The 72,089-nt window shown below is 37.8% G+C and overlaps 2 protein-coding genes and 1 long non-coding RNA gene across 3 annotated transcripts; all 3 read right to left on the reverse strand.

Annotated features, from left to right (window-relative positions):
- Window positions 1-14,028: 14,028 nt before the first annotated feature.
- LOC107815225 (putative F-box protein At1g32420) lies at window positions 14,029-15,093 on the reverse strand. The gene has a single exon (XM_016640807.2). The coding sequence runs from the start codon at window positions 15,091-15,093 to the stop codon at window positions 14,029-14,031; it is 1,065 nt and encodes a 354-aa protein (XP_016496293.2).
- A 7,374-nt stretch (window positions 15,094-22,467) lies between these two features.
- On the reverse strand, window positions 22,468-31,273 carry LOC107815303 (citrate synthase, glyoxysomal). Its single transcript, XM_075241567.1, has 13 exons — window positions 30,769-31,273; window positions 29,657-29,837; window positions 28,475-28,560; window positions 27,230-27,334; window positions 25,852-25,914; window positions 25,580-25,689; window positions 25,216-25,335; window positions 25,022-25,097; window positions 24,811-24,884; window positions 24,596-24,716; window positions 23,392-23,489; window positions 23,191-23,314; window positions 22,468-22,789 (listed from the first exon to the last, which is right to left on the reverse strand). Exons 1-13 carry the CDS (start codon window positions 31,012-31,014, stop codon window positions 22,658-22,660), a joined length of 1,536 nt encoding a protein of 511 aa, XP_075097668.1. The 5' UTR covers window positions 31,015-31,273; the 3' UTR covers window positions 22,468-22,657.
- Window positions 31,274-67,094: 35,821 nt separating this feature from the next.
- LOC142175503 (uncharacterized) lies at window positions 67,095-71,649 on the reverse strand. Its single transcript, XR_012704609.1, has 2 exons — window positions 71,180-71,649; window positions 67,095-67,323 (listed from the first exon to the last, which is right to left on the reverse strand). It is a non-coding gene; the product is annotated as an uncharacterized LOC142175503 (long non-coding RNA).
- Between the last annotated feature and the right edge of the window lie 440 nt (window positions 71,650-72,089).

Here is a 72,089-nt window from a genome sequence, read left to right on the forward strand (position 1 = left end):
AATATTGAGGTGAGTCCTCCTATTATGCTCCACTTATGGGTGAGCTTCGTAAATTTGTGACTCACTTATATGTTTATCCATGTTGGGAGATTTGAAGATGTGAGCCCATGTATGTCATTTATTTTTGTACACTATTGAGGGTTATAAGTCCAAAAATAATTTTTATTATTCATTACAGTGGGTTTAATGTGTTTCGGAATAATTGATTCCAATTTTTATGAATTATATGCCCTACCGGGATGAGGGTTCATTATGTGTTGAGAAAATTGTTTACGACATTTATTGAAAAGAAGAAAGAAAGGAAATTGAAAATTTCAGTTGGCACGATGTGCAAAATACTTGTGATTCCGAGTTGAGGACAAGGTCCTCGCATTTCTTTTTATATGATGTGAAATATCTAAACCGGGCTACAAGTTACGGTGGAAGTTGTATAAGGACGAGGTCCTTGTGGTGAAAATTTTTATGAGTTTAAATTCTCCATTTGTGAAATTTAAATTTGTACTACAGTATTAATAAGGAGTCATGCCTGATGGGCTTATTTGATAATTCTTGTATATCTTTATGTGCATATTTAACTATAATTGTGCTGTAATTATTGAATTTTAACCTACGAGGTGAGTGTCCGGGTGGCGTTAAATGTGATTCGTTAATTCGGATAAATAATTATGAGGTATTCATGCCTCGCATTTGTTGCCAGTGTTACGAGAAGTTGAAATGAGATTTTGATTAATATGAGGTTAAATGGCGATGTTGTAATCGATTATGAACAACTATTAATACCAGAGATGTGGTGATGGGCATACATATGATGTGCTTCATGTCCTGATATCATTATGATAATGCGGTGCTTGTAATGTTGAGATTAGTGCTATTGATATATATATTGTGGATGTGTTGTTAAGAGTTATTTTGGTATTACTCTGGCAGGTGGATAGGCCCTATTTACAAGGGAGACTCTGCCGAAATTTCTATAAAAAAAATTAGGAGTTAGTAAAATTTGGGAAATTGAGACGTGCGAAAGAAAAGATAAGTTATGTTATGTGCTTGAGGCAGGACTCTACTTCTCATTCAAGGGTGAATGATCCTAAGCGGGGGAGAATGTAACACCCCGAAAAATTTTTGAAGTACTTCAACACTATCAAGAAAGTTGATGTGCGCAGGCACGAGTTGTTATAGCCAGTTGAGACTAATACCGTGCGTTGTTGTGAAAAACAGGTCTTTTGAAAATGGTTGGAGCGTAAGAAATTAGTCTTAAAGATTTCAAATATGGGTAAAAGAATTAATCTCAATTGAGATGGAGTTGACGATCTTATCTCAAATGCGGTAATGTGGGATCAACCGTGAGTATATGTGTAAAAGTAAAATCATCAATTTGGTAACCTCATAATAATTCTTAGCATGTTCGAGGACGAACGTTTGTTTAAGAGGTGGAGAATGTAACAACCCGATCGGTCGTTTTGAAAATTTAAGTCTTGTTCGGCGGCATAAGGCCCTGTGCAGCTTCGTATTATGTGTATTAACTTGCGTGCGTGATTGAATTCGGTTACCGGATGATCCTGAGTGATTTGGGACACTTAGTCCCTAAAACGAAAGCTAAGTCTTAGGATTTTTACCGTAATCGGAACTTTATGAAGACGACTCCGGAATGGAGTTCCGTCGGTTTCGATAGCTCCATATGGTATTTTGGACTTAGGAGCATATCTGGAAAATTATTTGGAAGTTCGTAGTGGAATTAGGCTTGAAATGGCGAAAATAGGAAGTTTAAGTTGGAAGTTTGACCGGGGAGTTGACTTTTTGATATCGGGGTCGGAATCCAGTTCTGAAAACTTTCATAGGTCTGTTATGTCATTTATGACTTGCGTGCAAAATTTGAGGTCAATCGGACTTGATTTGATAGGTTTCGACGTCGAATATATAAGTTAAAATATCTTAGTTTCATTAAGCTTGAATTAGGGTATGATTCGTGATTTTAGCGTTGTTTGATGTGATTTGAGGTTTCGACTAAGTTCGCAATATGTTTTGAGACTTGTTGGTATGCTCGGACGGGGTACCGAGTGGCTCGGGTGAGTTTCGGGGTAGTTTCGGACTATTTCTAGGCCATTTTTAGTTGCTGATTTTTGGCCACAGAGGTATGCATCACGATCGCGGACAAACGGTCGCGATCGCGAAGAGCAGTTTTGCTATTTCAACACTGTGAATAGCGATCGCAGAAGACTTTTCGCGATCGCGTAGAGGAAACTCTTGCCGCACTAACCCTATTTTGGAAGCTCATATCTCGCAATATATAAGGAATTTGGAGATGATCCAAAATTGAAAGTTATAGTCCTTTGTGTCTAATTTTCAGAAAGGTAAACCATTTATCATTTGGAGGTGTGTACAAAAGGTTATGGTAGATACACTACAGGCTGTCCGGAAAGAGTTTGGAAATATCTGTTGCATAAGGTTGACTTTGGAAGCTTATATCTAGAAATATATAAGGAATTGGGAGATGAGAAACATATGAAAGTTATAGCCCTTGGAGTTTAGTGTTAAGAAAGTTAAACCATTCATCATTTGGAGTTTAGTACAAAAAGTTATGACCATTATACTAGAGGTTGTCTAGAAGGATTGGGGAGTTTGTTCTTCGCGATCGCAAATGGTTTTCCGCGATCGCGAAGAGCAATTTTGGGGCTGAAAATTTTTGTGCTTCGCGATCGCGAAGAGTAAATACCCGGGCAGTAGCTATATTTCGAGGTTTCAGTCATTTTTGACAATTTGGAGCTATAGAGCTCGGATTGAAGTGATTTTTGAGGCGATTTTCACCATATGGATTAGGGTAAGTGTTCTATATCCTAAAGTGTTTATATTTTATGAATCTATGATTATATTCATCGTTTAATTCGGATTTTAATGGAAGAAATTAAGATTTTTGTAAAATCTTCCAAAAATAAAAATTTAAGATTTGGAGGTCGAGTTTTTATTGGAATTCAATAAAATTGGTATGGTTGAACTCGTATCGGAATGGGTGTTCGAATTTTATGAAAATTATGTCGGGTTCCGAGGGGCGAGTCCCGCATTGACTTTTGTTGACTTTTTGGAATAAATTTTTAAGTCGACGTATTATTATCCGGAATTATTTCTGACGAATTTTAATGGAGTTATACAATTAATTTGGATATATTTGAGCTGTCCGGGGGTCAATTCAAGTAAGAAGGCTATTTTGGAATATCGGCCTAACTTCAAAAAGGTAAGTGTCTTGCTTAACCTCGAGTGGAAGAATTACCCCTTAGGCATTGAGTCTTATGTGCCATTTGTGAAATGTGAAAAGCCGTGTACGCGAGGTGACGAGTACGTACTCGGGCTTATACGTGCAAAATTCATTGAATTAAAGTCTTAGGCATTATTGTGTAGTAAATTGGAAAATTGTGGAATATTATTAAATTATTTGTTTGCCATGCCTAAATCCTTATTGTTGAATTTGCTTTTATATGATAATTTGATGTGATTGTTACTTGAAATATTTATGAAATTTAGTGAGTATTGTTGGTTTAATATTTCTTGAAAATTAATTCCAATATGAATTTTCTTATACAAATAATTAATTTAAACGAGCTTAAGAATAAGTGTTAATATAATTATCTAAATTTGCATTAATGAAGGTTTTGCTTTATGCTGAGTAATTTCTATCTCTCTTAATTATTTTTGGGTGTTATATACATTGTGTGGAGCCTTGGGCTATTTGTTGTGAAATTAATTGATTTTTGTTACATCTTTGGAATTTGGTTGTTGCCATTAGGCAAATTGTGATATGAATTGATTTTATTATGTTGTTGTGTTAATTTTCCGTGTAAATTATTGTGTTGTGTGAGTTATTATTTTGGGGAGATAAGGGTGGCATTTCACCGTTTATATTATCTGGGTATGAGGGTGGCATTTCACTGTTGTTGTGTTTGTTGGAATATTGTATGGGCGGAGCGATAAAGGTGGTTATAGGAGTGATAAGGGTGGCAATAGGAGCGATAAGGGTGACTATTGATATTGTCTGGGCGGAGCGATAAGGGTGGCTATAAGAGTGATAAGGGTGGCAATAGGAGCGATAAGGGTGGCTATTGTCAGGGACGATATATGATGATGTGGGGTTATGGTATTGATAATTTTCATATGATGTTGTGATTTTCTTGTGTTTACTTTTATACCTTGTGAAATTTGTCTTGTTGTTGGTAAATTGATAACAATCTGATTTATGTTGAAATATAGAGCTTGTGGCTATTGCCAGGCGGATTATAAATTTAATTATGGGCACGAAGTGCCGTGGAGATATGAAAAATGGGCTGAGACCCGTGTTTATGAAAAATATGAAAATGGGCTGAGACCCGTATTTTTATGATTATGAAATGAGGTGTCACATGGTGACTTTTTAATTGAATAATTATATTCAAAATATTTATTTGAAAGGATTTTTATTTAGAAAGTATTATATGAAAGAATTATATTTGAAAGATATTTATTTGAGAAAAATTATATTTGAAAGAGAGTTATTTGGTAGAATTATATGTGAAGGACATTTATTTGAAGAATTTGATTTAATTGGGTATACTTGTGTTTATTATTTGTTGAGCAATATTAAATGGCATTTTGTTGTCTTGTTGTGCATATCACTGGTTGTTTTATGATGTCCTTATTATTATCTGTTTCCTACTATCTTGTATATTATATTGCTGAGGCTATTAGACTAGTGAGTGTCTTGACTGTACCTCGTCTCTACTCCACTGAGGTTAGTCTTGATACTTACTGGGTACCGACCGTGGTGTACTCATACTACACTTCTGTACATTTTTGTGCAGAGCCAGGTATTTGAGATATCGGACTTGAGCAGAGTTAAAGCGGGTCCGTAAGGATTCAAGGTAGAGCTGCTTGGTCGTCGCAGTCCCGTGGAGTCTTTTCATTTCATTTTAGTGTTAATTTTTAATCAAATGGCATTGTATATTGGGTCCTCGTGATCATTTCATGTATTCAGTTAGAGTTTGTGACTCAGTACTACCAGTCTTGGGAGGATGTATATTCATATTTATTCCGCTGTTAGTTTTGGTTTCTTTTTTAATTCAAAAAAAAATGGCTTCAAAATATAATAGAAATTGACTTACCTAAGTCTTAGAGACTAGGTTCAATCACGACGCTTGTGGTGGGATATTGGGTCGTGACAAGTTGGTATCAGAGATCTAGGTTCATAGGTTGTACGAGTCACGAACGAGTTTAGTAGAGTCTTGTGGATCGGTACGGAGACGTCTATACTTATCTTCGAGAGGCTACAGAAGTGTTAGAAAATTTCACTTCTTTCATTCCTTATCGTGCGGCATTTATTCAGCTTGAAGCATATATTTTATGTTCTTTTGCATCCACTCGTGCATGAAATTGCGCACTTGGTATCAACTATGCGCCAACGGTTCGTGATACTATAGAGGGGTTATAAGGGAGCCAGGGTTGCTCAACCATTATTACAACGTGTCGTCTAGATCGAGGATGCGGAAGTATTGAGAGATCATTCAGTTGTGCACATTGAGGTGCAGCAGGTTCTGACATCTGGTTGATAAGTATGATATTAAGAAGGTTTAATTAATTGCCTAATCATCACAATTGTGGTAGGGGCACGAGGTGGATGTAGATCTGAAATAGTTGGTGGTATTAGAGACTACGTAGTTCGTATGGGATTTCTATTTAGCGAAGGGTACATACGCAACCAAGGCACTGGAGGAAGCGAGTTTAACTGTCACGAGGATGACATGCACCAAATAAATGACTTGAGGTGTCTTATGACCGGTGTCCTACGAATGATGATGGTTAGTATTGTGGATCATCAGAATGTGTCTTATGGCTTCGTGCCAAGTGAGAGAGTCCACTATCAACGATCAGATTGCGGGGTCATGTGTTATATGAGTTTTGGCCTGAGATGTATTTATGTGGTATTGAAAGGTTCTATGAAACTTTTATATGATTAAGAGATGAGATTGTATGGGATGATGCTGGGACTTGCGGTATTCCCGCTTTGTTAATAATTTTACATTTCAGTATCAACGAGGTCATGGAAATAATTTCAAAATACTCGGGGTTGTTCCAGTAAATTCTTTTAATGCACCACCGGCATGGGGTTCCTATAATGGTTATTCCAGTTATCCGGTACAGACTCTGTGTGAGCAGCCAAAACCGCAGAGGGGTTGTTATGAGTGTGGTGATATTAGACATATCAAGAGAAATTGTCCCAGACTTGGGAGGGGTGGATTTCATCAGAACACTCCAGGTACAAGCTTTATTTCAGCTGATACTCCCCGTGCACATTCAGCTAGAGGTGGAGGACAGGCGGGTAGTGGGCGCCTAAGAGGTGGAGGCCCGACCTGTTGATTTAATCACTATGATTTGGCTGAGGCCAATACACCAGATGGTGTCGTTACAGGTACGATCCTGATTTTTATTATAAAAGGATATTTTCCTTAATTTGATTCGGTTCTGAATATTGAGGTGAGTCCTCCTATTATGCTCCACTTATGGGTGAGCTTCGTAAATTTGTGACTCACTTATATGTTTATCCATGTTGGGAGATTTGAAGATGTGAGCCCATGTATGTCATTTATTTTTGTACACTATTGAGGGTTATAAGTCCAAAAATAATTTTTATTATTCATTACAGTGGGTTTAATGTGTTTCGGAATAATTGATTCCAATTTTTATGAATTATATGCCCTACCGGGATGAGGGTTCATTATGTGTTGAGAAAATTGTTTACGACATTTATTGAAAAGAAGAAAGAAAGGAAATTGAAAATTTCAGTTGGCACGATGTGCAAAATACTTGTGATTCCGAGTTGAGGACAAGGTCCTCGCATTTCTTTTTATATGATGTGAAATATCTAAACCGGGCTACAAGTTACGGTGGAAGTTGTATAAGGACGAGGTCCTTGTGGTGAAAATTTTTATGAGTTTAAATTCTCCATTTGTGAAATTTAAATTTGTACTACAGTATTAATAAGGAGTCATGCCTGATGGGCTTATTTGATAATTCTTGTATATCTTTATGTGCATATTTAACTATAATTGTGCTGTAATTATTGAATTTTAACCTACGAGGTGAGTGTCCGGGTGGCGTTAAATGTGATTCGTTAATTCGGATAAATAATTATGAGGTATTCATGCCTCGCATTTGTTGCCAGTGTTACGAGAAGTTGAAATGAGATTTTGATTAATATGAGGTTAAATGGCGATGTTGTAATCGATTATGAACAACTATTAATACCAGAGATGTGGTGATGGGCATACATATGATGTGCTTCATGTCCTGATATCATTATGATAATGCGGTGCTTGTAATGTTGAGATTAGTGCTATTGATATATATATTGTGGATGTGTTGTTAAGAGTTATTTTGGTATTACTCTGGCAGGTGGATAGGCCCTATTTACAAGGGAGACTCTGCCGAAATTTCTATAAAAAAAATTAGGAGTTAGTAAAATTTGGGAAATTGAGACGTGCGAAAGAAAAGATAAGTTATGTTATGTGCTTGAGGCAGGACTCTACTTCTCATTCAAGGGTGAATGATCCTAAGCGGGGGAGAATGTAACACCCCGAAAAATTTTTGAAGTACTTCAACACTATCAAGAAAGTTGATGTGCGCAGGCACGAGTTGTTATAGCCAGTTGAGACTAATACCGTGCGTTGTTGTGAAAAACAGGTCTTTTGAAAATGGTTGGAGCGTAAGAAATTAGTCTTAAAGATTTCAAATATGGGTAAAAGAATTAATCTCAATTGAGATGGAGTTGACGATCTTATCTCAAATGCGGTAATGTGGGATCAACCGTGAGTATATGTGTAAAAGTAAAATCATCAATTTGGTAACCTCATAATAATTCTTAGCATGTTCGAGGACGAACGTTTGTTTAAGAGGTGGAGAATGTAACAACCCGATCGGTCGTTTTGAAAATTTAAGTCTTGTTCGGCGGCATAAGGCCCTGTGCAGCTTCGTATTATGTGTATTAACTTGCGTGCGTGATTGAATTCGGTTACCGGATGATCCTGAGTGATTTGGGACACTTAGTCCCTAAAACGAAAGCTAAGTCTTAGGATTTTTACCGTAATCGGAACTTTATGAAGACGACTCCGGAATGGAGTTCCGTCGGTTTCGATAGCTCCATATGGTATTTTGGACTTAGGAGCATATCTGGAAAATTATTTGGAAGTTCGTAGTGGAATTAGGCTTGAAATGGCGAAAATAGGAAGTTTAAGTTGGAAGTTTGACCGGGGAGTTGACTTTTTGATATCGGGGTCGGAATCCAGTTCTGAAAACTTTCATAGGTCTGTTATGTCATTTATGACTTGCGTGCAAAATTTGAGGTCAATCGGACTTGATTTGATAGGTTTCGACGTCGAATATATAAGTTAAAATATCTTAGTTTCATTAAGCTTGAATTAGGGTATGATTCGTGATTTTAGCGTTGTTTGATGTGATTTGAGGTTTCGACTAAGTTCGCAATATGTTTTGAGACTTGTTGGTATGCTCGGACGGGGTACCGAGTGGCTCGGGTGAGTTTCGGGGTAGTTTCGGACTATTTCTAGGCCATTTTTAGTTGCTGATTTTTGGCCACAGAGGTATGCATCACGATCGCGGACAAACGGTCGCGATCGCGAAGAGCAGTTTTGCTATTTCAACACTGTGAATAGCGATCGCAGAAGACTTTTCGCGATCGCGTAGAGGAAACTCTTGCCGCACTAACCCTATTTTGGAAGCTCATATCTCGCAATATATAAGGAATTTGGAGATGATCCAAAATTGAAAGTTATAGTCCTTTGTGTCTAATTTTCAGAAAGGTAAACCATTTATCATTTGGAGGTGTGTACAAAAGGTTATGGTAGATACACTACAGGCTGTCCGGAAAGAGTTTGGAAATATCTGTTGCATAAGGTTGACTTTGGAAGCTTATATCTAGAAATATATAAGGAATTGGGAGATGAGAAACATATGAAAGTTATAGCCCTTGGAGTTTAGTGTTAAGAAAGTTAAACCATTCATCATTTGGAGTTTAGTACAAAAAGTTATGACCATTATACTAGAGGTTGTCTAGAAGGATTGGGGAGTTTGTTCTTCGCGATCGCAAATGGTTTTCCGCGATCGCGAAGAGCAATTTTGGGGCTGAAAATTTTTGTGCTTCGCGATCGCGAAGAGTAAATACCCGGGCAGTAGCTATATTTCGAGGTTTCAGTCATTTTTGACAATTTGGAGCTATGGAGCTCGGATTGAAGTGATTTTTGAGGCGATTTTCACCATATGGATTAGGGTAAGTGTTCTATATCCTAAAGTGTTTATATTTTATGAATCTATGATTATATTCATCGTTTAATTCGGATTTTAATGGAAGAAATTAAGATTTTTGTAAAATCTTCCAAAAATAAAAATTTAAGATTTGGAGGTCGAGTTTTTATTGGAATTCAATAAAATTGGTATGGTTGAACTCGTATCGGAATGGGTGTTCGAATTTTATGAAAATTATGTCGGGTTCCGAGGGGCGAGTCCCGCATTGACTTTTGTTGACTTTTTGGAATAAATTTTTAAGTCGACGTATTATTATCCGGAATTATTTCTGACGAATTTTAATGGAGTTATACAATTAATTTGGATATATTTGAGCTGTCCGGGGGTCAATTCAAGTAAGAAGGCTATTTTGGAATATCGGCCTAACTTCAAAAAGGTAAGTGTCTTGCTTAACCTCGAGTGGAAGAATTACCCCTTAGGCATTGAGTCTTATGTGCCATTTGTGAAATGTGAAAAGCCGTGTACGCGAGGTGACGAGTACGTACTCGGGCTTATACGTGCAAAATTCATTGAATTAAAGTCTTAGGCATTATTGTGTAGTAAATTGGAAAATTGTGGAATATTATTAAATTATTTGTTTGCCATGCCTAAATCCTTATTGTTGAATTTGCTTTTATATGATAATTTGATGTGATTGTTACTTGAAATATTTATGAAATTTAGTGAGTATTGTTGGTTTAATATTTCTTGAAAATTAATTCCAATATGAATTTTCTTATACAAATAATTAATTTAAACGAGCTTAAGAATAAGTGTTAATATAATTATCTAAATTTGCATTAATGAAGGTTTTGCTTTATGCTGAGTAATTTCTATCTCTCTTAATTATTTTTGGGTGTTATATACATTGTGTGGAGCCTTGGGCTATTTGTTGTGAAATTAATTGATTTTTGTTACATCTTTGGAATTTGGTTGTTGCCATTAGGCAAATTGTGATATGAATTGATTTTATTATGTTGTTGTGTTAATTTTCCGTGTAAATTATTGTGTTGTGTGAGTTATTATTTTGGGGAGATAAGGGTGGCATTTCACCGTTTATATTATCTGGGTATGAGGGTGGCATTTCACTGTTGTTGTGTTTGTTGGAATATTGTATGGGCGGAGCGATAAAGGTGGTTATAGGAGTGATAAGGGTGGCAATAGGAGCGATAAGGGTGACTATTGATATTGTCTGGGCGGAGCGATAAGGGTGGCTATAAGAGTGATAAGGGTGGCAATAGGAGCGATAAGGGTGGCTATTGTCAGGGACGATATATGATGATGTGGGGTTATGGTATTGATAATTTTCATATGATGTTGTGATTTTCTTGTGTTTACTTTTATACCTTGTGCAATTTGTCTTGTTGTTGGTAAATTGATAACAATCTGATTTATGTTGAAATATAGAGCTTGTGGCTATTGCCAGGCGGATTATAAATTTAATTATGGGCACGAAGTGCCGTGGAGATATGAAAAATGGGCTGAGACCCGTGTTTATGAAAAATATGAAAATGGGCTGAGACCCGTATTTTTATGATTATGAAATGAGGTGTCACATGGTGACTTTTTAATTGAATAATTATATTCAAAATATTTATTTGGAAAGGATTTTTATTTAGAAAGTATTATATGAAAGAATTATATTTGAAAGATATTTATTTGAGAAAAATTATATTTGAAAGAGAGTTATTTGGTAGAATTATATGTGAAGGACATTTATTTGAAGAATTTGATTTAATTGGGTATACTTGTGTTTATTATTTGTTGAGCAATATTAAATGGCATTTTGTTGTCTTGTTGTGCATATCACTGGTTGTTTTATGATGTCCTTATTATTATCTGTTTCCTACTATCTTGTATATTATATTGCTGAGGCTATTAGACTAGTGAGTGTCTTGACTGTACCTCGTCTCTACTCCACTGAGGTTAGTCTTGATACTTACTGGGTACCGACCGTGGTGTACTCATACTACACTTCTGCACATTTTTGTGCAGAGCCAGGTATTAGAGATATCGGACTTGAGCAGAGTTAAAGCGGGACCGTAAGGATTCAAGGTAGAGATGCTTGGTCATCGCAGTCTCATGGAGTCTTTTCATTTCATTGTACTGTTAATTTTTAATCAAATAGTATTGTATATTCGGTCCTCGTGATCATTTCATGTATTCAGTTAGAGTTCGCGACTCAGTACTACCAGTCTTGGGAGGATGTATATTCATATTTATTCCGCTATTAGTTTTGGTTACTTATTTAATTCAAAAAAATAGCTTCAAAATATAATAGAAATTGGCTTACCTAGTCTTAGAGACTAGGTGCCATCACGACGCCTGTGGTGGGATTTTGGGTCGTGACAATTCTTCACCAAAACACCCTCAAAATTGAGATATAAACTCCAAACAATATTCTCAATTGTTTGCAACAACACCCAATCCAAACAAATAATACTTTTTGAAAACCCAAATTCGAATTCAAAGCTTTTTAATGGTTGTCAATGGTGGAGAGTCAAACACCTTCAAAATTTATTGATTGACAATTTCAATTTGAACACCAATTGTGCAACATTACTGAAATTTGAACACCAATTGTGCAACACCTTCAGCTCTGCATTACTGAAATTTCAATAAGCATGAAATTGATGCTCTCTTTCCCTTTTCTCTACATTACTGGAATTAGGGATATATATATATAGAGAGAGAGAGAGAGAGAGAGAGCATAAGATATAATTGGTTCCTAATATAAACGGATACTCATTTAATTCCTAAAGTGTATATAATTAATAAATTTGTATATAGTATGTAATTAAATTAAAACTTGAGTAGGGAGGGTAATAAAGTTTCAAATAGTGTATAGGAATGTAAAAATTCCTTTTGATAATACTACTGTTACCAGCATAATTTTTCGAATCATCTCCCTGGCTTGCCTTTTGCTTAGAGTTCAATTTAAAGGAATGGGCTGGAACGGCCCATGGCCCATGATTTGTGCCAGAATTGAAGCTCCAAAATCAAGCTTCAAATTAAAATTGTGAAGTGGAAACTCCGTCCAAGTGGTAGGCTGAAATTGAATACAGATGGCTCTAGTAAAGAGGTCCAAAATTTGCATGGATTAGTGCCATCGTTAGGAATATAAGTGGAGATTTGGTTATGGCTTAAACTAAACTAATTCAATTCTACACTAACAATATTGTAGAGGATAAAGCTGCTCTGCTTGAAATTTCCTGGTGTCAATTTATTAATATTTCTAACATTGGAGATGGATTCCATGCTCATAGTAAATACTTCCTCTGTTTCAAAAAGATTGACACTATTACTAGTCTACGGGGTTGTTCTTTGACCTCATTTTTCTTAAATATTTTATAAAGATTTTGAATTATAATTTATTATAACTTATAATACTTTTTATGTAGTTTTCGAAAATATAAATTTTATTTTTAAAAACTTGAAGAATCTATGTTCAAATTCACAGTCAAAGTTAAATACTTTGACCCTCATACTCCAAACTATACTAATTTTTTTTAAACGTTGGAGTAAGGATTAATGTATTTAATTGAAGTGCACCCTTAAAAGCAAAATACATTCTAAAATCACATTATTGATACTTACTGTATCAAGAGACCTACAACGTTCTTGAAATTTATGCTTATTGGTAGAACCATTATATCTTCTCCATTCCATATAGATGCACTAGGAAAAATCACCATCACCCCTCATGTGTTGGTTTGTCTTTGTACCTATAGACACATTTATTCATGTGCCCTTCTGTGGCAATTAAATATCAAAGTCCTCTGTACTAACATTATGTAATTTTCTGTGTACAGTGCGTGTGTCTATATACATCTAAAAAGGAATCTAAGAAATAACCACCAGTACATGTGTCACTATCCTATTTGTGTATCTATAACTAACATAAGAAAAATAAATACAAAGAAAAAAGAATTATGTATAACAGCTGTACAAGATGCTTTTTCTAAAACCTTCAATCTTTGTGTATTGAATAAGGCCCAATCGTGTAGGGATGAGAGAGCCCAATTATAAAAGACAAAATCTATAAGTAAAAACAGCCCAGCAACCCATTAAATTATTCCAATAAGTGAGACCCTTTTACTCAAAGATTGAATAAAAGACTTTGGTCTTTATTCAAGACATCTTTAGACTAAAACATCAAACTTAGCCGACCAAACCTCACCTTTCTTAATTTAGCCATCTTTAGTGTTCTGATGTAGACGCCTTTCACCGGAGACACCATATTCCAGTCCAACACAATCTCTAAATAACATGTTTTCCCAATATTCTATTTGGCATTATCCTGTTAGTTCAGTCACAAAGGCTAGTCTAAAATTCCTGAAATATCACATTAAAGTTTAAAATCTTTTAATAGTTTGAGGAGTAGTTTGAATTCTTGAAAGTGGTAAAAATTGTATATAACGGATTGTGTCAAAACAACATGGAGTGTTTTAAAGAAGGAATTGAAAGAAACAGAAAATATATAAGTTGAAATGAAGGGAGTCAAAGAAACAACAAAAATCAGTACTAACTTGATTGACAGAATTTCATATTTAATCTAAAAAAAGAATTCCCATTCTGGGCTCAGGATTTGCAGAAGCAGAAAAAATCATACTAATGCATTTGTTCAAGACAGGATTCACCGAAGAAAAAATTATCATTTATATTTCTTAATACATTCTGAACCATAGAGAGAGCTAGATCCAGCCGTAGTAGTAGTTATTTCAAGGACCAAATATTCTCCACAAGATTTAACAAAACACCAACCCAACTCACACGGTGTACTCGTTCACAAATTCCATGTATATCAACTTTTCTCCAATCTTTCTTTGCAATGTCATATAAGAACATGTGCCAAATCGTACTACTGTTTGAATTTAATGTAATCTCTCCCTTAGGGTTGGTGTTAAATAAAGGCAAATATTTTGTGTTTATTAACTCTAATGGTAGTGCAATTATATGTTTCACCCATGTCTCAGTTTCACCAGTACCATTAAGAACATACAAACTAACCTTGTCATCGCCTCCAAACTTTCTTTGATCTACAAGTGCAACTTGTCCCTTTATTTCTACTATTTTTGGTGGACATTTTGAAGTCGATACCCCATCAGGTAACAAGATCATTCTAATTAATTTTTCATCTTCAACGCTGAATGCAGCTATATTGTAAGGCTTTGAAAGCCTATTTACACAATAAATGACTCCGCCGATATAAACAAAATTGTATATAGGGAAAATGTTGGCGCAGTCAGGAATCTCCCTCCACAATTTGTCCACCCCGATAGTGTAAATCCAATATCTCACTTTACATGAATAATCTCGATCTTCTAGCATATACTGTGCCTTGATTACTTTATATTTCTTGGTGGTGGGATCAAAACCCAGGGAGCAACAAGTGATTGAAGGTTGTTGATTAGGAAGAAAGATATGTTCTTGTGTAAAAGGATTACAAACAGCAACATCTCCATAAAAGTTCCATAGACAAACTAAGCCATTGGTAGATGCCAGAGAGTGAAGCTTACTGAAACGTGACTGATTCAAGTACTGAATGACATTTTCGCGAGTCGTCAAAGATGTGCAACTTACATGAAATTGAGCAGTGGAAAACTTTTGATGTGCTTCAATGAATAAGGGTTCTGATATAAGGGAGCAAAAGGATTTCGAAACGCACCTAAAACGCATTAAAGACTTGGCAGGAACCTCTTTTAGAATTTCAAAGATAATCTCGTACGGAATACATAAATTACCAATGGCAACAATCTTCTTTCTCTCCATGTATACCATCTCCTATAATATTATGTGAAAATTGATATTATAAAGGTGTGTTTTAGTTGGAGTCAGGGTTTGTATATATTGTTTAGGTTATTCCCTTTGTTTTTGCTAGCGGCCGATAAGCTATATAGGGTTCAATATCTATTGGAAAACGATTGTGAAGAACGGAAAATACGGAAATTGTTTTTGTATCACAAATATAACCTACCAAGAATACAAATAAACTTCTACTACTCTCCTCTATATTCTTCACTGATCACATCACTTTCTACCATCTCCTTTTTTTAACAAACAGAGGCATCAATCTCTATATAACATGCACGTTTTCCCAATGGTCTATTTGGCAGTACCTTGTTAATTTAGTCATGAAGGCAAGGATAAAATTCTTGAAATATCACATTAAAGTTTACAAAAATTTTAATAGTTTATGGAATTTAAATACTTGATAGTGGTAAAAATTGCATAAAATGGATTGTGTCAGACAATTTGGCAGAAGTGTCTGTAGACAATAAATTGCGTCGAGAAAATAAAATCAAAACCGAAAATATTGCAACAATCATATTATTTGATTTCAAATAATATGAGTGTACAATCTCTATGAATCCTCTGATTCTTCTTTTCAATAGTAAATAAATTCAAGGGCCTTTAAGCTTGATCTTGAATCTATATTTGTTGTCACGAAAGATAATCTTGAATTCAACTAGCGCGAACTTTGATTTGAACTCGTACTCCTTGAATCTTGATTTGTTCTTCGTTCTTGAGCTTGAACTTGATTTGTTCTTCGTTTTTGAGCCTTGAACTTGATTTGTTCTTCGTTCTTGAGCTAGAACTTGATTTCTTGAACTTGAACTTGATTGCTTGAAGCTTGAAATTTGTGGAGGAATTTGCAGCGTTTGATCCACGAGCTCTTTCTTGTTTCTTGTTATAACTTCTGGTCTCTTTTCTGGGTTATGAAGACCCTTATTTATAGTTGTGGAAGGGAGGAATTGTGATAAGAACAAACTCTTTCCGACCAATCAGATTGAGGAGTGACAAGGCCGCATTTGATTGGCCAGAACATGCCACTTGCATATGTGGCGCGATTTCGTTGGCCTTTTAATGTGACTTGGCATGCCTTGTCATTTGGACATGTGGCATGATCCTATTGGCTCTTTCGTTTGACTTGGCGCGCCACGTCATTTGACGCGTGGCACCAAACTGGGCCTCTAGAAAGATGACATTGTGGCCTTAATGAAGTGGGCTCATCACTTTAGCCCAACTAAATGGGTTAGCCCAGTGGATTAAGACTTATTTATTTAATCCATAAAAATTGGACATATACAATTAATCCACTTATATTAGCCCAATAAATTTATTTGAAATAATATATCTTGAATTTCAAATATAGTCCAAATTATTTTATGAACTTAATTTTAATAAAATTTATATGTCTACAAATGCTCCCTACTTCAAGACTTATCAGGAATAATATCCCAAACATAGAAGACTAGGCTTGAAGTACCATGAATGCATGGAACGGTCATTAATACCCCATAACTTCAATATGAAGGAAAATTTCATGTCTTATTTCCTTTAACGATTCTGGGCATAAGGACGAGCTTTCAAAGTTTTAATTCTCTAAATCCAAAGATTTTCCCAAGTACAGATTTGATTAAGGAATCTTTGGATGGTTAATTGCTTTCTTCTTTTTTGTAATCTCAAACCAAGTGCCAAGAAATTTTGAGATGATAAAGTGCACGGAATTAAGATGGGATTTATATTGACTTGAGCTTTCCTAGCCATGATGCGGCATCTTCCCTAAGAAACTTTTGCAAGAATTATAGATAACATCTCCAACTTCACGTGGTTTAACAAGGAAACTACATGCTGCTAATATAGACTTCCACACTCTTGGCACCAATTAGAACACCGCCACTACTAGTAGCCGAATCCTTGTTGGATAAAAAGTCAGTCTCGCGGCTTTGCAACTAATCCCACATCGGAAACAAACTTTTAATGCCCTCTTCCATAAATCTATATAAACCTATGTGCTCACGTGTTTTTGCTTTTTACGTTTGTCTTCTTTTATTGTCCCTTTTTTTTGGGTAGGTCAAGAATAGTGGGATGAGCTCTTGCATGAAGATGGTGATCTTAGGGAGAGATTACTCTCAATGTGGCTCGACTATCGGAGAAATTACTATCAATGTGCCCCTATTATCAGAGAGATTATTATCAAGAGACTTACTTGTCCACCTTAATATTGGAAAATATAGTTTTCTTTTAAGGACAAACCCACGAAGAGGCCAACTTAAGGTGCAAAGGGACTCATATGTCCACCTTAAGATTGGAAAGTTATAGTTCCCTTTAAGGACAAACCCACGAAGAGGCCAACTTAAGGTGCAAAGGGACTCATATGTCCACCTTAAGATTGGAAAGTTATAGTTTTCTTTTAAGGACAAACTCACGAAGAGGCCAACTTAAGGTGCAAAGGGACTCATATGTCCACCTTAAGATTGGAAAATTATAAAGCTTCAACTCGAAGACTTCGTCCACTTGACGACGTTGACTTGAACAATTGGAATACTTTGAAGATTTGGCGGACTTTGCATACTTCACGTTGAAGACCGACAAACTTGAAGATTTGATGGACTTGAAGATTCGGCGGACTTTGACGCTTCAACCCGAAGACTTTGAGGGCTCAAATACTTCCACTTGAAGACCGGCGAGTTTGAGAACCTCAGCTTGAAGACTTGGAGGCTTAAATATTTCGACTTGAAGACCGGCAGACTTAAAGATTTGGCGAACATGAACCCTCGGATTTCAGAGCAAATACTTGGCATCCTCCTAAAATCGTCCCATTGAAGATACCAATTTACCATGGAGGGTTGCCCTCTTTAAATCAAATAGGATCCGAAGTTTAACAGAAGAATGGTATCTCAGCTCAATTTTCAAGTGATGATTGCATGAATTACACTCCATCGTACTTTATTCGGACAACGATTGGGGGGTTATGTATCTTTTGAACTTATGCGACTGAACTCAGAATGAAACTCTAAGGTGCCTATGTACCTCGTTGAAGAGGATCAAGTCATACCGTAGTTCAGAATGAGTGATTTATTTTTTATTTTTTTATGTCCTAACTTTTGCCTAGGCCGCCTCTTTCGAGGTTTTTAACCTAGCGAATTTTTTTTGTGAGTCGTACACAGTTTAGACTCATGCGGGCCAGGAGAGTAGGAACATGCAGTTTAGGCTCATGCGTCAAGGAGAATAGTGACTTGCAATTTAAGCTCATATTTTAGGGAGCTTTGTGACTTGAAGATTTTGCTCAAATTTGAAGAGATTCATGATATGCAGTTTAGGCTCGTATGTCGAGGAGCGTTGCAACTTGAAGATTTAGCTTACAATTTGAAGTTCCGCTCGAATTTCAAGAGCTTCATTACTTGAAGATTTAGCTCACAGTTGAAGAGCTTTGCAGCCTGAACAGTTTGCTCGAATTTGAAGAGCTTTACAACTTGAAAACTTTTCTCACATTTTAAAATCCTTACGTCTTAAAGTTTGGCTCTAATTTGAAAAGTTTTGCGACTTGAAGTCTTTGCTCGATTTTGAAGAGCTTTCGGCTTGAGTCTTTGCTCGAATTTAAAGAGATTTTCAACTTGAAGACTTTGCTCGAATTTTAAGAGTTTTGCGTCTTAAAGTTTGGCTCTAATTTGAAAAGCTTTGCGACTTGAAGTCTTTGTTCGACTTTGAAGAGCTTTCGTTTTGAGTCTTTGCTCGAATTTGAAGAGCTTTGCAACTTGAAGACTTTACTCGAATATGAAGAGCTTTGCAATTTGAAGACTTTTCTTGAATTTGAAGAGCTTTGCAACTTAAAGACTTTGCTCGAATTTGAAGAGATTTACGTCTTAAAGATTTAGTTCAAAATTGGGGAGCTTCGTGACATATAATACAGACTCATGTGCCAAGAAGTATTACAACTTGCAGTTTAGGTTCGTGCGTTGAGGAGCATTATAACTTGCAGTTTAGGCTCGTGCGTTAAGGAGCACTGCAACATGCATGGACTCTTCAACTACATCTTCGGATGAATACTTGCCCCCATTCTCAGCATCCTCTGCTTCTATTTCATCATGAGGCTCAAAGCCAAGAAACCTTTGATCTCTACTTGTATCCATACACAATTTGATATCATGTGCACGAGTTGCTAGTTCTTCAAATGTTTTGGGCTTTATGCCTTGTAAGATATAGCGAAGACTCTAATGCATGCCTTGAATGCACATTTCGATACCAAAAGTTTCGCTAAAGTGATCTTTGCAGTTGAGGCTTAAGCTCCTCCATCGGTCGATGAAGTCAATAACTGGCTCATCATTTCCTTGATGGGTGTTTGTAAGTTCGATCATGCTTACGATGCGTCTTGTGCTATAGAAACGATTGAGAAACTCTTGCTCAACTGCTCCCAACTACCGATAGAACCAGGTTCGAGATCTGTGTACCAATCGAATGCATTACCTTTAAGAGAACGAACAAACTGTTTGACAAGATGATCACTATAAGTCCCAGCGTTGTTGCATGTCTCGACGCAATGCGCCACATGTTGCTTGAGATTTCCTTTTCCATAAAATTGTTGAAGCTTTGGAGGTTGATATCCAGTAGGCATCTTCAAGTTAGCAATCCGTTGTGTGTATGACTTTGCATATGCGAGGGAAGATTTACTCGGAGGATCAATTTTATCTTCAATCTTCCCCATGATGAAGTCTTCCAATTGATCAACATGAATTAGACCTTGTGAAGAAACTTGGATCTCTTTGACCATGATCATTTGCCTTGCAGCGGATTCTCCCCCTTCTTTATCTTCGAAAAGATCCATAGGTGCTTGAATTGATTTTTCTTCAGCTAAGCTCTCGATCTCATTTGCTAACTTTTTGAGGCGAGTATCTCGATCCTCCATATACTTGGTCAACTTCTCAAGTGCTTTGGTCAAATTTGCAAGTTGTTCTTCCATGGTCGAATTGTTAGATCTTGTTCTTGAATTTGGAAAAGAAGAGATGAGAGGTAGAGATCGTCCCACTAGGCATTCCAGAATTTGTAAACAATAAATTAGGTCGAGAAAATAAAATCAAGACCGAAAATATTGCAACAATCGTAGTATTTGATTTCAAATAATATGAGTGTACATTCTCTATGAATCCTCTGATTCTTCTTTTCAATAGTAAATAAATTCAAGGGCCTTTGAGCTTGATCTTGAATCTATATTTGTTGTCACGAAAGATGATCTTGAACTCAACTAGCGCGAACTTTGATTTGAACTCGTACTCCTTGAATCTTGATTTGTTCTTCGTTCTTGAGCTTGAACTTGATTTATTCTTCGTTCTTGAGCTTGAACTTGATTTGTTCTTCGTTCTTGAGCTAGAACTTGATTTCTTGAACTTGAACTTGATTGCTTTAAGCTTGAAATTTGTGGAGGAATTTGCAGCGTTTGATCCACGAGCTCTTTCTTGTTTCTTGTTATAACTTCTGGTCTCTTTTCTGGGTTATGAAGACCCTTATTTATAGTTGTGGAAGGGAGGAGTTGTGATAAGAACAAACTCTTTCCGACCAATCAGATTGAGGAGTGACAAGGCCGCATTTGATTGGCCAGAACATGTCACTTGCATATGTGGCGCGATTTCATTGGCCTTTTAATGTGACTTGGCATGCCTTGTCATTTGGACACGTGGCATGATCCTATTGGCTCTTTCATTTGACTTGGCGCACCACGTCATTTGACGCATGGCACCAAACTGGGCCTCTAGGAAGATGACATTGTGGCCTTAATGAAGTGGGCTCATCACTTTAGCCCAATTAAATGGGTTAGCCCAATGGCTTAAGACTTATTTATTTAATCCATAAAAATTGGACATATACAATTAATCTACTTATATTAGCCCAATAAATTTATTTGAACTAATATATCTTGAGTTTCAAATATAGTCCAAATTATTTTATGAACTTAATTTTAATAAAATTTATATGTCTGTAGTGTCAAAAATGGAAACAATTGGAAGAAAATCACATCGAATTTATATGAAGAATTACAGTTTGTGCTCAAGATTTGCATAAGCCTAAAGAAAGTCTAATCGATTCAAAAAAAAAAAAGAAGGGGGAGATCAATAGGGATCAAAATTCATGCATGTTAAAGAATGCAATTAAACAAATATGAACTTCTGTCTCTCCATGCACTTTGCAGAAGAGGAAAAGAAAAATGAGTACATAACATCATTGCTTAAAATTTCAAAAGTAGGAATGAACCTAAAAATCACACACAATACTTATAACAGAAATTGAAATGTTTGTATTGAATGAAATCAGAAAAGGAACTATAAACACTGATAACATTATACAAGGAGGGCTTTATAAAGAATAACTCTATTCACCTACATGCTGTGACTTTGGTCACCTTGAGGCTTGAAAGCATGCACTTAAAATAACTTAAGGGACATATGAACCTCAACCTTTAGCATTCAAGTTTACCATTTCAGACAATCTCAAGGGCCAAATACTCTCCACAATATTTAGCAATACACTAATTAATCTGTATCTGCACAAGGAATTTGCGTTCATAACTTCCATGTATCTCAACTAGTTTCCGTTCTTTCCTTCCAATGTCATATAAAAAGAGGGCCGAACTCTTCTTGTCTGGAATTGATAGAATCTCTCCTTTAGGATTGATGGTAAACAAAGAGAAAAGACAACCTCCACCTGTCTTTGTTAATTCTGAGTTCTGACGGTAGCTCAATTATATGCATTCACCCATTCCTCAGTTTCACCAGTACCATTGAGAACATATAAAGCAATTGTGCTTTTTTTTTTTAAATATACAGGACCTAATAGTGCAACTTGTCCCTTTATTTCTACTATTCGTAGTGTATATTCAGAAAACCTCAATGCCCATTCTCTATCGGGGAATGAAATCATTCTAGTGAACTTTTCATCTCCAACACTGAATGTAGCTATGTCACATCGAATTATATTTACCCAATATAAACACAGTTGCCATTTGAAGGGAGAAAATTGGAGCAACCGGAGATCTCTCCATAACTTGTCCACTCCAATGGTGAAAATCCAGTATCTCATTTCATTATTCCTAAGGTGTGCCTTGAATACTTTATGTTTCTTCGTGATGGGATCAACACATAGGGAGCAACAAGTCACTAAACGGTTAAGTGAAAATTGAATACTTGGTTGTGACAGATGACCATACTGTTATGAGAAAATTTGAGAGCAAAGAATGAATTCATGAAACATATATATAAGCAGCATGGTTTAAAGGTGTCTTTGAGTTGGACTCGGTTTTGCAGTAACAATAACGGACTCGGTGTTTGGATGTTCTTTTAGGTTTAGGTTATTGCATTTTATTTTTAGCGGCCAACAGGCTTTGTAAAAAACGACTACATATAAAATTTTGTGTTAAATAGTATCCTTGTGAAGAAGCTTATTAAGCTATTTTAAAACGGAAACATCCGAATATATCTGCTTTGTTTGTCAGAATCTATCCATGTTCACTCCTCGTGCAGAAAAAATTTACCATTTATTTTTCTTAAACATAACTGAAACATGAAGAAGCCTAGGCCCCTGAACCAGCCAAACGTCGCTTGGTGGCATTGGAGACAGACACTTGACCAAGCTTGTCTGTTTCCGTATATGGTGATCGCTCTTTGAGAGGCATATAGTGACGCATCCATACACCAGTATACACCTGAAAGAGAAACAAAATTAAGTGAATAAACCCGGCAAAGTTCGATAAGGGGAAAAATTTATAGGACTACAAACTTACCTAGGGGATAACAAGTCAGAAGAAGAGAACTACAAACAAATCAATTATAAGCAGTCCAGCAAAGTAGCCAAAACTCATTAGTTCCTAATCAGACCTTCCACCTAAAATTCATTAGGTTCTAAACGAGCACCTTTATGTTTTCTGGATCTTCTAAGATGCCAAGGCAATCAAGAGACGGAGGAAAAATCCAAAGAGCCGAGGTTTTGACTTGGCACAAGCAAGTACTAAGCGGCTAACATAAAATTTAGTAATTGCTAATAATAGTCTTCTTTGTACAGAATCTGATTATACCAACATTGAAAAGCCAGACCAAGTGATTTTACCTGTGCAGGTCTCATTATCTTGGTATCAGGATCATCCAGGGACTCTCGCCAATGAGACAAGTAACCAGCCATCCTAGGAACTGCAAACAAGACTGGAAAGAATTCCGTCGGGAATCCCATTGCCCTAATACATGACAAAATATTATCATTAGAGAATTATCATACTGAATACCAAAAAGATTCATCTATCTTTGTTCTTACCTGTAAATTAAACCAGAGTAGAAATCAACATTTGGATACAGCTTCCTTTTTACAAAGTACTTGTCTGAGAGTGCGGCTTTTTCCAGAGCAATAGCAACCTGAAAATAATATGAGAAATTTTGGGAACCATATAAATATTTGGTCATTGAGAGAAAGCAGTCCATATCACATCATCTCATGCATGGGATTTAATAGATGTACAGAATTAACCAGCCGGCCAGAAGTAGAGATACAAGAAATTTGGGTGGTGGCATCAAATGCTCCCTGACTCTGTGTTACCTACCATAATATGTAATTCGCAGCCAATCCAATCTCTCAATTTTGATATATAATTTTCATATTTCAGAGAAACGAGATTCTATCACCTCTTCCACATAGTAAGAGAGCGAACAGGTACACTCGATGTCGTTGTAGGATAAAGATGTAGTCAAACATCCGGCATTAAAAAAAAAAATCCCCTTAGTTAAATTTACAATGAAGAACCGAAGGGAAATAACTTCTTCGAATCAGAGGTAGAACTAGTGTGACAAAAGATAGAAATTTAGCTACCCCAAAAGATCTGATTTTTGTTAATTTGAAATTGCCGGAGAAAGAACAAAGACTTCCTATGGAACCATAAATAGTGGGAAAAAGAAGCTTAAATGACCTTCTGAACAACAAAGAGAAAATAGTGCTTCTTCCAGAATAACCAAGTAACCATAGAAGATAGAATGGATTTTAATAGACTTGTTTGAAGGTAACCATAGAAGAACATTTGGAAGGTGGTTTATTACTGTTGTAGTTGTGATATAACTAAAATAACTCAAATTTTCTTTATCAGCTTTTGTGTGAAAGTGAGTTTAAAACCACCAAAACCTAGCTCAAGACCAAGCCGAAACCACCTGAGCGTGCAATGCATATACTTATTTTAGTATGGATGCAACCAACTGGGAGAAGTTCGCTTCACACTTATTTCTTTCTAGCATATATGAAATGTTTTAGTGGGAACAATCTTTTATGTAATTAGGTTTGCACCAACTTTACTGCTTTAAGCTCTTCTCCTGAAATTCGAGAAAATCTGAAGTCCACGAGGATTGCTTAAACATGGATAAAAATATCATGTTACTTCTAAAATTCTAGCAAAAACAATTTAAATGATGGAATGGACCTCTTGGAAACACCAGCTAGACCAAGTAATCATTTTTAGAAGAAGTGAAAACCTTACCTCAATCAAAGGATCCCGACCAACAATTGAAAATACTTCATCGGCAAGCTTCTTAATGACTTTTGCTCTGGGATCATAATTTTTGTAGACACGGTGCCCAAAACCAGACATTTTTCGCTTCCTAAAGGGACGGAAGTATAAGGAAATTCATATGGTTAAAAATGTACAAGACAAATCTTCTGATGTTACAACAATGAGTATCAAAAAATGCTTGCCTGTTCTTCACACCCTCAATGAACTCTGGAATATTTTCAACGCTTCCAATCTCACTGAGCATCTTCAGCACAGCCTGTAACCATGTAATAACATCACAGGCAAGCACAATACAACCCAGCGCAATGTCATGTGAGAGACATAAAGATACAGAGGACTCATAAAATTTGAAACTCCCCTATACGCTCATTACTTGCTGTAGAAATATTTTACCTCATTCGCACCCCCATGGAGAGGGCCATACAAAGCTCCCACGGCTCCAGCTATAGCTGTGTATACATCAACCCCACTGCACAATCATTTGTATATAAGGCGTGTATCTTATTTATACATCAACCCCAAATGCACAATTATTTGTATATAAGTCGTGTATCTTAGTGCTATTGTCTGTGCAAAATGATGCCTACCTTGAAGCAAGATGACGTGCTGCAGCAGTAGAGCAATTCATTTCATGTTCTGCGTGTAATATGAAAAGAATGTCGAGCACCCGAGCGAGTCGAGGATTGGGTTTGTAAGACCTATTACCTCTGTAAGTAAGGTAAACAAAAAGATTCATTTAATTTATTGGCTGCACACGGAAGAATTGAAAGTGATGTGATGGCAAATGCAACAAGGAGAAGTCCACAGACACGTTGATTTTTACGATGACCACTATATTTACAATCATTCCCTGGCCAGTAAGAACCAGGATAATTACTTCTATCCAATTTAGGCATCATTTAGAATTCCGGACATAAACCAAAAAAAGCAAAGTGGAACAACAGAACATACAATGAATCTAGCATGTACAAGAAGTTCTCTGCATAAGAGAGATTGTTAGATGGAAGGACAGGTGGCCTTCCAGCCATTCTTAAGTAAGCAGCTGCAGCAATTGTAGGTGCCTGCAAATACAACGAATAGAATGCTTATTACTACTTAGTACTTTACACTCAGTTGACGAAGATCACAAAGAACATACATCAAACTTTAACGCAATATCGTAGTTCAAAATATCAGAAGTTCAGACAATCAAAGAAAAAATAGATGAAGGAAAGGAAAATAACCTTGCCAAGGATCCGGACTATTTGTTTATCTCTCACTTGTTTAGACTTGTATATATCCTGCCCCTGCATGAACAAAGACAAATGATCAGAATCATGAAATAAAATGGTGCAATTCAAATGCTTGCTGTCCAGCTATCATTAAAATCGGTCAAAATTCAGAAGGATCTAATTCAGAACGTAAATCATTTTTATTTTGATAAGGTAGTAAAATTTCATTAATAAAGTAGTACCAAGAGGGTACTAGCAAATGTACAGAAGATGAGGAGCAAGCTCCCAACTAGTTACAACTCTGATCAAAAAATTCCAAAAATTCAGCACGTAAATCAATTTGTGATCTCTCAACCCTTAGTTGAGAATTTTGCTTCTTAATGACCAAAATTCAGGCTTAAGAAGTGTCTTTAATAGTATTTCTTTTTCCATTGAGATGGACCACTAAGCAGACCAAGAGAAGCAATTTACATTGTACACCAAAAAATAAGTTATGTTGTCTTGTTAGCTTATAAAGGAAGCTAAATGATCATCCAAACTGGAGGAAGGGCCAGTTAGGATATTTAATTGTTCAACTTTGTGTAAGAGACACTTCTTCCGATCCATATACAAAGATGCCTTAAGATTTTCCTTTGAACTATTTGAGTTATCCAACTCGAGCTATGAGAATAGATATGGTTTCTTTTCCATTTGCTGAAAGAAAGAAGAAAGAAAGAGTTGGGATGTTTTTCAGATTCTAACCGGCAAAATGGTGGGCAACACTAGTAGCTCTAACAGATACCCTCTTGCCAACTACAAAGAAACTTCAGGTGGGGACAAGAGAGAGCAATTTAAACTACAGTATGAAATTGAGCAGAAGAGAGGGTTTAGACAAATAGCTGTTCCAATATACCCCCAAAAGAACAAACAGAAAAAAGATAAAACATGCTTCTTCACAAAATATATGAAAACAAATTTCGCTTTAAGTTCTGAAACATTTCAAGGTGGCAATTATAACATTTCATCATGAACCCCTTTGTTCAACTCTCACTAGGATAATAAGAAGCTAACTTTCAAATTATTATTCGCGTTACTGTCAACTCTTAGAGAGACACCTAGACAAAAAATTTGACAAGCATTCTCATCAGAAACCTACATTGAACTCTCTAAATATCGAGAAGCTAGTAATCTTCTTGGTGGTAAGACAATCATGATGAAGCAATGTCCCTTAATTGGAACTAAGAAACTAAGTTCATCTCAGGGAACCAAAATGAGATCGCAATGAATTTAGGTAAATCAGAGAAGCTTTGGCTACAGATTATACATTGGTCAAACACTTCCACATATGGTGCATCATAGCAAAGAGGGAGAAGAGGCTACACGAGGTGGAATATTTGAAAATGTTGCTTACTCTCAGAGCTGGATTGGCATCAGGATGAAAGACAGAAAGAGCACTCATTGCACTGACAAGAACACCCATTGGATGAGCATCATGGGGCATCGAATGTATAATATCCTGCATCACAAAATTGCAATTGGTTCAGATTTTTTTGGACTCCAACAAAAAGCAGGAACCCAACACCGAACACTCAACAGCATAAACTTTTAAAAAAAGGATTTTCCAGAACTGTTTAAAGGACATAAGGTATGACCATAAATGACCATATTTAAACAACTGACATTAACCCTCAGGGGTTGGCCTGGTGGCAATTGACTTGAGCCTTGGGGTTTGCTCCCTTTCAAGGTCTCAAGTTCGAAACCCACTGGGTGCAAACAATTTCTGAGGGCCATCGGACTGGGTAAAACCTGAATTAACCGTGGTGCACTTGCGGGAAACTCCTTGCCGAGGGCCTGTGCACCCCCGGGATTAGTCGGGGCTCAAAGAGACTCGGACACCCGGTGCAAATCAAAAAAAAAAAAAAAAAAACTGATATCGATATATACAAAGAAACATAAAACATAATCACATAAATACTGATGATGTGAAAATCTAATAGAAGTACTTCTTCCTCCCCTTGCAGGCTTGCACTTACATTCTCCTTCTACTAGTGAAGGGTGTTAAGAACTAAGAGAATTTAATGCAGTTATTTTGAGGGATATGCCTAGTTTAATAGTATGGAGTGTTCTTAATCTTTGTGCCAAAATTATAGATTCTGGTAGTTAGGGAACTTTTCTTATTTCATGTAAGGCTAAACTTGCGTATTTCTAGTAGCTGAAACTCCTATTTAAGGAGCTTTCTTGTATGTTCTTTACAACCAATTCAATACGATTTTTTTCTTTCTTTCTATTTCACATAGTATCAGTGTCTCTTCCATCTCGGCAAAGATTGCAGTAGTTACACCTACCGGACAAAAGGCTTTCCCTCTTGTCATAAGTTTTCAGTGACCATTTTGGAAGATGTAGTGACTGACCAAACATGTACAGTAGGTGAAATGCCCATGGGGTTTCACAAGTTTCATACTCCAAGACCACGAAATTTATGAGAGGGAAAATGTTGCAGACAATAGCTAATAAGTGCAGAAGCACTATAAGTTCATCATTTAAGTAAAATCCAAGGATGTTCCTGTCTTCAAGTCATGGAGAGCATTTTGCGAGTGACAAATATTTGAATCCATTATAACTCAAGCTTTCTTAGAAAACTAAAATATGAGCGCACCAAGATTCCTTGTGGAACTGCTGAATGTTGTGAAACTGTGAACTCCCAATCTGCCAACTGGTTCTCAGATGGTAAATTACCATACACTGCAAATTTCAATAAACACAAACGAAAAGATAAATCAAACAGATAAGTCAGATGTATGGATCTGCTATTTTTGTTTTGTGGGTTTTTTCTTTTTTTTTCTTTTTTTTTTTTGGGGGGGGGGGGGGGGGGAGTTCGAGCAACATTAGTTTTCCTCTGCATGTATAGCTGAAAGAAGTTCATTGTGAATGGAAGCAAAAAGGCTCAGTAATGGGAATAACCGAATAAGTGCTGAAGTTTAGAAAGCATGTGATAAGCGTGGAAGTATGCAGAAAAAGATAATGCAGGGATTGATGTATCTCTCTATTTTTTTGGTAAGTAAGACTAATGTGAGTTATCAGCCATGGAAAGAAGAGGCGAAGGCAGGGACTAGTGATAGAGTGTGAGTACTATAGGTTTACTCAGGTTGTCATATGAAGAATATAATTAAGTAAAATATGCAAAACATGCTTCGTAGTTCAAAATGTTTCAGCTTGATCAAAGCAGAACAAGTATGCATCCACAGTGCACCCTTGGTGGGCCCAGACCAGACAACCAGTGGACAACCTCCCCCAGGGTAAGGAGGTTTATCGGAACTGCCTACTATTTTCTCAGTTTATAACTCCAAAGTTCTATAGCATTACAGCTTGATTCGAAATTTAACACCTACGGAGTTTCATACCTAGACATATGCTTTTCTATTCCTTCAAAAAGCTCCTAGAAAGTTTGAAATTGTCAAAGTTATCTACCTCAAGCTGATTCTTTACGTCTATCCAATTGACTCGTGATGCGCGGATCTGATCTTATTTCTATTCAAACGCCATAGTCTTGAGCAAATATTCATACTTTTTCCCATTTGTCATTAAAACTCAGAGAAACCTTCACCACTATTACAATCTTTTTAAACCTTGCTCAATTATTTGATAATCAAAAAGCTACAGTTACGAAAAGTTTCAAGAGATTGCAAAATCCATTCAGAAATCACTCTAGACATCAGATACCCCCAATGGCAATGACTAAAAAGTACAAAGGCTTCAAAGATGAATCTGGGCCAGCAATAGCATAGGAACCTGTAATTAGACATTTAAATGAATAGAGATTTTCATGAGAAGCACTTACTCAAAAGATAAGCCACTTCCAAGAAGGAACTTCCCTCAGCCAGCTCTTCAATTGGGTAACCTCGATATCTGAGGATACCAGCATCACCATCTATATAACATATTGATGACCGAACAGGTGCTGTGTTGAGATAGCCCGGATCATAAAGCTTGAGACCCTTATCATTTTGTCCTGCTGTTATCTGTACGACAATTATATCTGGAGTTAGGAAACATTCTCAGGAAAAAATATGGCTGACAGTGGCAAGAAACAAAAATGATAACATGGGTAATTATTTGGAATTTAGAGCTCCAATGAGATATAGATCATGAAACAAGCACTAAGATATATCTGCTGAGCTCAATTGGCCCAATCTTAAAAATACTAGGACAAATAGCTCCATAATCTATCTCGCACTTTGCTGGAAATTAAGAAAAACAGAACAAGCAGGGTTTACAGCATCCCTGAATCGAGAACATCTACATGCTACGCCGGTAGTACAGATGCCTATAGCCAGAGGCATATACACACACACACACACTAAGATATATCTTAGTTGAGCTCAGCAGATATATTAGACTTTAAACCATATGTTTAAATTATAGATTTGGCCAAGCATGACAAGCAACTCTACCCAAAGTAAACTCATAGAATCGTTACTTTCAGAAAGCCTTGTTGACATCAACAAAAGAAGGCAAGGTCCAATTCGCAACGTTGACAATCTAAACTGGATCTGATTTAGACAGTCATCCATCCTTTATCAACATCAATAACTCATCTATGTACATTCATTTCTTTTTCATGTTTCTGACAATTTCACTTTCTAATATCAACTCGATTTCTCTGCATTAGCTAATTCCTATTGACATGTTTGATTGAGTTAAAGATCACAAAGCAAGTCCTTTCTTGCCTCATTATTGTAAATATTTTATGAAACAAGTTTTAAAAGCCTTTTAATAAATTTGGCTTCCTATTGATACCAAAGCACAGCTAATGCAGTCTATAATAGCTCAGTTTTAAATTTTAAAAAAAAACAGGACCGAGATTTCCACTATCGCAAAAGTAGTTACAAAATTATAGAAAGTAAAGAGATCAAAATTAAAAAGAAATTCGGAATTTGATTTAATGAATACCTTTTTCAAGTCGGTGGCTTTGATAGTGCCTTCCTCGGAAACTTGAACCGGGTACCTCTTACCGGTTCGCTCATCGATAATCGTCAACGCGCCTTTTAGATTCGGCGGCGGCGCAACGACGGAAGTGGCGGATACAACGGAAGTTTCTAAAAGTTTGGAATCGGAGAGATTGACTGAAGCGGCGAGGTGAGCTGAAAGTACAGCTAACCGCCCTCGCGCAACAGCTGAAGAATTCCCTTTCTCCATTTGAATGCTCTTTCGTTTTTCTCGAAAATTTTCTGTGATATGTTTGATGATGATTAGAAAGGTAATGATATTGTGTTTGTTGTGTATATATATGTGTGAAATGTATTGATCTTGATTTCATAAATTGGAAAGTCAAGTGGGGAAAGGCAATTTCTGAGTAGCTTGCGGTGAATTACTTTACTGGAAAAATGGTCCGATCTGGCTTTTTTGTTTTGCGGCGTGTCAGGGTAGATTTATCTATTACTAGTATTTTGGGCTCTTTTCCACGGAAAAGTATTTCATAATGAATTTTTAATTTATACGCAACGATAATATAAAATTAAATATGTTATATGGATTATGGACTATAATTTAACTTGTCTAACAGTTTGTCAATCTTATTTTTATGTAACTAATTTCATTATTATGAAAGAATATTATTAATCAAATGTTATTTAAATTAAATTTAAATCTTTTTCATCAAGCTCCCCTTGAGCTCAATGCCATATATACCGTGTTATAGCATGTTTGGCTGTACTTTTAAAATTAGCTTATTTTGAAAAGTATATTTTTTAAAATTATTTTGGTGATAAGTAATTTGTGTTTCGTTAATCAATTTGAAATATTTTTGTACAATAATTAGTGTTTGGTCAATCTTTTGAAAAGTGCTTTTAAGTTATTTTTCTCAAAAGTACTCTTCAAAAAAATATTTTTTGAAAAAAGATATTTTTTTCTACTTTTTAATAACTACTTTTACTTCTACTCAAAAATATTTTTTTCTTAATTAAATACTTTTGGGTAAAAAAATATTTTTGTCCAAAAAGAAGTATAGACAAACAAGCTATGTTAATCTTAACTAATTAATTCCTTTATAGCTCATCATATGCATCGCAAAAACAAAGAGGAGTTTGTGTATGACCTTTTAATATTCTCAAAATTTTCATAATTTATGGATGTTTTAATTTACCTTTTCTTTAGGAGGAGAATTGGGCACCGGACCAGGCGAAGGATCTCAGTATTGGGCTGGCAGATAAGGTCACTCAATTTTTAGGAAAAATTAATTAATTTAAAGAAAGAGAAAATAAAAAACAGAGCAATTCAAAGGCAGTGACGTAACGCAAGCGATTACAGCGATTTGTCTTGGGATGTACAAAATAATGGACGTGGAGTGGATAATATATCCTATTTTCCTAATTCCATCACGTTTTCCAAGACGGTAGTTAACGACGTTATCACAAGATTTATTTTTAGACCTTTTCTTGACTTCTTTTTTGTTTCTTTTTGTGCTATTTCTCTTTAGCCGTTAGTGGACCTTTTGAGGCCCAAGCAACAAATACACGAAAATGTGGAGGCCCAGTTCTAGATTTTTCCATGAGAAATCATCACTCTATCGCCACTCGACTCAAAATAATGTCCCTATTTTACACAAGCTATCCTTTTAAAATTTTATTAGCAATTTAATAAATAGTCAAAATCCTAAAATTTTATTCTTTCTCCTACTTCTCCTCCATCTCCCTCCCCACCTTCTCCCTTTTTCAACCTACCAGTCACTTCCATCTTTTTCCTCTTTGTTTATCTTCTCCCTTCTTCACTTCTCCCTTTTTCTTCCTTCTCTTCTCTTCTACTATAATGAAACCAAATTATTTTTTTTATTTTCTCTTTATTTTATCTACAATTTCATCCTCCTTCACTTAGATGAAAAAAAACTATTTTGTTTAAGTAATTTCCCGCAAAATTCTGACTGTGGTTGTCGCCTTCTTCGCTTTCTATCCACTTTTAGATATGGTATTGCATGATACTTTTTTGGATGAATTTTATGAGAAGATGAGAAATAGAGAAAATAAAATGACTACTGCCGTAGAAGAACAAAATCCCAGCCAAATTGGTTGTCCTCCATTACTGTCAATACCATTTTATTTATATATAGTGTAATTAGTGTATAATTATTATATAATATTTATATAATCACTGTGTATACATTATGCGATGATGATACATTTATTATACATGTACTATACAAAATTGGACGGGAAAGATTATAGTGATTGCGGTGAATATTGAGAATTTTATATATAATGTGTATAATTATGTACGCACATTTGTATGAAAGGTGTAGTTATACTAATATAATACATATATGCTATTTATACACATTTCATATAATTTTATATATAAAGTGTATAAAAAAGGGAGTTTTTTTTGAATTTTTGAAAATAAAGACTTTTAAAGAAGAAAGAAAATATTTTTTGTATTTCGATTTTTTTTTCCGAAATTTCGAAAGAAAAACTTCTAAATAAGAAAGGAAATATTTTTAGATTTTTAGAATTTTATTTTGAATTTATGAAAGAAATACTTCTAAAGAAAAAAAAAAGAAAATATTTTTGAATCTTGAATTTTCTTTTCAATTTTCGAAAGAAGAATGAAAATATTTTTGGATTTTGAGAAGAAATTAAAAGGAAAATATTTTTGTATTTTTTTAAAATTGGGGTCTAAAAAAAAGACTTTCTAAATAAGGAAGTAAAGGAAAATATTTTTGGATTTTTTGAAAATTGTGGGCCGGAACCGATGAAGTTTGCCTACGTATATCACATCCGGTGAGAATCAGACCCGCGTAGTTCATCCAGTTTTGACGGAACTGAGGAAACATGACCTTTGAAATATTGGCTTATTTTCTCTCCTTTTTTTTTCAAAATTTCGGCAGATTTTCGAAATGTTTCAAATACCTACCTCACTCTTGTTTTTTTTCTTCTTGATTTTCTTTCCCTATTCTAGAAGTCGGTCAACATACAACCCGAAGCAAATGAATACACAAGTAGGAAGTAATGCATCATGATGATTTTTTAATTTGGGTACACCTGTCCTGGACGGACTCAACCCATGTGTTGAGTCCCAAAGTCAAATGCACGTGATGCAAACAAACGTTCCTACTAGGGATCTGGCATGAGGTTGTGTTATTCTAAGTTTAAATCCTGGGTGTATTGTTCTAGACCTGGCTTACCCGAGCGGACAACTCGAGCCGAGGGGGGGGAAACATACCGGGAATACAGAAGCTTCACCGGCTTTGCAACTTATCCGAACCTCGTTCTAAAATTAGGATATGACTCTAACAGAAAAGAAGCCACGCGAAGCGCACACTTCTCAGAAGATTTAGAAGACTCAAATAGAAGATGGGTGTCGTAACAGTTTGTATATAATTCACAAAATATCAAAGCGGTAATGAGAGGCAATTAGCACACTAGGCCCAAACATGTAATATCAGACAATCAACAAAAGCCAAGTATAACAATCATCTAAGCTCGAATTCTGAACCCTGAACCAGAGATTCTGGATTCTTGTCCCCAGCAGAGTCGCCAGAGCTGTCACACCTTCTTTTTCTCGAAGGGGGGGATATGGGAGTTTTTCCAATTTAAGTGACATTAATCGAAATGGGATTATTTATTTATCAGAGTCGCCACTTGGAATAATTTATGGTGTCCCAAGTCACCGGTTTATTTTAAATCCTAAATCGAGGAAATTTGACTCTATTTATGGTCCGCGAACACAGAAAACCGGGTAAAAAATTTTGTTAACCCGGGAAAAAGTGTGAGGCACTCCCGAGTTCCGTGGTTTTAGCACGGTCGCTCAACTATTAATAATTTGGCCTAATTATCTGATTTATTACATATTTAAAACTTACGGTACATTGTTTATCTTCTAACCGCTTTTAATTGTTTATGGAATTATGTTTGGAACAAGCCACGATGTCGTACACTTGTCATTTTGGCACACGTTGCAACCCGCGCCACATAAAATGTACCCGCAATTTACGACATGCTTGTTTTTATTATTGTTTGAAGTTGTGGTCGAGTCACGTGAAACGCACACTCGAATTGGGGTTACGTATCATAACTATGCCACGGGAATCATACCCATAGTCACGATGATTTATTATTAATCGCGCCTAAAGCAAAACTATGCATATTCATGGTTTGATTATCCTAAAGTTCGAGATTGCATGTGAGGTACAAACGTTATGGAGATATACTGTAAGAGCCAGATCATTCTTTCCTAAGGGTTTTAGACTATTCAAGATGACATTTAATTTCCAGAAGCAAACATTATATGGAATTATAAACTAACATGTTATCAACTCAATTTAATTTATGAGATAACCGACAGCCAACCAAGAGAATTATCGAACTTGATTCAAATTTACAGCACAAGTACATTCTGAATTCGCAACACTAGTATAATAACACTTCGGCTACACCAGCTCTGAACAAATACACGATCAGGCCCTATTACTGGGCTCCATACCCCAGGCCCAATGGCCTAAGGTCCAGACTCGTTCAAAGGACTCCCAACTGACCCAAGTTATAAGTTTGGCCCATTTATGAAGTCCCTGTTAAGACGAAATCTGGAGAAGAACATCATTCACCCAAATTTCGAAACCATGTGTAAGCTAAATTAGAGGTTAAATTTACAAAGATAACCTACTCCATAGCTACTGATTACAGTAGCTAAATTCATGAATTATTACAAACCTTTTCAAAACAAATCTCGTACAAATCATTCATCAGCAGGCAACCCTCAAACTTAACGTTACAGAAGACTTAACTATTGTTATCAAGGGCACTTTGCTTATGAAGCCCTTTATTACACAACATAATGCCTAACGTGAGCCTGAGCTTCCTACCTGAGGACTTCTGCTTCCAATTACTCTCCCAAACTTACGAAGAAATAGCCATTGGGCTATTCTTCATAAACTGTTTGGCAAATCAAATGGCCCACATGTTCAGGTTTGACTAAGGTATTGCTGGTAGTCTCATCCAAACAAAGTCATTTTTTCTTGAGAATGTATATTAACAGCAATAGGAAGAAAACAAAAAGCAATACAAATGGTCAATCCAAGCAAAACAACTTAAACAACATTTAGAACTAACAAACCAGACATACAAGGCTGAAACATGCAACATGTCACTATGAACGAACTAAATCTGCCCTAAAAAAAATATCAGCAATAAGAAACTATTTAAATACATTAGGATTTAAGTCAATACATCGAAAACACAGTGATAAGTCAACAAAGAGAAAATTAGCAATCCATTTTGAAGCATAACCAATGTATAGAATTGTGATAAATACCTAACAACAGATAGAACAGCTGAAGAGCCAAATAAAGGCCAAGAGAGAAATAACAACCAGCAGAACTGAGTAGCAACCAAGGAAACCAAGCAACAATCCTAGCCTTAAAGCTGAGCCTCAAACACAGCTAGTCAACAGCAGCAGCAAACCAGAGAAAAACAGCCTTAAATCTGGGAATTTCCAGTATTCTCTAGAAGAAATCCATCTCAGAAAATGAGAAGAAGATTCAATTTCAAAGAATTCTCCCTAAAATCTGTCTATTCCCGATTGTATTTGAGAGGAATAAAACTCAATCTAAAAAAAATCCACCCTTCGTCTCTGTGTGAAGGGTGTATATATAGGCTATCTAAAATCAGAGAAGGTCTGTTGGGGGGAAGGAATATGTCAGCGTGAATTCAGGGAAGAATAGACGAGGGGAGGGAACCTTTTTCCAACTGAAAAATGCCAACTGTCCCTTCTAGAAACAGACTATCTGCTTAGGCTTGGGCCAAATGTTGTGACCTAAATGGCCCAAAACCAAGCCTAGATTTGACCTTAAAGAAAAACAGCCCACAAATGAAACAACATATGCCATAGTGGAATTTCAAATAAAATCAGAGATTTTACTAAATACTTAACTTTTGATTAATCTAAATCAGTTTATCAGTTGAACTAATTGAGCATGCGATTAACGACGGAGTTTAATTAACCGACTGACAGAAAAGAAGAAAGAAGGAAAAACAACAAAACAAAAACAAACAAGAAAAACACAGAGCCAGAACAAATGAGGAAAAAGAATACTAATTTAAACGCTAAAGAAATGAGTAAACGAAACAACCCGATAAGCAGTGAAAATGATGAACTCTAGCCGCGAATCGATGAAAGGACCGGACTCCGGTAACTTCGAAACGGGTCGATACTAGCCTAAAATAAATGCTCTCAACAAGATTACTCGATGCATGTGAGTCTTGAACTAAAATAAACAGAAACACCAAAGTAATTTAGAAATAAACCAGACTAGGATTTTTCTGAAATTTTAGATCTAGGACTCGCTAATTTTGGTGGGGGTTTTTTGATGAAATTGATGGGGGATTAGGGATTAGGAGGGTATGAGGGTTATAGGGTGCGAGTTTGAGAGGATTTGGAGTGGCGCCGCTGGCGTGGGGATTCTGGGCGGCTAGGGTTTGAGTGAGTTTGAGGGAGAGAGACGAGGGGTTTGGGGGGCGACTAGGGTTTGGTGAGTGAAAGAGAGGGAGAGGAAAATGAGATGGGTCTCTAGGGTTTTGGGGGGGGGGAATCCGACAGATATAAGGGTTAGAGGGGGGAGTTACGGGCCGTTCGATCGAAGGAGATCAACGGCTGAGATCGTTATTAACGAAACGACGTCGTTTCGGTTAAATGACGAGGCTGGGCCGGGTGAGGAGGTTTGTAGATGTTGGGTTGGGCGGATTTCGGGTAATTGTTTGGGTCAAAATTGTTTTGGCCCAAATTTGAGACCAAAACGGGTTTTCTTTCTTTCTTTTCTTTTTTCTTGATTTTAAATCCTAATAAAATTAATTAAAACCTAAATTAAATCTTAAATCAATTTAATTTGTAGAAATAAACCTAGTTATCTATTTTACCATAATTAATTAATTTAGACTAATGAAGGAAGAATTACTAATTTGTAATTTAAAGCTAAAAATGTAAAAATGACTCATATGTATATATATTTTTTGATTTTCGTTTAATAATGCAATTAACTCATGCAATTAAATCCTAAATGCAACTAGACCTAAAATGTTATGCACGAAATACTTTAGCCATTTTAGTATTTTTCTTATGATTTTAGAATGTTAAATATGCAACTAAATGCAAGCAACAATTAACCAAAAATCCTACGAATTCTACAAAAACTAAAAACAATTAAGAAAAAATCTATTTGTGAATTTCTATAGGAATATTTTAGTTGGGCAAAAATCACGTGCTCACAGCTGCCCCTCTTTGCTTGGAAACACGAAGAGTTTTCGGGCAAAGATACATTGAGCAAATACGAGCGATTTTTGACCGTTTGTATACTCCATGGAAGCATTTTGAAAACGTTTGACCGAACCTTGCTTCCGAGGTTGCCTACATATCCTCGGCTATGGAGGAACCAGGTCAGTGTAGTTCTGGAAGTTTTGGTAGCTGGAACTATCGAGAAGCTGTGATTTCACTGTTGTTGTTGCTGCTGCTGCTCTTTCTTGTTGAGCTCCCTATTACACCAAAGTCAAAATGAAAAAGAAACTAACTAAGCCTATCAGCTACGAGTTACAAGATTCCTATCTATGAGTCTTCTGAAGCATGATCTTGAGTCTTGAATGGTTCTTCATGCGGACTTTTGACTTGGACCTTGATGTTTGCTAACTGCAGGTGCTAGTTCTTTCTTCTTCAGCTTTTCGGATCAAGATGGGACATGCAAAGCTTGCGACTTCAATCATGTCTTGAGCAGCCCATATCTTTTCATCTACTTCTGCATTTTGGATTCACTTCTTTTTTTTCTTTTTTTTCTGGATTGAGACTTCTTCCTTTGGTCATCTCGGACTATCAGCTCGTATTCTTGAGGTGAGCTTCTGCTACTTCTAACTTGAATTGAATCCTCAAATGGCTTCCCTCGTTCTCCAGGTGGGCGCCTGATGACTTAAAACTCGAAATAAATTCCCTCATTCTCCAGGTGGGCGCCTGACGACTTACACTTGAAATGAATTCCCTCATTCTCCAGGCGGGCGCCTCATGACTAACTTGAACTTAAAATGAATTCCCTCGTTCTCCAGGTGGGTGCCTGACGACTTACACTTGAAATGACTTCCCTCATTCTCCAGGTGGGCGCCTGATTACTTAAAACTGAAATGAATTCCCTCGTTCTCCAGGTGGGCGCCTGATGACTTAAAAACTTGAAATAAATTCCCTCGTTTTCCAAGTAGGCGCCTCCTGACTTAAAACTTGAAATTAATTCCCTCGTTCTCCAGGTGGACGCCTTGTGACTTAAAAACTTGAAATAAATTCCCTCATTTTCCAGGTGGGCGCTTGCTGACTTAAAACTGAAATGAATTCCCTCGTTCTCCAGGTGGGCGCCTGCTAACTTAAAACTTTAAATAAATTCCCGCGTTCTCTAGGTGGGTGCCTGATGTTGACTTAAAACTTGAAATGAATTCCCTCATTTTCCAGGTGGGCGCCTAATTACTTAAAACTGAAATGAATTCTCTCGTTCTCCAGGTGGGCGCCTGATGACTTAAAACTTTAAATAAATTCCCTCGTTCTGCAGGTGGGCGTCTGACGTTGACTTAAAACTTGAAATAAATTCCCTCATTCTCCAGGTGGGTGCCTGTTGACTTACTTGAACTTAAAATAAATTCCCTCATTCTCCAGGTGGGTGCCTGCTGACTTAAAACTTTAAATAAATTCTCTCGTTCTCCAGGTGGGCGCCTGATATTGACTTAAAACTTGAAATGAATTCCCTCATTCTCCAGGTGGGCGCCTGACGACTTACACTTGAAATGACTTCCCTCATTCTCCAGGTGGGCGCCTGATTACTTAAAACTAAAATGAATTCTCTCGTTCTCCAGGTGGGCGCCTGATGACTTAAAACTTTAAATAAATTCCCTCGTTCTCCAGGTGGGCGCCTGACGTTGACTTAAAACTTGAAATAAATTCCCTCATTCTCCAGGTGGGTGCCTGCTGACTTACTTGAACTTAAAATAAATTCCCTCATTCTCCAGGTGGGTGCCTGCTGACTTAAAACTTTAAATAAATTCCCTCGTTCTCCAGGTGGGCGCCTGATGTTGACTTAAAACTTGAAATGAATTCCCTCGTTTTCCAGGTGGGCGCCTGCAATATGACAACATAGACAAAACAGAGAAAATTTTCTGCCCCAGTTTGTACCAGGAACATTCATTGATTGTTAGTTGCATCCCATTATCCAGGAGGGTCCTGAAAACTTAAAACTAGATCCCATTATCCAGGAGGGTCCTGAAAACTTAAGACTGAACTTATCTGGAACATATTTTCCTCATGGGGAATTCCTAGCACAGCAAACAAGATTTCTTTCCCCTGCTTAAAACAAAGAAAATTTTGTCAGTTTGAAACTGTGGCGGTTAGTTTGTGGCATCCTTGCTGAAGGTGTCTGCTTCTGCCACTATACTGCTTCATTCTGATTAGTTGCTTCGGGCTACGATGAATTGTTTGACCTTTCAATCGGACCTCGAACACAAAACCTCTGAATGACTTGAATCCCTTACACTCAACTCGTCGTATAACACTTTCATTCTGACAACTGTGGAACCTTTGCATTTCCTACAAATTCACGAATCACTTGACCAACTGAACTTCAGTTACCATCGCATTGCTCATTCTAAACCATGTCACTTGGAATGTGCCTGGCCAAATCGCTTGGTGCAAATAAAAAGCCGGTAATGAGCTTTGAAGTCCTTTCTTGCTTGCTTAACAAAAGACTAATTTGACAGAGACTTAGAAAAATAGACCCAAAAGAAACAAAGCGAAGTGACTTCGAGAATTAGGAATAATAAAAAAAACTTAGATGACTATTTGAAGAAAAATTGAAAAGAGACTTATCTGAATGAATAAGCTGGCTCTAATGATCATGACATGCATTTCGGATTGATCAGCCTAATCCGTTCAACTAATCACATTTCTGTTCATGTCATGTCTTCATACTTCAAAACCCAGACTTTCAACGATCCAACTTTTTCGTAAAGTCACCAACCTCTTTCGACTTGTAGTGCCCCGAAGGGTTTTCACCAACAAGCCTCTCTCATTTGTAATTTTTCCTCAGCTCACCATCGCCTTATGGTGCCCATGAGGGTTTTCACCAATAAGACTCTCATTTTAAATTTTTCCTCAGCTCACCATCGCCTTATGGTGCCCGTGAGGGTTTTCACCAATAAGACTCTCTTATTTATTCACTTTTCCTCGTGCCCGTGAACAAAGGTGCTACCCATGATGCAAATAGTACCTCCATCTCACTTGACTTGGCATCCTCAAAGTTGATCAGAAGGTCTTTATTTGGAATGTTGTGTAGGTTTTGGACATGGTTAGAAAGAAAGGGTGGCATGCAGGCTCAAAATAATTTAAGATGAAGGGTTTCAAAATTACAACTTTTGGAATCAGATCTTTTTACCAAACTAAAACTTCTGCCCCAGTTTCTTTGAATCTGGGGAATTTTTGGATTTTTATTTTGATAGGACCGAACCGTGTAAGGCTGCCTACATATCCTTAAAAGGAATCAGGTCGAACGTAGTTCAAACTAGTAAAAGTTTTTTTTTTTTGCTTCTAATTTTCTTTTTCTCCTATCTTTTCTCTTTCCCTTCTCTTTTTCTTTTGCTTCTATCTTTTCCTTCTTCTTTTTTTTTATTTTCTTTGATATTTCTAATTCTGCTTCTGACTCCAAAATAGGGGTATGAAAGAAAATAAATAAGGCTCAAAAAAGGGGTAACAAATGATAAAAGTGTTTGGGATAGCAGAATAAAAATGCCTTCGTCATTCCAACTTTGAACATGCCCAGTACAAAATACGATTGAAGATAAGAAAAGAAATCATACATAATATCTCTTGACTGCATCGGAATTGATGGCTATATCCACACATTTACCTTCTATGTATGTTAAATACAAAGCACCATTGGGCAACACCTTCGTCACAATGAAAGGCCCCTTCCAGTTTGGGGCGAACTTGCCTTTAGTTTCAGCCTGATGTGGAAGGATGTGTTTCAATACCAGCTGACCCAACTCAAATTTTCGGGGACGCACCTTCTTGTTGTATGCTCTTGCCATTCTTCTCTGATACAATTGACCATGGCATACTGCCGCCAATCTTTTTTCATCAATCAAACTTAATTGCTCTAGCCGGGTTTTGACCCACTCATCATCATCAATTTCAGCTTCAACAACGATCCGCAGGGATAGAATCTCAACTTCTGCAGGTATAACTGCCTCGGTTCCATATACCAACAAATAGGGAGTTGTGCCTATTGAAGTGCGAACAGTAGTGCGATAACCCAGTAAAGCAAAAGGTAACTTTTCATGCCATTGCCTAGAACCTTGCACCATCTTACGAAGTATCTTCTTTATGTTCTTGTTAGCAGCCTCAACAGCTCCGTTTGCCTTAGGACGATATGGAGTGGAGTTTTGATGCATGATCTTGAACTGTTGGCATACCTCTTTCATCAAATGACTATTGAGGTTAGCAGCATTATCTGTGATGATTACTTTGGGAATTCCGAACCGGCAAATGATGTTTGAATGAACAAAATCTACCACTACCTTCTTGGTCACGGACTTGAAAGTTACAGCTTCGACCCACTTGGTAAAATAATCAATGGCCACAAGAATAAACCTATGCACGTTTGACGTTGCCGGCTCAATCGGTCCAATGGCATCCATGCCCCAAGAAACAAAGGGCCAAGGTGCAGACATTGTGTGCAACTCAGATGGCGGGGAATGAATCAAATCACCGTGCACCTAGCATTGATGACATTTGCGAACGAAGCTGATGCAATCTCGTTCCATGGTGAGCCAATAATATCCTACTCGAAGAATCTTCTTCGCCAAGACATACCCACTCATATGTGGCCCGCAAACCCCGGAATGCACTTCGGCCATGATAGTCGAGGCTTTTTAACATCTATACACCTTAATAATCCTAGATCTGGAGTTCTCTTGTACAATATTCCCCCATTTAAGAAAAATCCGCTAGCCAGACGTCGAATGGTTCTCTTTTGATCGCCTGTGGCATGTGCCGGATATACCCCTGATTTGATGTATTCCTTGACATCATGGAACCAAGGCTCGCCATCAAGTTCCTCCTCAACCACATTGCAATAGGCATGCTGATCACGGATTTGGATTTGCAGAGGGTCGACGTAAGTCTTATCTGGATGGTGTAACATTGACGCCAGAGTAGCCAAGGCATCGGCAATCTCATTATGAATCCTGGGAATATGCCTGAATTCTACCGACCTGAATCATTGACAAAGATCATGCAGACATTGTCGATATTGTATGAGCTTTAAATCCCGAGTCTCCCATTCTCCCTGAATCTGGTGAACCAACAAATCTAAATCTCCCAAAACCAATATTTCTTGAACTCCCATGTCTATAGCTAGCCTCAAACCCAGAATGCATGCCTCGTATTCAGCCATGTTGTTAGTGCAATAAAATCGAAGTTGAGCTGTTACGGGGTAGTGATGCCTTGTTTCAGAAATGAGTACAACCCCTATTCCGACACCTTTCATATTAGCAGCCCCATCAAAGAAAAGTTTCCAACCTGGCTTTTCATCATGATCAGCCTCGTCAACATACATCACTTCTTCATCAGGAAAATAAGTCTTCAGTGGCTCATATACTTCATCCACCGGATTCTCGGCCAAGTGATCGGCTAGGGCTTGGGCTTTCATCGCGGTCCGAGTCACATAGATGATGTCAAATTCTGTGAGTAAAATCTGCCACTTTGCTAACCTCCCTGTGGGCATAGGCTTCTGAAAGATATACCTTAGAGGATCCATGAGAGAAATGAGGTAAGTAGTGTAGGATGACAGATAATGCTTCAACTTTTGCGCCACCCAAGTCAGGGCACAACATGTCCTTTCAAGAAGAGTATACTTAACCTCATAAGAAGTGAACTTCTTGCTGAGGTAATAAATGGCTTGCTCTTTCTTGCCCGTGATGTCGTGTTGACCCAACACACAACCAAAAGAATTATCCATGACCGACAAATAGAGGATTAAAGGTCTCTCAGGTTCTGGCGGGACCAACACAGGGGGGTTCAGCAGGTAATTCTTGATCTTATCAAATGCTTCCTAACACTCATCGGTCCACTTAACCGCAGCATTCTTCTTTAGCAACTTAAAGATGGGCTCACAAGTTGTCGTGAGTTGAGCAATAAACCTGTTGATGTAGTTTAACCTCCCGAGCAGGCTCATCACCTCAGTTTTATTCTTTGGTGGTGGTAATTCTTTGATGGCCTTAATCTTTGACGGGTCCAACTCGATACCGCGTCGACTGACTATGAATCCCAACAGTTTCCCCGATGGGAAACCAAATGCACATTTCGCCGGATTGAGCTTGAGGTTGTACCTGCGGAGCCTTTGGAAAAACTTTCTTAAATCCCCAACATGGTCGGACTGTTTCTTTGACTTTATGATCACATCATCTACATAAACCTCAATTTCCTTGTGTATCATGTCATGGAATATGGTAGTCATTTCCCTCATGTAAGTTGCCCCAGCATTCTTTAAACCGAATGGCATTACCCGGTAGCAATACGTCCCCCATGGCGTAATGAATGCTGTCTTTTCTGTGTCTTCCTCGTCCATCAGGATCTGATGATATCCCGCATAACAATCCATGAAAGAACCGATCTCATGCTTGGCATAATTATCAATCAGAATGTGGATGTTCGGCAATGGAAAGTTATACTTTGGACTTGCCTTGTTGAGATCACGATAATCAACACACACCCTCATCTTACCATCCTTCTTTGGTACTGGTACCACATTAGCTAACCAAGTGGGATATTGAGTGACCCGAATGACTTTTGCCTCCAGTTGCTTTGTGATTTCTTCTTTAATCTTCACACTCATATCAGTCTTGAACTTTCTTAACTTTTGCTTGACATGAGGGAATGTAGGGTCATTTGGCAATTTATGAGCTACCAAATCAGTGCTCAAACCCGGCATGTCATCATACGACCATGCAAAGACATCTTTGTATGCAAACAGTGTTTTGATTATTTCTTCCTTGATTTGCGGTTCCAGATGCACACTTATCTTGGTTTCCCTGACATTATTTTGATCCCCTAAATTGATTGCTTCGGTTTCATTCAAATTAGGCTTGGGTTTTTCTTCGAAGTGTTTTAGTTCTCTACTGACTTCTTCAAATGCCGCTTCTTCATCGTATTCTATTTCATCATCACCCTCTACTTCTTGGATCGTTATATCATAATTAGATTGGCTTTTAAGATTTGGCTGAAAATTCCTCATGCATGTCATGTCATTGAAACCAGCATAAAAAGAACTGTACAGAGAGAAAAAGCAAAAAACAAAAATGAAACGCTATCAGGATTAATGGAAAACTGGAAATTGTATTTTATTGAAAATAAGAGGATAGGAGGGTTTGTACATTGAAACAAGCAAAAAGTAAGAAAAATCTAGATTACAACCCTGGAATAACCCAGATGACAGAAAGGAAAACAAAGCAAACTACCAAAACTCCTTCCGGATGGGGAGATGAGTAGCTTTCCAATTGCTAAGCTTCGCATTTGGCCCAACAAGCTGCACATCGGTATTACTGGAACCTTCCCCGATTTTGACCATATTAACCTCATCAAATAGACTCTGGAACCTCTTGATCAGCTCTTCATCAAAGTCGACCACAGGTTTTGGGACCACTGATATTGGGCGTTTGGCGACCCCTGACTTAACGAAAGACTTGGAGAGATGTGGAACAGGTTTAGGGAGTGACCATGCCTTTCCTTTCAAACTTTTAGCCTTTTTCACGTCCTTCCCTGTGAGTGTGAATCCCAAACCAAATATACCGAAACTTTCACGTGGACACACCGGATGCACAATACCCTGCAGAGATGAACCCAGACCTTTGCCGGTAGAAAACCATTCTTCAACATTTCATTTGCTACCATGATAGACGCGGATGGTATCTTCGGACCTAGGATGCATTCTCCTTCGGGAATTTTCCCGACAGACACTGTTTCGAACATTTGGTAAACCCAAGGCCCTTTATCATCTTCAACTTCAATAAATGGAACGATTGTGTCATTGTAAGCAGATGAGTTCTCATCACCGTGCACAACTATTTCCTGCCTGTCCCATTCGAACTTTACCATTTGATGCAGAGAAGACGGGATTACCTTGGCAGCATGGATCCAGGGCCTGCCCAACAACAAGTTATAGGAGACAACCACATCTAGCACTTGGAACTCCATAGTGAACTCTACTGGCCCTATTGACAAATTGAGCATTATATCACCGACATAATCTTTCCCTCCTCCATCGAAGCCTCGAACGCATACATTATTAGTGTGGATCCTTTCAGTGCTAATCTTCAACTTTTGCAAAGTGGACAGAGGGCAAATATTTGCACTAGAACCGTTATCCACCAGTACCCTTGAGACAGCAGAATCCTCGCACTTCACTGTGAGATAAAGAGCTCGATTGTGTTCTGTACCCTCTATAGGGAGTTCACCATCTGAGAAAGTGATCCTATTTGCTTCGAAAATCTTGTTAGCAATCTTTTCCAAGTGGTTTACCGTGATCTTATCAGGAACATAAGCCTTGTTCAAAATCTTCATCAGGGCTTTGCGGTGTTCATCTGAATGTATCAGCAAAGACAAAAGAGAGATCTGAGCTGGTGTTTTCCTCAACTGTTCTACAATGGAATAGTCTTGCATTTTTATCTTTTTCAGGAATTCCTCAGCCTCTTCTTCGGTGACCGGCTTTTTTACTGGGATGTGGCCGTCCTTGAATGGCTTGGTTTTCCTCAGTTCTTCTGGGGTAAAACATCTCCCAGAACGAGTCAGTCCTCCGGTTTCATTGACTTCTTCCTCTACTTCTTTCCCTTTGTATGTTACTATCACCCATTTGTAATTCCACGGGACGGCCTTTGTGTCAACCATTGGTAATTGGGTCACTGGCTTAATAATAACGGGGGTAACACGAGTCCCTTCCACGATTATGACAGGCTTGCCCGGGACCCCTGGCACGACCAGTTTTTGCTTTTCCTTGTTCGCTTCAACATCAACCGGAGGCCCTTTCACAACCCATACAGATGGCTTCACGTTGAGCGTGCTTGGCTTCTCCGACATCCCTTCAACTGTCAAAGGCGTTGCCTTTGCAGAATCTAGAGCTTTAATTGGACCACTTTCGCTAGCCCGGATCATCATGACAGACTTGGAAGAATTCTTGGGCTCCCCATCCTTATGAACTATCTCGATCATATGTGTCTCTGCATGGGCCGACAAAGGATTTTGATTGATGTTTGGCGCTTCTGGGCTCTGGACCACAATTTGATTTGTATCAATAAGTTCTTGGATCGCCCTCTTCAAATGCCAGCACTTCTCCATGTCGTGCCCCGGGGCATCAGAACAATACGCACATCTAAGGGAGTAATCAAGGTTCCTTGGAGGCGGATTTGGTATCTTTGGCTCAATCGGCCTCAAAACGTCCAACTGCCTCAACCTCTGAAACAAACTTGTATAGGACTCTCCAAGAGGGGTGAAGGTTTCTTTCCGCTGCTGCCTCTCTTTTCTGTAATCTGGCCTTAGTCGAAAACTTGGACCAGTAGGGTTTTGGTATAGTTGTGGGGGTGTATAAGGATTTTGTGGGGTTGGAGCATGCCATTGCGGGTAAGGATGGGGTTGAGCATATGACTGTGCATGGTGAACATGGTATTGGGGTAGCCTGACAGAATATCGAGGGTCTTGTGGTGGGAAATAATGCTGAGATGGATTATATGGAGCTTGGGTATAGGTTTGAGGCCGGGGTTGAGTTTGGGTATACTGGTGAGGCGGACCCCTTGGGCCATGCCACGATCCGGAGACAAACATAGCGACATCTTCTTTCTTCGTTTTGCCTAACAGGCTTCCGGTGCCACTTTGAATTGCCTGTGTGGTTGCTTTTATAGCAGAGTAGCTCATGATCTTGCTTGACTTGAGTCCCTCTTCCACCATCCTCCCATCTTTACCACATCGTTGAAGGACTTACCTATGGCTGAGATCAAATGGCCAAAGTAAGTGGGCTCTAGGGCTTGAAGAAAGTACTCGACCATCTCATCTTCCTCCATTGGAGGGTAGACTCGTGCAGCTTGTTCTCTCCATCTGAAACCATATTCCCTAAAGCTTTCATTGGGACTCTTCTCGACCTTGGTCAAAGATAGGCGATCCGGGACAATGTCTATATTGTACTGAAAGTGCCGAACAAAAGCCTGAGCCAAGTCATCCCATGTGTACCACCTGCTAGTGTCTTGGCGGGTGTACCATTCTAAAGCTGCCCCACTCAGACTCTGACTGAAACACGCCATTAATAATTTATTTTTCCAACTGGCGCCTCTCATATTGCTGCAAAAGCCTCTCAAATGGGCCACGGGATCTCCATGTCCATTGTACGGGTCAAACTTGGGCATCTTGAACCCAGCGGGCAGTTGGACATCCGGAAATAAGCATAAATCCTTGTAAGCCACACTTACTTGGCTTCCTATCCCTTGCATGTTCTTCAAAGATTGCTCTAGACTCTTCACTTTCCTGAATATCTCGTCCTGCTCCACATTCCGGGATAGTTTCTCAGTTTCGACATGAGGTTCAAAGTGAGGGGTATAGGAATAAGGATCCGCGACTTTGAAAGTTGGTTCCGGGACATGATATTGGGTATCTGGAGCTTGGAACGCGGGTTCACTAGAAGATCTGTGAAGAGCAGCTCGCGGAGGGGCTACGAAAATAGGAGCGGATGTCGAAGCATGGTATGCGGTTGTTTTGGCTGGTGGGGCATGAAAGGTTTGGGACGAGGTGCCAGGATAATGATGATAAGGGGTAAAGCCTGGTGCGTGCTGAGGGGAAAGGTCAATGGTAATGGGATCTTGGGCTTGTGACAGTGGTGGGATGGAAGCAGGATTTTCTGGGTAGTTAGCGGGGAATGAAGGTGGAGGATGCCCCCTGATCCAGGCTTGATACATTTCTGCCATTTGATGCTTCAACCTGTAGACCTCCTCTTTCAATTCAGACTCTGATTCTACAATCTCCCTTGGCGGGTCGACAACACCCGTATCCGATTCTTTGCTAGTCATGACTGCCTTGCACTTTGATCTGGTGTTATAGGGGTGACTTACCAGGATACCAACAAACTAACCACCTAAAACAAAACCTGTCTTTATGCACACACAACAACTTGGTCAGTTTTAAAGCAATTTACAAATAGGTAATCGCATATTGGGGATGCAATGCACCTGAGCAGTTAAACGTTTCTAAATGCTTTGCGATGGCTCATATGTTTCATCCCGACTTTTTCAAATTCTCCAATCCTGATTTTCCCTCTCTCCTTTGCTATGTTTCGCTCTTTTAATACTTATTCTTTCCTCTTTTCTTTAGTTTGGCCCCTCTTTTCTTTCTTCCCTCATTTTCTCTCTTTCTCTCTCTCTTCTTTTCTATTTTCTTTTAAGAATATGATCGAATCATATAGGGATTGCCTACGTATCATGACGTCGCATGAATCAGATCATTATGTAGTTCAGAGAAATAGATACGAAATAATTTATTTCATCAATAAAAGACATCTTTTTGGATTTTCTATTACAAGGACTAAAAGTAGCGATGACTGCAAAAGGAAAATCTACAGACTCGAAATAAAGTAATAGACAACCTTGACAAAGACGAACGCGACTCGGAGAAAGTAAAATACAGACTACTAAAGGAAATCAAAAATACATAAGAGCCTCCACTGGTACTCCGGAGGCTTGCGGGACATCAGCCGGTCTCCGCACGGGCCTGCGGGCAATATCTTCTTGAAGGCGGTCTAGGTCAACCATCACCTGTCGGACGAATGTCATTACAGAAGCAAAAAACATAGACTTGGTCATGTCTTCACATTCATGGCATTTCATTACAACATAATCAGCTATCTCTTTAATCCTCATTCTGATGACACCCTTTTCTTGAAGCAAACGTCCAATCTGTTGGGCCCGAGCCTCTAACACTTGTGTATCTGTGTTGCTTTGGTCTTGTAACTGCTTCAGGCTTTCTTGTAGTTGGTAAATCAGTGCATTGCAATGCTCTCTTTCTGTCTTGAAATCCTTTGTTTGCTTGATCATTTCATTTTCCAGGGCAACCAGCTTTTTCTGTAAAATTGCTACTTTTTTGTCATATTTCTGCTTCAACTGGTGGGTTAATCTAGCGTGTTCTTCCGCACCTTTGGCCAGCCTTGCTTGAGCATTGAACAAATCCCTTTCGGCCTTTGTCAAGTCAAAACCGTAATCATGCATTTTCCGCCTCAGGTTGGTTATAATTTTCTCATCTCTCTCACTTCTTGCTGGTGTCTCGGCGGCTATTTTCATTCTCTGGATCTGGGCTCGAAGGGCTTCATTTTCCTTGGCCAACCTCTTCTTTTCCCCTTCATCTTCAGCTGCCTGCAAACTACTATCAAATTTGATTTTTTCAATTTGTTCTTCTAGCTTGTTTATAGTAGTTCGGTATTCCTTTTCTTTAGCCAACCAAACCCATTGCTCTCATGCTCCATCGGTGAATTGTTGGACATGGGGCCTTTTGGCGGGCTGTTCTGGCTCTTGACAGACCCAACTTCTTTTCCTGTACCAAGTGGCGTAGTTGGATCCTACTTCACCTATGGACAGATCTCGTACTTGAGTCTGTGGTTACAGGAACCTACATTGGTGCCAAATCTGGCGAACCCTTTCTTCTGGAAATGTGGCTTTCAGGCATATTTCAATAACTTGTGGACTCAAATCTTCGTCATAGGGGATTGTTTGGTATCTGCCCAACTGGCGTAGGACCCGATGTAGGGTATATGGCTGAATACTCCGAAGACCCATTAATAAAAGAAAGCACACTCCGGCGGATATGTAGATAACTTCATCGACCGGGAGCCAACCGAAAGTCCACTCAATTCGATTTGCGTTTAAAGAACCCAAATACACGAACCATGCCTCAGTACCTTCTGGAAACTCATGACCGTTTACTCGGTTTTCATATTCTTCGATGCAATTGAGTCCGGTCAGACCGTAGTTCATGTAACCTGGGCGATGACAAAGATGTTCTACCAACCACATTTGTAAAAGCAAGTTGCAACCCTCAAAAAACTTTGTCCCGGCTCGACAAGCGGTTAAAGCTCGATAAATTTCTGCGAGAATCATCGGTATGATAGTGCCATTGGCCTTTTTGACCATAAAGTCGGCCACTTCTGCGAGCCCCAATTCTATATGTTTGTCACTCCTTGGGCATATCAAAGTGCCTAAAAATGCCACCACAAAGGCCAAACCCCTGCGTGCTTCCCATTTGTCTTTATTTCCCTGATGACTCAAACCAGTGTCCGGAGCCTCAAATCCGTGGGGGTCCCCATACCGGCTGTATAAGAAACGGAATGTGCAGAATCCTCCGGCTAAATTTTCATCTTTAACCTGCCGGCTAATACTGAGGAGGTCCAAAAACTTATGAGGGGTTACAGTTCTTGGTGCTACTGGATATTGATACCTTAACTTCCCTTCGAAACCAACATAACCTGCTATCTCCTCTAGTGTAGGGGTCAACTCAAAATCAGAGAAGTGGAAAACATTGTGTGTCGGGTCCCAAAACGGTATCAAAGCTTCGATTATATCAACCCTTGGTTTAATTTCCAGAAGACCAGTGAGCCCACCTAAAGCCTTTGTCACAGAATGCGTACTGACCTCCCCCAGGTCATTCCACCAAATATGGAGTCCTAGTGGAATCTCGTCTACGAATCGAAAAGGTATATTTTCAACAATGCTCATCCTGCACATTTTATTTAAGGCGACTGGTTAAAAACAAGTGATTTTTTATTTTTATTTTTATTTTTGACCCCAAAAGAAAGATTATTTGTGCAAAATAAAACTCAAACAACTCAAGGCCACCTTTGCAAATAACGGCCCTTCAGCCCTTCAGAAATGAAGATTTTAAAGTTGTGCTTGCTAAGTGGCTAAAATTAGGAAAAAAGCCATAGGTGGCTATTCTGGTAAAACAAACTTCCTGCGTCCCGTCGGGACGTTTCTGGCTATTTGGACAGAAAGTGACATCCCCTAAATTTATTTATGACAAAATGACGCATTTTCAAATTTTCTGGTTATTTATTGCAAAAACGGGGCCGAACCCGATGAGGGTTGCCTACATATCTCACATCCGGTGAGAATCAAACCCACGTAGTTCGGTCCATCTTGATGCACAGAAAGATATGATTTGTTTTGAAATAATTTTTTTTTCTCTTTTTTTTTTTGAAACTTTGGCAGAGTAACGGGATTTTTGAATATCGGGATTATCAAAATCGGGCATTTTTCTATCCTACCTCACTCTTGGTTTTTTTTCCCCTTACTCTAGAAGCCGGTCAATATAAAAGCCAAGCAAATTAATGCACAAGTAGCACGTAAAGAATGCATCAGGATGGTCTTTTAATTTTTGGGTGCACCTATCCTAGACGGACCCAACCCCTGTTTTGAGTCCCCTAAGTCAAATGCACGTGATGCAAGCAAACGTACCTACTGGGGATCCGGCATGAGGCTGTGTTATTCTAAGTTTTAAATCCTGGGTGTATTATTCTAGACCTGGCTTACCCGAGCGGACAACTCGAGCCGGGGGAGGGGGGCAGCGTACCGGGAATACAGAAGATTCACCGGCTTTGCAACTTGTCCGAACCTCATTCTAAAATTAGGATACGACTCTAACAGAAAAGAAGCCACGCGAAGCGCACGCTCCCCAGAAGATTTAGAAGACTCAGAGAGAAGGAGGGCTTCGTAGCAATTTATATACAGTTCAAACATTCTCCTGAGTACCACTCGTATCTATTTGTTCTTCCTTCAAAGATTGAGAAGCCTGCCCAAAAGATGGCAAATGAAGAAATGACCCAAAGAGTGAAAAGCTTAGAACAAAAGTTGAAAAACATGCAAGGGTCGGCAGGTCAGAAGAGTATTGCCTTCAAGGATCTATGTATGTTCCCCGGTGTTCGTTTGCCACTTGATTTCAAGACTCCCAAATTTGAAAAGTATGATGGACATGGAGACCCCATAGCCCACATGGAAAGGTATTGCAATCAGCTAAGAGGTGTGGAGGGAAAGGAAGAACTAGTAATGGCTTATTTCGGGGAAAGCCTGACAGGGGTAGCCTCTGAATGGTTTATGGATCAAGAAACCTCTCACTGGCATGTCTGGGATGACATGGCCCAGGCCTTTGTCAAACAGTTCCAATGCAACATCGATATCGCCCCAGACCGCAATTCCCTTTCAGACCTGAAGAAGAAACCAACTGAAAGTTTTAGGGAATATGCCATTAATTGGAGAGAGCAAGCGGCTAGAGTTAAGCTACCCATGGATGACCACGAGCTAATCACTGTCTTCCTTTAGGCTCAAGAGCCAGATTATTTTCAAAACATGATGTCTACAGTGGGCAAATCCTTCTCGGAAGCAATCAAAATTGGGGAAATGGTTGAGAATGGCCTTAAGACAGGCAAAATTATAAGTCAAGTAGTTCTCAAAGTTGCAACTCAGGCTGTCCAGATTGAATCTGATAATTTTAGTGAAATGAATGAGAAGGATGAAGAAACCATGATGACAATAAGGCCGAGAATAGGTCCTAGGAGAACATCTCGAAGGAATGAGCAGCCTCATCAGGTTTCCGATGATTTCCCTGAGCACTACTATCCACCTCAGAACCCACAATACTCTATTGCTCCACTTCAGTATGTTGTCCAGCCACCAAGACACCCCATAAGGCGAGCACCAGCACCACAAAATCACCATCAGCCTCCACAAAATTTTCAAGTGCCCTATAACCCACATCCAAGCCAGAGGTATAGAGGGGAACAAAGGTTGAAAGATAATTTTACACCAATAGGAGAGTCCTATGCAAGTGTGTTTGAGAAATTAAAGCAGTATGACATGATTGCACCTATTCCTCCAAATCATGTGGACCCATGTGTGCAAGAAGCTTTGACCTTCTAAAAGGTATGAATACCAATCCAATGCCTAGGGGCACAATGTTGAAAGTTGTCGGGATTTGAAAAGAGAAATAGAAAGGATGATCCAGGAAAAACTGATAGTGATCCAAGATAATGACACCCAGAATATCAGCAGAATCCTTTACATGCACATGATGATGCACACTTTGTGGGGATGATATGTGGTGACATGGAGTATGAGAATCCTCTCGGGAACTTGTCGACTGAAATTGGAGAAGGCCATGGTGATTCTGATGAGCAAATTTGTGGCTAAATGTCAAGCTTAGCAATTGAAAAGTCATTCCCTCCTCACTAGGAAGGAATCTTGGTAGCTTGTTTTGATGTTTTTTCTATTATCTGGGTTATTCCAGGGTGTGATCCAGATTTATTTGTTTTATCCCTCTATTTTGTTTGTGTGAGTCTTGTCTGTCTGTTTTGTTGCTATTTTCATTAGCCAGGTTATTTTAGGGTTGTAACTCGGATTTTAGATTGTTTGTCTTGTTGTTTACTCAATGAAATACAGTTTGTCCTTTTGTGTCATTCTATGCTTAGTTTTTTTTCCGCTAGTTTTAGTGATATGACATGCATGCGAAATTTTTGGCCAGATCTTAGAAAACTGATTTAAGCTTGAATTGGATAAATGAGAAAAAGGAACTTTTGAGGATGAATAAAGAGTTTAAACACTTTGGAATTAAGCTCGAATAAAATGACTTGTGGAGGTTAATGATCTTTACCTTCAAATCATTGTGAAGGTCGAGTTAAAGGAAGAATCAATTGAAGTTTATTGGAAAGTTTGACATTAATAGGTGAAAAGTGTCTTCCGACAACGACACACCAAGAAGACAAACATGGTCATCAATGTTGTGACCGCAAAAGGATACTATGTTTGGCGTTCTCGAGGCTGGGAGGCCCTTTTTCTGCTACCCAAACACATTATACCCTTTGTTACCCCTTTTGAGCTTGTATTATTTTCTTCGACCACCCTATTTTGGAATCAAGTTTAGAGTTAAAAGTCCAAAAAAAATGAAAAAATAAAAAGAAAAGTCCATGTCCCAAGAATACAAACTGGGGCGACTCTTATAAAGTTCAAGTGAAAAAAAAGAATAAGAAAAGAACAGTCAAAGTCCATGCCCCCAGAAAATAAAAGTTGGGGCAACTTGTTTTGAAAAAAAAAGAAGAAAAAAAAATAGAAGAACGAAGGAAAAAATGAAAAAAAAGAAAGACAAAGAAAAAGAAAGAAAAAAAAAATAGTTAGGTTAGACCTGATTCCTTTAAAAAAAGGATACGTAGGCAGCCTTACACGGTTTGGTCCAACCAAATAAAAATTCCAAAAAAAGAAAAAAAAATCCAAAAAATCCTCAGTATCTAAAACTGGGGCATGAGTTTGTTTTAGTTTTTTGTAAAGAGTCGATTCCAAAAGTTGTAAGCCTACAACCCTCTCATTTTGAGTCTACTTTGAGCCTTATGACGTTCCTTCTTTCCATCCCCATCCAAAACCCATCCAAATAAAGACCTCCTGATCAGCCTTCAAGAATGCCAAGAGACGCATGCAATGAGCAACAGTTGTCACACGACATAGAACACTATAAATTTGCTCACACAAGAAAGCAAAAGAAAAAGAAAAATGAGAGAGTCTTACTAGTGAAAACCCTCACGGGCACTGTAAGGCGACGGTAAGCAGAGATGAATAAAGGAGAGAGACTTGTTGGTGAAAACACCTCGAGGCACCACTAGTCGATAGTGAGTCGTGAAGCTGATGCAAAGGATTGGCATGAACAAGCCCGACTTCAAAGTCATAAGAATGGTAAAAGGGAAGATTTGGTCAGTTTGTTAGATCATGCCGTTAAGTCCAAAATGCATGTCATGATTATTAAGGCTAGTTATTGAAAAGAAAAAAAAAACTCTTCCTTCTGTCCGTCCCGACAGGGGCATTTCTTGTCAATATTTTTTCTTTGGTCATTGTGTCCTTCACTCTGAGTCAGCCCTTGTCAAAATAAGTAAGAAAATATTTCAAAATCTTCTACCAGCTTTTCAGTTGCACAAAGTAAATTTGGCCAGCACACTCAGTTTTTACAGTCAACATGCATTGAGGATTCATGCAAAGGCTTCCCCCCAAAAGACTCTTGTCAGCCTATTCGGGTAAAGCAATCAAAGATAACCTCAAGATTAATCAGGGATTCTCTGTAGTACCGAACAATGACTATGAAGTGTACACATCGTGCAAAAGGCTCTAACCAGTTGTGATTCTCTCTGATAGACAAATTCCTCCAAAAGCAAAGCCATTCAAGATATCAGACAAGATTATTCAAGAAAAGAAATCTCTTTTTGAGATAAGGCTGATTGAGCCACAAATACAAATGGTACTGAGTGTAAAACAATCAGGGTTGATGCAGAGCAAAAAGTCTCATGACACTGACTCAAGCTGATTGAGCAAAAGCCAAGCTGCCCAAGACTCAAGTGCCACAAACCGACCACCACTTTTAAAACTGACAAAATTTTCTTTGTTTGAAACAGGAACAAAGCAGTGCAAGGAAGTTGGTTCAAAAACAAAAAACAAAAAAAAGAAAAGAAAAGAAAGAACAAAAAGAAGAAGAAGAAGAGAAGAGCCGACAAAGGGAAGTTTCTCAAATCTTTACCTTTATTTGTCTTGCTAGTGTGCATAAAATATTGCCATTGCTCTTCACATTTTTCCTCCTAGGATAAAAAGTCCTAGTGTGATGAATTTTCTCCTAGGATAGAAATCTTAGTCTGATGAATCTTTCTCCTAAGATAACAAAAAAAGACCTAGTCTGATGAACTTTCTCCTAGGATCGAAGTCTTAGTCTGATGAATCTTTCTCCTAAGATTGAAGACCTAGTCTGATAAACTTTATCCTAGGATAGAAATCTTAGTCTGATGAATCTTTCTCCTAAGATACCAAAAAAAAAAGGAAAAAAGAAAAAAAGACCTAGTCTGATGAATTTTCTCCTAGGATCAAAATCTTAGTCTGATGAATCATTCTCATAGGATCAAAATCTTAGTCTAATGAATCTTTCTCCTAAGATAGAAAACCTAGTCTGATGAATTTTCTCCTAGGATAAACGTCTTAGTCTGATGAATCTTTCTCCTAAGATAGAAAACCTAGTCTGATGAACTTTCTCCTAGCATAGAAATCTTACTCTGATGAATTTTTCTCCTAAGATAAAAAAAAAAGACCTAGTCTGATAAATTTTCTCCTAGGATAATAAGTTTTAAAAAAAGGGAAGTCTGGAAACAAAAAACAAAGGTCAATTTTTAGTTTTCTTAAGTTATCAATCTTTAGTTTTCTTGAAATCAGGGGTCCCGCCTGGAGAATAGGGTCAGTTTTTAGTTTAGTCAAGCTTAGTTTATAGTTTTTCGCAAGCTCAAACTCAAATTTAGGAGATACACTTCCTAGTTTGGGTTTTTCAGATTTTTATTTCTTTAGGAGACGCACATCCTAGTCGAGTCTTCAATTTTACTCTCATCATTGCATCCTTCATCAATAGCATAGGTAATTTATAGTTATGCTAATAACTCACAAATCTTCCTAGTGTAAACTGGGGCAGAAAAAGTTTCTTTTGTTATTTCCGTTTTGTTGTAGTAGCAGGAGTCCACCTGGAGAACGAGGGAATTCATTTCAACTTTTAAGTCATCAGGCACCCACCTGGAGAACGAGGGAATTCATTTCAGTTTTAAGTCATCAGGTGCCCACCTATCGAACGAGGGAATTTATTTCAAGTTTTAAGTCATCAGGCGCCCACCTGGAGAACGAGGGAATTTATTTCAAATTTTAAAGCAGCAAGCACCCACCTGGAGAACGAGGGAATTCATTTCAAGTTAAAGTCAGTCACAGGTGCCCACCTGGAGAATGAGGGAATTTATTTCAAGTTTAAGTCATCAGGCGCCCACCTGGAGAACAAGGGAATTTATTTCAAGTTTTAAGTCATCAGGCACCCACCTGGAGAACGAGGGAATTTATTTCAAGTTTTAAGTCAGCATCAGGCGCCCACCTGGAGAATGAGGGAATTCATTTAAGTTTTAAGTTAGTAGGCGCCCACCTGGAAAACAAGCGAATTCATTTCAAATTTTTAAAGTCAGCAGGCGCCCACCTGGAGAATGAGGGAATTTATTTCAAGGTTTAAGTCATTAGGCGCCCACCTGGAGAATGAGGTAATTTGTTTCAATTTTTAAGTCATTAGCAGGCGCCCACCTGGAGAACGAGGGAATTCATTTCAAATTTCAAGTCAGTTGCAGGCGCCCACCTGAAGAACGAGGGAAGTCATTTAAGAATTTAATTCAAGTTAGAAGTACAGAAGCTCGCTTCAAGAATGCAAGTCGATAGTGCGAGATGACCAAAAGAAGAAGTCTCAATCCAGAATTAAAAAAAAAAAATGAATTCAAAATGTAGAAGCAGATGAAAAGATATGGGCTGCTCAAGACATGACTGAAATCGCAAGCTTTGCATGTCCCGTCTTGATCCGAAGAAGCTGAAGAGATGAATCTGCACCTGCAGCTAGCAAGCATCAAGGTTCAAATCAAAAGTCTGCATGAAGAACCATTCAAGACTCAAGATCAAGCTTCAGAAGACTTATAGATAGGAATCTTGTAACTCATAGCTGGCAGGCTTAGTTAGTCTTTTTCATTTTTGATTTTGATGTAATAACAGGATCGCGGACCGGAACCTCGACGGAACGGTATCTCACTCGACTCTCTCATCCTCTCCACACACTCCATCACTTCTAAACTACATGTGTCATGATTCCTTTATAGCCAAGGATATGTAGGCAGCTCAGATACTAGAGCTCGGTCACAATCTTTTGTCCGTCTTTATTTCGTTTTGAATAAGTGTCGGGTCATAAACCAAATACATTGCTTAGTGTTCTTTGCTCCGAAAACTCTTCGTATTTCCAAGCAAAGAGGGGCAGCTGTAAGCACGTAATTTTTGACCCGCACAACTTTTAAAAGTAGTATTTTAAAAAAAGAATAGTTATTTATTTTTTATTTTAATAGAATTTTAGTCAACTTTTAGTTTTAATTTTAAAACATAAGTTTAAAAAAACAAAAAAAGTTTTATAATATTTCTTTTCTTATTATATATTTTTGTTAGCTTATTAGTATTTTATGATATTTATAATATTTAAAAAATACCAAAAATATTTTTATTTTTAATCTATAGTTCACTTTAATAGTTTATTCTTATTAACTAAGATTAATTAGTATATTTTGATAGTATTTTTATTTTTATTCAATGAGAAAGAATTGAATTTGGGCCAATTGGGAGCTCATTTTCGAATTTTAGTGGCCCAGTAAGACAAAAGCCCATTCTTCACAATATCTTTTAGCCCAAATCCTTTTCTCACCCATCAAACTCATCCCTTAATCATAGCCATTGATCTACTTTCATCCAAGGGACAATACCCACTTCCCATTACCATATAAAAACCAAATTAACACCCAAAAACCATAAGCTAATGGACAAAAACCAGCAGCGCAGCTCCTTGAAAAGGGCAGCAGTTCTTCATTAAAAACACACAGAGAGAGACATCACTCCCGGATACGACCCTTCTTGCCGTCGCACCTCGCCTGCCCGTAGATTAAAAAAACTGAGAATCAGATGAAGGGGATATTAGATTAGATTAGAGGAGAGAACATCAATTGAATTCACAAAAATCGGCACTCTCCTTCTCATTTTGACGCACAGTCCACATAGATGGATAGAAACAGAGGACTAGAGGAACCCAATTCCACCATGCCTTAAACCATTTTTACCATAAACTGACGTTGCAATTCCACTCAGAATTCTGGTTAGCTTTTAAAAAGTTTTGTTCGAGGTTGGATGGTCGATTAAGGTGTTGTTCGAAGCCGAAGGTCGCGGTCAGTGTCCCTGATTTTTAGCTATTTTTTGATCGAATTCCGTCGTCGGGTCGTGCACATAGTTAGTCCGAGCATATCTTTGTATTCACTGATTTTACTCATTTAAAAGAAGCAATCGCAGGTTCAATTCTTTCCACTCTTACTTCTATTTTGGCGTCAATTTTCAACGTGGTATGAATAGCATGATACCTATCTATTATTTTTCTCAAATTAAGTTCTGTCGGAATTGCTAGAAGGATACTATCTGGTGTCATTTTGTAAAACTTGAGATCCCATTGAGGTCGTAGGTTCAATTAGGTTCTACTTTTCTAGATCTCATTATATTTGGATTAAATCTCGGTTGTTTGGTTCCGAGTCATATCTTAATACTTAAGGCTTAAATTAAGTCATTAGTTCATTCCTTAGTCATAATCAAGAATCCAACAGTGATTACTTAGTTTATAAGATCATTTCCTTGACTAGTTAAATATTTGTGTCATGTTCAAGATAGTTTTAGCATGAATGCCATGGTATTTGAGTTTGTTAAAAATTTGGGATGATAATGATGTTATGGGCTTTGTAGGTGAACGATTCTATAGAAATTGGTACAATTTTGAGCCTTAGGTCATTCTTTTCCTTGGTTATCTAATTAGGTCGTTAACATTCGATTTAAATAATAAAAGTTAGCCCACATTTCCGTAATTAACAAGTGTTTGCATATGTTCCGGAAAATATTAGTTAAGTCTCTCCAAAATATTTTATCCACAAGAATTTCCATAACCTATGGCCTTCACAATAAACTGAAACCTAGAGAATGAACAATTCATGAACATCGTAGTTTACTTTAGGCGCGATTAATAATAAAACAACGTGACTATGAGTACGGTTCCCGTGGCATGGTCATGATGCATAATACCCAATTCGAGTGTGCGTTTCATGTGACTCGACCACAACTTCTAATAATAATAAAAATAAATATGTTGTAAGTCGCGGGTGCGTTTCACGTGACGCGATTCACAATGTGTACAAAAACAAACGAGTGTGCGACATCGCGACTTGTTCAAACGAATTCCATAAATACTAAAAGCGGTTTTTTAAAAGTAAAAATGCACAGTAGGTTTCAAATGTGTAATAAATCAGATAATTAGGCCAATCATTAATAGTTGAGCGACCGTGCTAAAACCACGGAACTCGGGAGTGCCTCACACCTTCTCCCGGATTAACAGAATTCCTTACCCGGTCTTCTGTGTTCGCGAACCGTAATAATAGAGTCAATTTCCTCGATTTGGAATTTAAAATAAACCGGTGACTTGGGACACCATAACAACTATTCCAAGTGGCGACTCTGATCAAATAAATAATCTCATTTCGAATATTGTCACTTTAATTGGAAAAACTCCCTTATCCCCCGCGAGAAAAAGGAGGTGTGACAGCGCGAACTACGCATGGTCTGATTCATGTTCCCACATGATACGTAGGCAACCCACATCAGGTTCGATCGACCAAAATTTTAAAAAAATAAATAAAAATAAAATAAAAAATGATGATGATAATAAGGACCAACTGAGTCCATTCTAACGTGTCTCTTGTTTTGAATTATAGATGAAAGTTTGAGGTGGTCGGTTTGTGGTAAGCCATCAACACAAGATCCAAAGGAAAGATGTCATTGACAACTGACATTAGAGCTGTTACGGGTGGTCAAGAGACTCAGGGTCAGAGGGTTCACCAAGAGTCTACTATGGTTGAGGAAAATAGAATACTGAAACAACAAATGACTGAAATGTGTCGAGCATCGGCCAATGGTCAAGGACCACCCCTTTCTTATATTTTCCCAAAATTCACACCCATCTCGATTACTACCACTCATGTCTCATTGTCTGATCGATCCTATCCATTTGGGTTCAGTCTTTATCCCAACTGTACGACTACAGCTGAAACTTCTGTTGCGCGCTCCCAAAGTGTGCCATTGACCACAAATCAGACAATCACTGCTGTTATGCCCGTTTTCACTATCCCACAACCAACCGTGGTACAAAAGAAAAGTCATGAGTCACAATTTGCTACCCATCAAGAACAATACCATTCTCCTGAGTACCACTAGTATCTATTTGATCTTCCTTCAAAGATTGAGAAGCCTACCCGAAAGATGGCACAAGAAGAAATGACCCAAAGAGTGAAAAGCTTAGAACAAAAGTTGAAAAACCTGCAAGGGTCGACGTGTCAGAAGAGTATTGCCTTCAAGGATCTATGTATGTTCCCCGGTGTTCGTTTGCCACTTGGTTTCAAGACTCCCAAATTTGAAAAGTATGATGGACACGGAGACCCCATAGCCCATCTGAAAAGGTATTGCAATCAACTAAGAGGTGTGGAGGGAAAAGAAGAACTAACAATGGCTTATTTCGGGGAAAGCCTGACAGGGGTAGCCTCTGAATGGTTTATGGATCAAGAAACCTCTCACTGGCATGTCTGGGATGACATGGCCCAAGCCTTTGTCAAACAGTTCCAATACAACATCGATATCGCCCCAGATCGCAATTCCCTTTCAAACCTGAAGAAGAAACTAACTGAAAGTTTTAGGGAATATGCCATTAAATGGAGGGAGCAAGCGGCTAGAGTTAAGCCACCCATGGATGACCACGAGCTAATCACTGTCTTCCTTCAGGCTCAAGAGCCAGATTATTTTCAAAACATGATGTCTGTAGTGGGCAAATCCTTCTCGGAAGCAATCAAAATTGGGGAAATGGTTGAGAATGGCCTTAAGACAGGCAAAATTATAAGTCAAGCAGTTCTCAAAGCTGCAACTCAGGCTGTAAAGATTGAATCTGATAATTTTAGTGACACGAATGAGAAGGATGAAGAAACCATGATGACAATAAGGTCGAGAAGAGGTCCTAGGAGAACATCTCGAAGGTATGAGCAGCCTTATCAGGTTTCCGATGATTCCCCTGAGCACTACTATCCACCTCAGAACCCACAATACTCTATTGCTCCATTTCAGTATGTTGTCCAGCCACCAAGACACCCCAGAAGGCGAGCACTAGCACCGCAAAATCTCCACCAGCCTCCACAAAATTTTCAAGTTCCCTATGACCCACAACCAAGCCAGGGTTATAGAGGGGAACAAAGGTTGAAAGATAATTTTACACCGATAGGAGAGTCCTACGCAAGTGTGTTTGAGAAATTAAAGCATTATGACATGATTGCACCTATTCCTCCAAATCATGTGGACCCACGTGCAAGAAACTTTGACCCTTCTAAAAGGTGTGAATACCATTCCAATGCCCAGGGGCACAATGTTGAAAGTTGTCGGGATTTGAAAAGAGAAATAGAAAGGATGATCCAGGAAAAACTGATAGTGATCCAAGATAATGACACCCAGAATATCACGCAGAATCCTTTATATGCACATGATGATGCACACTTTGTGGGGATGATGTGTGGTGACATGGAGTATGAGAATCCTCTCGGGAACTTGCCGACTGAAATTGGAGAAGGCCATGGTGATTCTGATGAGCAAATTTGTGGCTAAATGTAAGCTTAGCAATTGAAAAGTCATTCCCTCCTCACTAGGAAGGAATCTTGGTAGCTTGTTTTGATATTTTTTCTATTATCTGGGTTATTCCAGGGTGTGATCCAGATTTTATTTATTTTATTGAGTCAAACCCTTCTATCCCTTTATTTTGTTTGTGTGAGTCTTATCTGTTCATTTTGTTGCTATTTTTATTAGCCGGGTTATTTTAGGGTCGTAACTCAAATTTCAGTTTGTTTGTCTTATTGTCAAATCCTTCTATCCGTTATTCAATGAAATACAATTTGTCCTTGTTTCATCCAATGCTTAGTTCTTTCGCCGCTAGTTCTAGTGACATGACATGCATGCGAAACTTTTGGCCAGATCTTAAAAAATTGATTTAATCTTGAATCGGATAACCGAAAAAAAGAAGAAGATATTTTTTAGGATAAACAAAGAGTCGAAACACTTTGGAATTAAGCTCGAGTAAGTTTTACCTTCAAATCATTGTGAAGATCGGGTTTGAGAAAGAATCAATTGAAGTTTATTGGAAAGTTTGACATTAAGGAATGGAAAGTGTCTTTCGACCACGACAAACCAAGAAGACAAATATGGTCATCAATGTTGTGACCGCAAAAGATAATATGTTTGGCGTTCTCGAGGCTGGGAGGCCTTTTTTGTGCTACCTAAACACTTTATACCCTTTGTTATCCCTTTTGAGCCTGTGTTATTTTCTTCGACCACCCTCTTTTGGAATCAAGTTTAGAGTTAAAAGTCCAAAAAAAATGAAATAAAAAAAATGAAAAGAAAAGTTCATGCTCCAAGAGTACAAGCTGGGGCAACTCTTAGAAAGTTCAAATAATAAAAAAATAAAAAATAAAAAAATTGTCTAAGTTCCAAATGAGAAAAAAAGAAAGAAAAAGAAAAAGAAAGAAAAATGAAAAAAATTAGTTAGCTCAGAGGTTTGAACTACGTTAGACCTGATTCCTTTAAAAGGGATACGTAGGCAGCCTTACACGGTTCGGTCCAACCAAATAAGAATTCAAAAAAAAAAGAAAGAAAAAAAATACAAAAATCCCCAGAGATTTTATTTCACTTTTGAAAGAGTCGATTCCAAGAGTTGTAAGTCTACAACCCCTTATTTTGAGTCTACTTTGAGCCTTCATGACGTCCCTCTTTTCCAACCCTATCCAAAATCCTTCCAAATAAAGACCTCCCGATATGCCTTCAAGAATGTCAAGAGAAGCATGCAATGAGCAACGGTTGTCACACGACATAGAACACTGTCAAGTTGCTCACACAAGAAAGCAAAAGAAAAAGAAAAAGAGAAGAAAAATGAGAGAGTCTTACTAGTGAAAACCCTCACAGGCACTGTAAGGCGACGGTAAGCAGAGATGAATAAAGAAGAGAGACTTGTTGGTGAAAATTCCTCGGGTCACCATTAGTCGATAGTGAGTCGTGAAGCTGATGCAAAGGATTGGCACGAACAAGCCCGACTTCAAAGGTCATAAGAATGGTAAAAGGGAAGATTGGATCAGTTTGATAGATCGGGCCGTTAAGTCCAAAATGCATGTCATGATCATTAAGGCTAGTTACCGCAAAATAAAAAAATAAAAAATAAAAAACTCTTCCTTCTGTCCTTCCGACAGGGGCATTTCTTGTTAATACTTGTTTCTTTGCATCATTGTGTACTTCCCTCTAAGTTAGTCCTTGTCAAAACAAGCAAGAAAAGATTTCAAAATCTGCTACTAGCTTTTCAGTTGCACAAAGTGAATTTGGCCAGCACAATCAGGTGTCACAGTCAACATGCCTTGAGGATTTATGCAAAGGCTTCCCCCCAAAATACCCTTGTCAGCCTACTTGGCTAAAGCAAGCAAAGATAACCTCGAGTTTAATCAGGGGCTCGGGCTCTCTGTAGTACTGAACAAGAACTATGAAGTGTGCACATCATGCAAAAGACACTTACCAGTTGTGATTCTCTCTGACAGACAAATTGCTCAAAAAGCAGAAAGACATTCAAGACATAGAAAAGGTCACCTAAGCAAAGATCTCCAGTTGGGATAAGGCTGATTGAGCCACAAATACAAATGGTACTGGGTGTGAAACGATCACGGTTGATGTAAAGCAAAAAGTCTTTTGAAACCGACTAAAGTTGATTGAGCAAAAACCAAGCTGCCCAAGACTCAAGGCCACAAACCGACCACTACTTTTAAAACTGACAAAATTTCCTTTGTTTGAAACAGGAACAAAGCAGTGCAAGGAAAGTGGTTCAAAAGAAAAAAAAGAGAAGAGAAGAGCCGACAAAGAGAAGTTTCTCAAATCTTTGCCTTTATTTGTCTTGCTAGTGTGCATAAAATATTGCCATTGCTCTTCACATTTTTCTCCTAAGATAGAAATCTTAGTCTGATGAATCTTTCTCCTAAGATAGAAGACCTAGTCTGATGAATTTTCTCGTAGGATCGAAATCTTAGTCTGATAAATTTTTCTCCTAAGATAGAAAACCTAGTCTGATGAATCTTTCTCCTAAGATAATAAAAAAGAAACCTAGTTTGATAAATTTTCTCCTAGGATCAAAATCTTAGTCTGATGAATCTTTCTCCTACGATTGAAGACCTAGTCTGATGAACTTTCTCCTAGGATAGAAATCTTAATCTGATGAATCTTTCTCCTAAGATAACAAAAAGAGGACTTAGTCTGATGAATTTTCTCCTAGGATAGAAATCTTAGTCTGATGAATCTTTCTCCTAAGATAATAAAAAAGAGACCTAGTCTGATGAATTTTCTCCTAGGACCGAAATCTTAGTCTGATCAATCTTTCTCCTAAGAATGAAGACCTAGTCTGATGAACTTTCTCCTAGGATAGAAATCTTAGTCTGATGAATCTTTCTCCTAAGATTGAAGACCTAGTCTGATGAACTTTCTCCTAGGATAGAAATCTTAGTCTGATGAATCTTTCTCCTAAGATAATAAAAAAGAGACCTAGTCTGATGAATTTTCTCCTAGGACCGAAATCTTAGTCTGATCAATCTTTCTCCTAAGAATGAAGACCTAGTCTGATGAACTTTCTCCTAGGATAAACGTCTTAGTCTGATGAATCATTCTCCTAAGATAGAAAACCTAGTCTGATGATTTTTCTCCTACGATAAACGTCTTAGTCTGATGAATCTTTCTCCTAAGATAGAAAACTTAGTCTGATGAACTTTCTCCTATGATAGAAATCTTAGTCTGATGAATCTTTCTCCTAAGATACAAAAAAAAAAAGGCCTAGTCTGATGAATTTTCTCCTAGGATAATAAGTTTAAAAACAAAGGAAGTCTTGAAAAAAAAAGGTCAATTTTTAGTTTTCTTAAGTTATCAAACTTTAGTTTTCTTGAAATCAGGGGTCCCGCCTGGAGAATAGGGTCAGTTTTTAGTTTAGTCAAGCTTAGTTTATAGTTTTCTGCAAGCTCAATCTCAAATTTAGGAGATGCACTTCCTAGTTTGGGTTTTTCAGATTTTTATTTCTTTAGGAGACGCACATCCTAGTCGAGTCTTCAATTTTGCTCTCATCATTGCATCATTCATCAATAGCATAGGTAATTTATAGTTCTGCTAATAACTCACAAATCTTCCTAGTGTAAACTGGGGCAGAAAAAATTTCTTTTGTTGTTTTCATTTTGTTGTAGTTGTAGGTGCCCACCTGGAGAACGAGGGAATTCATTTCAGTTTTAAGTCAACAGGCACCCACCTGGAGAACGAGGGAATTCATTTCAAGTTTTAAGTTAGCAACAGGCGCCCACCTAGAAAACGAGGAAATTTATTTCTGTTTTAAGTCAGCACAGGCACCCACCTGGAGAATGAGGGAATTTCTTTCAAGTTTTAAGTCATCAAGCACCCACCTGGAGAATGAGGGAATTTATTTCGAGTTTTAAGTTATCAGGCGCCCACCTGTAGAACGAGGGAAGTCATTTAAGAATTCAATTCAAGTTAGAAGTAGCAGAAGCTCGCCTCAAGAATGCGAGCTGACAGTCCGAGATGACCAAAGGAAGAAGTCTCAATCCAGAATAAAAGAAAAAAAAAAGAAAGTGAATCCAAAATGCATAAGCCGATGAAAGACATGAACTGTTCAAGACATGGCTGAATACACGAGCACTGCATGTCCGGTCTTGATCCGAAGAAGCTGTAGAAGAATGAACAGTTAGCAAGCAGCAAGTTTAAATCAAAAGTCTGCATGAAGAACCATTCAAGCCTCAAGATCAAGCTTCAGAAGACTTATAGATAGGAATCTTGTAACTCATAGCTGACAGACTTAGTTAGTCTTTTTTCATTTTTTGATTTTGATGTAATAACAGGACCGCGGACCGGAACCTCGACGGAACGGTATCTCACTCGACTCTGTCATCCTCTCCACACACTCCATTACTTCATTCACCTCTGAACTACATGTGACCTGATTCCTTTAAAGCCAAGGATATGTAGGTAGCTCAGATACCTGGGCTCGGTCATAATCTTTTGTCCGTCTTTGTTTTGCTTTGAATAAGCATCGGGTCATAAATCAATTACGTTGCTTATTGTTCTTTGCTCCGAAAATTCTTCGTGTTTCCAAGCAAAGAGGGGCAGCTGTAAGCACGTAATTTTTGATCCGGCACATTTTTGAGCTATTTTAGTGTTTAAAATATTTATTTAACTTAAGTTTAATTTTTATAGAGTTTCAATCAATTTTTACTTCAAATTACAATTGAAAAAAAAAACTCAAAAATATTTTTATTTTTAGTTTAAGGTCAGTTAGTATATTTATGTTTATAGTATTTTAATTTTACCATGACTTTAGCCTATTTTCTCTATTTTTACTTTATTATAACATTTAAAAATATAAAAATATAGTTTTATTTTTAATATTTAATTTTATTTTAGTAATTTATTAGGAGTGATTTTTATAAATACAGTACATTATTTTAGTCTTCTTAGCCCAAAATTAAAACCCAACAAGACACGGACCCAACCCAATTTCCTAAATCCAAGCCCAATCCCTTAACCCTAAGCCGCTTCTCCCTACCTAAAGATAAATACACACTCATTTTGCTTGACCACGGAGGAAGCCCTATCTCTAAGCGACAGCCGCAAGAAATCAAAGAGAAAACAAAAAGAGAAAAACGGCCATCTCCCTTGAGGGCAAGGAATCAGACACACACAAAAGAGAAAGGGATGAACAAACAAGAAAAGGAAAAAAATGGCAAAAAACAGTAACATACAATAGAGAGGGGACGGAACAGTAAAGAGGAAAACATAACAAGATTTTGGGGGGTTTTCTTCCTTTTGATTTGAGTTTCAAAAAAAGAAAAAATAATACAAAAATAATTTTATTCCCTCTTTCCAACTTCGATTTTGATTCTTAATTATGGAGTTTGGTTGATTCGAGTTTGTCGCGGTTCAAATTCTCCATTCGAGGTGTCCATTTTCGGTCGATATTCCTGTTGAAGCTCAAATTTCAGCACCTGTTTTCTTCCTTTCAAGTTCGTTCTTAAGTTTTCTCATGCTTGCATTCACTTTCAGCATTAATCCAAAGTTTTTGCGCATTCAGGTTCATCTCTTTAATCCTTATTTTATTAACGGAAAATATTTGCGAGCTAGTTTATATACTAGTTTGTGATGCAATTTTCTCGTGAATTTGATAAGTTTTGGTGGTGGTTGAATGTAAAGACAATTTTCTTCTATACTTGATGAGATGATTGTTATGAAGCTAAGTGTAAATATTATTATGTTTTTGTGCCTCTCCTCTTTTTGCTTGGGGATGTTTTGCTGATGAAAATAGATAGTCAATGTGAAATCTTTAGTTTCATTTGTTTGAATCTCTACAGGCAGGAAAACAAAGCAAAGGAAAACTTATTCTCTGCTCTTGCATGAATGTTTACGAAATATTGATAAAAAAAATCTAAAAAGAAACTTGATATCGAATTGATGATCATTTTGGTTTTTTTGTGGTATTTATTCTTTCTTTTCTATTGTTTCTGGCAAGAGTAAATGTGGAGGATTTGGTTTAGGATAGAACTGCTAGACTGATCACACCTTTCGTTTAAGATAATTAGTCAGTTTGGTTTAATTAGTATATTGACTACCAAAAATTATTTTCATAATTCTTAAATCTTCATGCTTGATCTCAAACTTAGGAAATTAATAATTTTGAACATCGTAGTTTTGCTTTAGGCGCGATTAATAATGAATCATCGTGGCCATGGGTACGGTTCTTGTGGCATGGTCACGATACGTAAATCTCATTCGAGTGTGCATTTCATGTGACCCGACCATAACTTCTAATAATAATAAAAAACCAACATGTTGTAAATCGCGGGTGCGTTTCACGTGGCGCGATTCACAATGTGCACAAAAACAAACGAGTGTGTGGCATCGCGATTTGTTTGAATTAATTCCATAAATAATGAAAAGCGGTTAGAAGATAAAAATGCACAATAAGCTTCAAACATGTAATAAATCAGATAATTAGGCCAATTATTAATAGTTGAGCGACCGTGCTAAAACCACGGAACTCGGGAGTGCCTCGCACCTTCTCCTGGGTTAACAGAATTCCTTACCCGGTCTTCTGTGTTCGCGGACCATAAATAGAGTCAAATTTCCTCGATTTAGGATTTTAAAATAAACCAGTGACTTAGGAAACCATAAATTATTCCAAGTGGCGACTCTGAAATAAATAAATAATTCCATTTCGAACAATGTCACTTAAATTGAAAAAACTCCCCTATCCCCCCCAATTGGGAAAAAGGAGGTGTGACAGCTCTACCTCCTTATTTTGGAAGGGGGTATTAGGGGATAGAGAGTTTTTCCAATTAAAATGACAATGTTCGAAATGTAATTATTTGTTTAATCAGAGTCGCCACTTAGAATATTTATGGTGTCCCAAGTCACCGGCTTATTTTAAATCCCAAATCGAGAAAATTGACTCTTATTTATGGTTTGCGAACACAGAAGATCGGGTAAGGAATTCTGTTAACCCGGGAGAAGGTGTGAGGCACTCCCGAATTCTGTGGTTCTAGCACAGTCGCTCAACTATTAATAATTAGCCAAATTATCTGATTTAATACATATTTGAGACATGTCGCGCACACGTTTGTTTTTGTACACATTGCGAATCGCGCCACGTGAAACGCACCCGCGATTTACAACATGTTAATTTTTATTATTATTTAAAGTGATGGTCGAGTCACGTGAAACGCACACTCGACTTGGAGATTACGTATCGTGACTATGCCACGGGAACCGTACCCATAGCCACGATAATTTATTAATCGCGCCTAAAGCAACTAGCGCATTTATGATTATTTCTTTCTATATTTTGGGATTATGTGAAGTTCTTGAGTTCAAATGCCTTCGATGGATTTACCTTATTAATAATATGGTTGATAGTTGGTTTTCACAAAATCGTGAGTTATGCATGAGGAAAGACTCACATTTAAACCTTAACCAGGTCTGGTGTAAACGTTTGTGGGCTTACAATTGAGCCCAAATGATAATATAGTGTGGAAATCATTAGGCCCCAAATTGGGCATGCAGCCTCGTTAGGCCAATTAAGAGGCCCATACTGGGAAAAGCTAAATCCACAAATTCCTACTCAAACAAGTCCAGTCACACAGATTAATTACTCAATGTTAAAATCAGTTCTTAAATAATAACATCCCAAATCATATACTCGATTATTATGCTAAACACAAAAGTCTCGATTGAGTCTAGGCTAAACATGTGAAAACAGTATGCCTCAATTCATGCTAAAAATCATCTTAAGCCACGAATCATTCACATAAAGCACATAAATGATTTTCCTAAACATTCTGCCATGTCACTTGAATCTATAGCATATTTAAGTATTAGCTAGATCTAGCATTTCAAATAAGTTCACACACGTTCCACTTATATTAAAATCAAAATTGACAACAAATTCAATCATTCACGACAAGAGAATTTAGGAGGAGAAAGCCAAAATTTCATTGCAAATCAAGGAAGAAGTACAAGTTGGAGATGTGTACCTAATCGCTTAGGAATTGGCTAGAAACGCCAAATAAAGGCTACACAAAAGGGCCAAATGAAGATCAACAAGACAGCGACAGCAACGGAAGCAGTCCACGGCAAAATCAACCTTCAACAACTTAAACTCAAGAACCCCAAAACTAACAAGTAGATGAACTGAAGTTTGACGGAAACAAGAGTTTCATAATTTCCCTTTCTAATCTGTTTCCTTTTTTCTTTTCTTTTTTGTATTTTTCCAGATCTGAAATTCAAAGTTTGAAACAAAATATTTTCAGCTATTTTTTATTGTGATTTCTGTGTATGAGAGGAGAGGAGAGTGTGGGAGTGAGGTCTGTGAATCGCGAGGTGAGGGATGAGATTAAGGGGACGACTCAGGTTTTTTGAGTGTAGAAGAGGAGTCCCTCTTTTGGGGGAGGTGGGGGGGGGGGGTCTGTTTTTCTATATTGAAGATGGTGAGGGTGAGATAGTAGTCCTTTTTTCAAAGCTGCTGGGATATTTCTTTTATGTGGGGATGGTGCGCCGCTGCTAAGGGTTGGGCCAGGCGGATCATGAAAATTGGGCTTCTAAAGTGATGGGCTCGACTAAACCAATTTGTGTGGCTAAACTATTATATATATTTTACTCACTAATTGACTAATGACCTACTTAATTAACTAGCCTAAGAATGCATGTAGAGTTACTAATGTATTTTTTTTTTGTATTTTAGTGTTTTACAAATGCAATTGATTATGCAATTAAAATTTAAAAAATATAAAAATTCAAAAATATTTTTGTATTTTCTTTAGGATTTAAAATGCAACTTAAAAATACATCAAACACGAATACGTACAAAGCAAACTAAGTAAAAATATTTTAAAAAAAATTAAAGCTATTTTTTGGATTTTTTAGGAGTAATTTTATATTAGGGCA

Source organism: Nicotiana tabacum, chromosome 21 (assembly GCF_000715075.1).
Source record: "Nicotiana tabacum cultivar K326 chromosome 21, ASM71507v2, whole genome shotgun sequence".
NCBI lineage: Eukaryota > Viridiplantae > Streptophyta > Magnoliopsida > Solanales > Solanaceae > Nicotiana > Nicotiana tabacum.

Coding starts and splice junctions, on each gene's coding strand:
- LOC107815303 (XM_075241567.1), bottom strand. CDS start 31,014: ATGGAGAAAGGGAATTCTTCAGCTGTTGCGCGAGGGCGGTTAGCTGTA. Junction 25,690..25,851: donor TAGTCCGGATCCTTGGCAAG/GTTATTTTCCTT, acceptor TTGTATTTGCAG/GCACCTACAATTGCTGCAGC. Junction 24,885..25,021: donor TCCATGGGGGTGCGAATGAG/GTAAAATATTTC, acceptor ACATGGTTACAG/GCTGTGCTGAAGATGCTCAG.
- LOC107815225 (XM_016640807.2), bottom strand. CDS start 15,093: ATGGTATACATGGAGAGAAAGAAGATTGTTGCCATTGGTAATTTATGT.